Below are 60,948 nucleotides of genomic sequence, written 5' to 3'. Positions count from 1 at the left end.
GAAACATTGAGCTATATTCAAGACTAGGCCCGTAATGATATTACCGATTGTGAATCATTCAAATGGAATTCCTTTTTAAAACTAAGAGATGTTCTTTTTCGCATGTATAATATATGACACTAAATTAGACGTGTTAATAGAAAAAAGAACTTCCGCTTGCATACGTATCTGAAAGAATAGAATGAATAAGAAAGATAATGAATTTTGAACCGATAACAAACCAAAAAGTATAAGATAAAATAATTAGTCCACGATCAATTTGATGGGTCATAAACGTAAAGCAATTTCAAATTAAATTTATTAGTCCAAGATCAAATTAATGGGTCAGAAAATTGATATAGTTACCTTCAGTTTCACACTTACAGACCTACTACACTGGTATATTCCATGAGGTCGTCAGCAGAATTGTTTGAATGATTCTCAGATGATTCTATCGTACGCAGCTTAAGACAATAACATCAAAAATAAAGCACAGGGTTTGGAGTAATCCGTAATTTTACTTTATTAAAGGAAGATTCTTTTTAGGTCTTTTCTAAGTAGCCTGTATGAAATCATTAGAATGGACAATTAATTAATCAAAGAGTCTGTCCCAAAGTATGACTATATACCGTTTGAATTACCATATTTAATTTAACAACATTATCTGGATGTTTCTAATTGAATCAGATGAATTTCTATGGGTGAAGTTTTGAAGCAGTCAAGTTTCCTGGCAAGTTTTGGCCACACGGTTTGCTGCAAATGAAAGGAAGTCGAATCGGGGTTTGAAATTCAATCTAGACGGAAAATCCTTCATTAAGTTCAGAATAATTACAAGAACAATTGAAATTCTTAACTAAAGAGTACATATTCGTGAGGAAGGATCAAGATTTTCACACGCTTCTGCACATGCGAGCGACCTATGTGTCTATGACCATCAAGACATCCTTGCTCTATATATTGGAAGCTGTTTCTTGAATCCTTCCGCTGGCCGAGCATTGTAAGACTATGTAGTATTATAATCTATTGATCGGCTAGTCGGTCCGTAGCATCAAGTTGCGTCATTCAATTCATAAGTTATAATAGTTTATATAATTAACCCTAAAACTCTAACCTCAAGATCCATGAGGGAATGTATTAAATCACGTATCGCTGTCATCCTCTGCTAATTTCTACAACATATACAAGGCAACGTAATGATAATATTTATCAATGAAATTTCTGTTCCCTAAAACTGATCTAACCTTATGATTCTTTCTCAGCCAGGAAAGCGGAAATAATATATTCGTTATTAATATTTATCACATTTTCTAAGGAGACCTTGAGGTATTGTCAACCTAGATAGTTGAGACTATTATATTCACCGTTTACTAGAGATGTACGTGACACTCAAAATAGATTTACCGTATAACCCGGCTCCTGAATTGCGACATTTGCTTATGAATTGAAGAAACCTGATCTCCATTAATTTATCCGATAGACATTACTAAGAATAACATTATTTATGGCCTGACTTGAAGGACTTAATATTGAGCACTTCAACTTGCACATTATCCAAATATTCTTCATAGTAATTCATATTTGTAAAATCTTCACCAGGTCAATAAGTGGTTAGGTCCGGGTCTAACATAAAAATTTAATCATATAAACCTAATTAGGATTCTCCTTACTTTGGCTGCGGTGGAACTTTTCTCTTGTTTTCATGTTTCTGTACTCTTAACAATATTATCCGTCTTTATATATTTATAGGTCCATCAAGTGGACGTTTAGATTAATCCCCCCTCTCCTTAACAGCATTATAACCATTTCTTCCAAGGCCATGGCTTCTAACAGTTACGACGAGGAGGGCGAGTTCTGCAGGAGTTACCTCATCTTGAAGCCCAGAGAAGCGAGCTTCCTCGACCTCCTTCGCCTCCTCCTCTTTCCTTCAGACATCAGCGCAAGAAGAAGATCTATCCACTGCCCGACAGAGGAGGCTGAGGAAAGGGTGAAGGATTTTGACCGGAGATGGATCATTTTCATCTCCCTTGCAGTGCAGAAGCTCCTCCTCTTAATGGAGAAGCCACTGGCAGCCGCAGGTTATTTGGTCGAGACGGGACTCAACCTTCTCTCCATCAACGGTGGAGCCTCAGGGCTCCTCAATAATATTGTGAAAGGTAATTTTAAGACAGCGAACTTCGAGTAAATTGTTTGTAAAGTCATGGGATGTAGATCACTTCACCATTCCCTGGTTCAGCGGAAAGCCGTATGATAGATTTACAGAGTTGATATATATATATATACGCGCTAACGTTTCAGCGAGCTTCTTAAAAACACGAGATATTTGGGATCTGATGATTTCGGGGAGTCTATATGAATGTTCTTGGATTTATTTACCTGGAAAAGACCTTATGGTTTAGGAGTCCTCGTTATATCCAAGGTTAAGCCACATTACATGAGATTAATTAGGTGTCGTGATGGTTCCTTTATAACGTAAAAATTTTGCACAAAGACACATAAATATACCATTTATCCCTTACAGTTATAGCCGATGGATCACACAAAGAAATGTTGGCACCCACCATTTAAATTGATCTGACGGTGATAATTAAATGCATTTAATAATACAAAAAAAATTTCGAATAATCTTTGTTTGCCAAAACTTACCATTTTTTGCAGTAAAACCATATGCGATTCTCCTCTAAGAAATGCCATACTATAGCGGAAACCCCTTGTACTGAACACTCATATTCTCAATCTTAGAAAGTGTTGCAATATACGATTAATTTCATCACTTGTGATGGTAAAACATTCGCTGGATTTCCCCAGAGGATGAAAAAGTCCAATCAATTATGCCCAACAAAGTGATTAGGAGAAGAGGCGACACAAACGATGTTAGTTGAAGAATCTCGTGATTTCAGGCGATAATGATAAATTAGTTACTTCTGTTTTGCAGGAAAGGTGGTATGGCCAGATAAGGAATCAGTTTCGTTTGTATCAGCGGTGGGGCAAGTGGATAGGAGGGTCGACCTAGACCGCCATATCAGGCACAGGGGACCCAAGTACTATCGGTCCCTCGCCATGATGGCTGCTAAACTGGCGTGGGAAAATGCCGCCTTCGTCAAATCAGTCATCACTTGGCACTGGAAGGTCTTTGTCTATCGTCCCCTAACTACTTCTCACTAATCGATATTAATACTTGCACTTTCTAATGACGTTATAACTTGTGATTTTTTTTTTCCCTTCTTTTGTGCATATCAGATGGAACTCCTAGGGTACTACAACTTTTGGAACGGTAAGTCAGAACAAATACGTTCTCTTCCCTTCCCCCCTCTCCTTTATCTATAAAAACGGAGAATCCAATTAGTTTTTAATGAGTATCCAATTTATGATGAGTAATTATTAATTACATATAAATCAAATTGCTAGTTTAAACTAGCAACTATTTATTTAAAATCTGTTTTATTTTCTTTGAGCAATTTGCTTTAATATGTTGATTAATCATCTGAAATATAGTTTGTCCAAATATTCTGCTATATATATTTTTTTAATTACATTACAAGAGAATTCCATAAAACTAATTCTTCTGCTATAGTAAAGAATTTTGCAAAGCAATTAATAATCTTTGCGGTAGATGTCATGGAGAGATGCTATGCTAAACGGTGGAGTCACCTGACAACTTCATTTATACTATTATAACTTGGTTTTTAGACCCTTGCGTTCTTATAAATAATAATAATAGTAATAGTAATAATAGAAAATTGAATTTATTATTCATATATAGGATATTGCATCTAAATTATAATTGGTAACACGCATTTTGTAGCTATAAATATATAACATAAAAGGTTTCTTTTTTATTCTATAAATTGAATTTGTATTTATACAATGAGAAATTGAATTTAGTAATAATTGTTAATGTTAATATGGATTTCATAGCTATAAACACACTATGTTTTTTTTTTTACGAAAATTAATTATTTTTATTTTTGATAATTTTTTGTTTGTTATATATTCATGACATTTTTTTAAGTCCACTTTTTTGGGTGCTTGTGAGTGTTATACTCATTATAAAAATTAAATCCAAAAGCACTTATCCGAAAGAAAATTAAAAGCAAAGCTAAGGTTTTGAATTGTGATTAGACTGCATCTGCAATGTCATAAATTGTAGGGAAAATGTAACAAAAACCTAAAATTGTGGTTTAGAATTTACCAAAACACATAATTAGAATCTCATTCAATTATTGCTTTTGTGCCGTTTTCATGCATTCAAAAATTTGGTATCCCTTAGGAATGGAAATTTTGGTACAAAACCACCTAAATCTTGATATGGTGTTAGGACTTAGGCGAAAATTATTAGATGAGTGAAATATTTAAGCATAGGAAGCAATTATACGGTAGAGACTCCAAAAAAATTATCGATATTGATAGACTCATATTATCTCAACTTTTTTAACAGAAACATTGGATAAAAAATGTACGACCAATTGATGGGAAAAAAAAACATGTGAAAACTGTTTATTATTAAGATGATTCCAATATAATACTTGAAGTTTTTTTTTTAATATGATGTGATTTACTTCTTTCTCTTGAGAATAATATATGAATGTCTTATTCAATACTTTCATTTCTATTTGTTACGTGAAAATATTAACAAACTTCATTTGTCCATACTTATTTTGTGAATATATGAGCAAAATACAATTTTAGAAATAAGTAGAGCCACATTCTCAAAAGTAAATTAGGCAATTACATGCAATAATTTACCTATTAATCAGTCAACAACTGTAATTTCTTCTTTTTGTATTATTGAGCTCACGCTTCCTCATTGCATTGCTCTCGCCGAACAATAAAAAATTGCATATCATCTAAAAGTTTGAGAGAAACAATGAAATATTGGAGAATTGGAGAGTGAAAGTTACTACCACTCTAGTCAGACTTGAAACGCAAAGCCAGGAAAAAATAATTATTGTATAATCCCCATTAATTAGGGGAAAAAATAAAGAAATATTAGTGCATTTAAGTATGTCAGTTACAAAACTTCTATGTTAATATATTTGTTGTCCTTCAAATTATATTATATATTCTATTTTAAGATAATGTGGCTGGCGCTTAACTCTAGCATTAAGTTGATTTTATTAAATTTAATTTATCATTTATTTTGAGAGTCCTTAAGCGTTTTCTTTTTAATTATCATAATATCGTTAAATGAGTTAGCATTAAAGTTGCTTTTTCCCCTTATTTACCAATAAACTCTATTAATTATAGGCAGACCAACATTATACAATATGCAAACTTATATGGATTTATAAAATGGAATTTTTAAATTTTCTCCGTAGAAATTAATCTACTTTTTTTTTTGCATATGATTAATAAAAAAATATTAAATGATAAGAGTTCTTTTTCATTTAATTCATTTTAGTTACGAATAGTTTTTTTTTTTGGTTACTTCTATTATAAAGTTAGCTTCATAATTTCAATTCTTACCCTATTAATCAATGAGGCGGGAGTCAAGTTTATTTATAAAAATATATATATATATGTTATATTTTTAATTTCTTTGTCATCATACATTTATTATTAATTACTATATTTAATTTTTCTGATTCCAAATTTAATTCTATATGTATTCACAACTCTAGTCATATTTATCAAATATATATAATTTTGTTAATAATAGATGCTTTGTATTTTTATGAAATCTTTTTCTTTTCAAAAAGTGTATTTACAATTATATTTACAACAATCCCTATTTATTATTTTGTAGTCAATTATTGTGTTCGCTCGAGTAGCACACGGGTCATGAGTTTAGTATTGAATAATTTCAAAATTCTCGATTTTATTTCCATCGAATTTTAGCTTTATATATTATGGAAATCAACCAATCAACCGAAAGGATTCTTTACCGTTTCAATCCATTACTCAACAAGAATAACATGATTAACGGTTTTTGTCTCTTGTCCTAGCAACAGTATGGGCGGTTCTGATAAGTTCTACCTTCCTAATGGCGTGCAGATTCCCAGCACGAGCCGACGACAGGGGCCACTGTGTTCAGGGACAGGAACCTGATCGTAGTAGCGTTTAGGGGGACTCGCGCCTTCGTCGCGGAAGACTGGCGGACGGACGTGGACATCTCGTGGTACGAGCTCGAAGGGATTGGAAAGGCCCACAGGGGCTTCATGGAGGCCTTGGGCCTACAACAAGGAAAGGGCTGGCCCAAAGAGATCCAGCAGGGCCCAGATGGCCTGCACCAGTATGCCTATTATGAGCTAAGGAGCTTGCTTAAAGAAGCATTAAGGGCCGATACCGACGGAGAGGACATGAAGTTTATAGTGACGGGGCACAGCTTAGGCGGGGCCCTAGCAATCTTGTTCGCATCGGTCTTGGCGATACACGAGGAGGCGTGGCTGCTGGAGAGGTTGGAGGGAGTGTACGCGTTCGGGCAGCCGAGGGTGGGAGACGAGCCGTTCGGGGAGTTCATGAAGCAAAGGTTTAAGACATACAAGGTGAACTATCTGAGGTACGTGTACTCCAATGACATCGTGCCGAGGTTGCCCGCCGATGACAAGAGCCTCATGTTCAAGCACTTCAGCCCCTGCCTCTTCTTCGGCAGCTGGTTATACCGAGGCAAGGTACGCACCTCCAGCACTACTTAGCTTACCAATTTCTTCGTGTACCTACACGACTTCTACCGGCGGTCGACTTATGTCCTGCAGGTCCTGGAGGAGGAGCCGAACAAGAACTACTTCTCCCCTTTGTGGGCCATACCGAAGGTCCTAAACGCAGTCTGGGAGCTCATCAGAGGGTTCATCATACCCTACATCGAAGGGCCGACTTACACAGAGAGCTGGGTCCTGAAATTGGTCAGGTTGTTTGGGATAGCAGTCCCAGGAATCCCAGCTCATTGTCCTCAGGACTATGTTAACCTCACACGGTTGGGTCCCGTTACCTATCTAGAAGACGACTATCGCCTTGCGTAATGATTATGGTATTTATTAATCCGACATTTAGTTAAACTACAGAGGGTGAATAACTTTCATACGTTTATGTTGCAATAAATTAAGAAACTCGACACCCTTGTAAAAGCTTGTTTGGTTAAAAGCGGTTTGTACGAAATTACGCATTGAAAGGATGATACGTCATAACGAGGTATGTACAACATGTGGTTTCAGCACGTTCGCTCAGAAAACTCGAGTAACGTTCATAGAATTGTCTGTTTTCCATTCTTGGAAATTGTCAAGGGAATAGAGAACTCCGTTTTCCCAAAAAACTGCAAAATGGCTTTCTGAGAGAGATCGGGGAGGAAAATTGGGAAACAGAAAACAGAAAAAGCGAAGTGACATTCTCAACTCAATACAGTGTCTGGAGCAAAAGTCAATACTATCACTGCATCTGTAAAGAATATTGCTGAAACCAGCTACATGGTTTTTTTCTTCTTTTTTTTTTTCCTTTTATTCTCGATCGACTTCGCAAAACAAAACCTTGAGACAAAGATTAATAATTTCTCGTTCTCTATGGTCGATGAAGAATGGCTACAGTTATAGACAATGAACTACTGCTACATCTAAATGAATGGAGAACTCACGATGCTCTTCCTTTTCTCTTTTCGTCCAGAGCCTGCTCGGTCAAAATGAAACAAGAAAAAAAGAGCATTCAAAAATAATAATTAGGTTAAACCAACAAGAGGTCCTGATTTTGAGAAAAAGAAAATAAACCGTGAATCCGAGATTGCCCAACTAAATTCAAACTAGTACGATAAAGCTTGTAAATTGGCCTCAAACAGGATTCATGAGAGACATTTACCTTGCTCTGGAACATTCTCATCGTCACGACAAGGGTGTCCCGCATTCTATGCAGAGATAAAAAGAGCATAAATAAGTTGCATGACCAGATTTCTTGAACAGAGAGTTATGAAGCATCTCTTTTCATGTTACAAGTATTGAACAATGGCTTACCGAACGTCGTTTGTGCTCAAAGGACGGGAGGATCCATTAGAACATGTCAAAACGAATTGTGTTGAGAACCCACAAGGAACTTTGATCTGCAACGTCAAAAAGGCATATTAAAAACTGTATTCTTTCTTATAATATAATACCAACAGCCATAGCTACTATTAAGAATTGGGAGCCTGTGCGCAATAAATGTGAATCATATACCGAAAGCTCCTTGGAGAACTTCTCGGAAACTGCTGCTTCTCCGGTGCTGATGAGTTTTATTTCATAGCTTGATGGTTTTAGAATCAAAGTCGCGGACTCCCACGTCTCAGAAGAATCGACCTGTGGTTCCATGGACCAGTAGATATAAATCTTTGCAGTCAAGGGCAAGGAAATAATTACTTTTGCTCTGCATGTTCTGACGTAAACACTGAAGGTTGTGCATATCATGGGAAATCCAGAAAACATAATCAAGTATATGCATAAAGATGAGATATTAAGCTGATGAAAACATCATTTCTTTAATTAATGTAAAAGAACAGGCAGATTTTTAAGTGCAAACATACCAGCAATTGAACTTTGAATATGGCGTGGCCTTTGGAAATATGCTTATCGATCTCCATTTGCATTTCTGGGTCTACAAGTAATTCATCAAAATTTACTAAGTGAAACAATCCAGGGGAGACCAACTAAGGTGGTGTTTGATAATTTAAGTGCTTAAAAATTAAGCACTCAATTAGTTAAAGAAAGAATTGTATCGGAAGAAGGAATGAATGATAAGGATGAGAAAATGTTTTGTGAGGGAAAGTAAGTACCAATAAGTAAAAAAATGACTTATTTCATTAAGTTAAAATTCTTTTGCTTACTCACTAAGTGGTTCTGACTCAATGATTCAGTGGATGAGAATATTATCTTCCAATTTTTTCTCTCCTATTCATTTTTCCATGTAATTAACTTGCAACTGACTTTTAAGCACTCATTTCCTTCAGTTGTAAACAAACACAACCTAAGTATTGCAACAAGAAGCATATTGAAACCAGAGGCCACTTGACCAGATGGATCCATCTAAAAGACTTTACTTACCACATGTTATTTTTCGCCGGTCGTTAGCAAAAAGCCTTACTATTTCTCCCTGGTGACAAAAAGCGATACAGTGTGACAAGTGAATTAGTTGGAAAAGATATAAACTATCTTATAAGATTAAAATGAGCTTTATCAAAAACATGAAAACGAGAGTATTAAGTACATAGAGACTGCTAAGTGCTAAGATGGAAAAGAATTTCCTTGATCATTTGACAAGTTTTCCTTATAGGTTTCGTATACGATATTCTGCGGGGAAAACAAACTTGATGCACTAAATTATACAATAGAAACCGGATCCCCATAGACTTATAAGTACAAAGACCTATTGGAACTAACTTCCTTGCTGTAAAGACTGACGAGTAAAAGGGTTTGTACCCACATCAATTGTCTTAGCTTCAAACAATATTCCCTTCACCCCTAATAAAAAATTAAGAGTACCTGGCGGCCCTGATTATCCATCGGGATGCACTCAACCGCAATAAGTGTCTCCACATCATCAGCAGTGACAACATATTCTGGATTTGTGGCTCCTAAAGATACGTTAAAAAATACAAGAAAGAGAAGTTACAAAACCACAAACTTGACAAAAGAACTGAAAAGTTCTATTGACGAGGGACTCCTTCTGGAGCCAACCTCAGTAGCCCGAGTCCATGGATCCAATAAGCGTGAGCCTGTTCGGAAAGTTCATCATGAACTTCAGACGTATTGCACACCCCAGTCCACGCCTTCAAACATTTGACTAGGCCGCGGGCGGCACTCAGTTGGAACTATCTTGCCCATAAGTAGGTGTTGACACTCAATAGAACTAGTCAAACACAGAGGCATGTGTTCCAATGTTTACCTTCAATATACTGTGGCCTCCCATCCTGATAATGCCGGACCCACTGATTTTGCAGGAGAATGTTAGTTTTTGGACTTTGGAGTTGCGAAAACTGATCAGGTAGAAATAAATATAAGATGGAATCTAAAAATCACCTGAAACATACAAAGAGCAGTCCCCCGAACGGGATATCCGCACCCAAGAAGTTGGTTCCCTGGCGTGGCTTCACCAATAATCTGAAATCCCTCAATACCTGGACCCTCTGAATAAAAACTAAGGCAATTAGGCTAGAGCCAAATATATAAAGCAGAAGGTTGGGAAGTGGAAAATTCCATCACCTTGAGATGTAAGAGAAGCAATGTCATCGTGTACATCAGAATGCTGAGACACACTGTCCCTCCCAATGGCTTCATCTATTGGCCTACAAAGATTATTACAACTTATACATGAGACTATGCAGCAGAATCAACTGGGGTGCGGGCGAACTACGGAGAGTGAAATGCAACACATTTCACCATAAGGACGAAATATATGTCAACCTGTGAACATCAAAAGCAAACTCCATAGCATTCCCCCCACTTAGCCTTTGGTGCATCTCATCACCGGCCATCATCGATCCATCCCCCCACTTAGCTTCTTTCATATCCGATCCATCCTTATATTGATGAGAAACGCCATCTTGCTGCTATAACGAAGAGAGAGGAAAGCAATGACACATTACAAGCATATTTTTCATCATCAATTGAAAGCCTCAACTTGGAAGGAATACATAACAGCAGAGCCCTGTACCATGGATCTTAGAGGACCTTGGTAGTTCCAAATTCTCGAACCATAGTTTTCTTTAACATGCGAAGGGCTATCACGGTAATTTTCCACCACAGCTGCTGCCTGTCGAATTTTCTCCTGCATGAGAGTCAGATCAGTAACACTAGCTAATTTATTGTTAGCATCATTTAATAATTCACCCAAATTAAAGGAGGGAAAGAAAGAAAAAGATTAAAGAAGGAAATATTTTGATAAGAGCTAACAATTGTCTATCTACAAGTAGCAGGCTTACATGAGCAGTACTGATCTTCCATTGCAACTGATCATGGAGGCGCTGCATAAATTCAGACGGAAATTTAGAGAATCAATGGGAATCATGCTTATAGAAATTGCATCACGAATATACGAGATCACTGCTGTAACAGAAAGCAAGACCATTAATTCTTGATAAGCAAATGAAAATTTGTACTGCACCAAGCCAATACCTTCACATAGGCCGACACCACAGCAGCATTCATTACAGGTGGCAAAAAATCATACTGTGCCAATAAACCAAGCATGGAGGATGTGAAGAAGTATCTATCATCTTCTGCAGCCTAGAAAGGAAGTTTGATTAATTATCAGAATCTAACACGGTGATGAAGCAAAGTCACGATTCAGTAATTACCTTTAATTCATGGGCCAGCTTTAAATTCTGTTCAAGGTCACCTTTCCGACGGGCCAATTCATTCAAGGCATAAGTAGTCGCTTCATTTTGCTTCTCATCGATTGCCTGTCAGATAATGAAGTGGAAGTATAAGCAACAACCTGACCATTATCTGGAAGGACCAATTATTAAATTTGGTTCTGGAATAAATCTGAAGAAAACAAATTTACTAACCAATCTCAAATCAGCAAACTTCTTTTCCAGCGTGTATTTCTCCGTAAGCAGCTTCATTTCCTGGCATTTATTTATTAAGAAAAAAAAATTATCAATTTCACTTCCTTTCTCATGTTCCCTACAAGAATAAGCCAAAGTTTACACGTAGAGATCAGTACCTTCAAACAAGCTGCAGCCATTTGCTCGCGGAGAGTCTGGATTTCATTTTCCTGTGCTCTAGCTTGTGAATGGGGCTCCTAATTTGCAAACAAGGGAACTGGGTTAACTCTACACACAATACGAAGTAATAACATATTCTAAGAAATGGGATATAAATCAAATACCATGACTTCTCGGTCTTGTGAGTGACTGGAGCTGCCATTTCCTTTAAAAAGTTTCTGAGATGAACGTTTATCCAACGTGACTCCGCTGAAGAGACACAGTAGGTACTTGGGGTTCAGCTAACAACTAAAGATTAATAAGAGAAAGGGAATAAAAGAGTCCATCAAGCTAAGGTTTGAACCTCAAAGTATCGGAAGTTTGGCTTCCGAGAGCATCATTGTTGTTGAGGCCATGAGTGGAACTCCTACTAGCAGACATTTCACTGCTAACTCTACCGAATCACATGATATCTCCCATCCTCCATTACTAAAAATCCAATTTTGCATTTTTGAGCATCCTAGGAATCTTCCCTTCTGTGCTTTGTCTTCAGCAGGTCAACGCATTCATCTTCCCTCCAAATGTCAATTCCAGAATCCAGGATACTGCAGAGAATTTTTTGCTTTCAAAAAGTAAACGGAATGCTATAGAAAAATAATAAATCAAAAGAAAGATGAAAACCAAGTGCCCACTTCAAGATTTAAGACAATTCCAGAACAATCTGCCCTCTAATTGATTGCATGCATCAAAGTTGCAGACCGCAGCAGGGAAATCCCATTTACTAATTTAACGGATCTCACTTCCACAAACATAAAGAAGTTAACACTGATCTTCGAAACGCTTGCAACGAAGTATCAGCACATGGAGAAATGGAAAAGGTGAACATCCAATACATCTTTTGTCGCAGACAAACAAAGTGATAATAAACATTTTTTTATTCAACTTTTCACAGATGCTACCCTAGTCCCAGTGGTAGCATAAACAGCATAGTGTTAAGAAAACAATAAGAAGACCCTGCAATTTCAACCAAGTAGCATTCAGAACTCAAATAGTTCAGATCTTCAGCTCTAGTACTCGGATACAATTAAGGTCACTCGCTACACCGTCTGAGCTGATACATGGAAGTATTGCTATTGTATTTACAACTATGGCGAAAAGTTTCTAAGTAAGTGAAAAATAATCAAGACAACGGAGCTGCTTGAATAACAGGAATAGCTCCCAAAGCTATCATCTTGAAGTTTGAACCATGCCATTGGAACGTATTCCCAACTACCCAACAAACTGCACCGTTCATACAAACTCAAGACACACCGACAATGTCATCCTTTTCAGCAAATTCAAACCTCGGAAGTTATCCAGTCCTGTTCTTGGTTTTCCATCTGTTTCCCGTTCTCTCGGAGACCGAACAGCTCAAAACGAGAGACGGGTCGGGAAGGAAGAAGCCGGGAATGAAAGAGAAAGGGGAATAGGATCCGTCCAAGCTCAAACAGATCGAGCACAGATTGAGGAAGACAGCTAAAGAGGGAGGGAGAACGAGAATGGCGAATCGATTACCTGGGACAGCAGAACCGCGAAATGCCCCCGGAATCAGAGATTCCGAGAAACCCCGTCTCCGGACAAAATCAAGGAATTGGGGGGAGCGTTCGATGGACGAAGAACTAAAGAAAGAGGACACTGAGAGAGGGGAAGGGAAGGAATGATAAAGTCAGAGGCTGCTCAATTTTCTTATGGCGTGGGGCGATGTGATGATGATTGCGGTCCTTCCCTGCTGGTCTCGAGTCGTCGTCTGTTTGTTCGTTTTTATTTATTTTTATTCCTTTCTCATTTTTTGGCTGGAGCATTAATTAATTAAACTCAAATTTCTTTCTGGATAAGTTAATTAATTAAACTCAATTATCTGAAAACTTTGCCCCTAAAAAAGTGGAAAAAAGATAATACAAATAATTAGAGGAACCAATAATGAAGTCAAAATAGCGCGTGAAAATGGAGAGAATTTAAGTCCTTGTTTGTTTTTGGAGTAATTTTTTTTACTTTATTCTACTTTAACTTCAATTATCTTAATTCAACAGCACAATTATTATTTTTTATTTTTCTTCAATTTTTTTATCTTTACCATTCAATTCAATTTTCAGTACTAATTTCTCTCAACTATTCATTACTTTTTCTACAATTCAACAATACAATTATTACTCTCTCACAATTATTCATTACTTTTTCTCATAATTCAACAGTACAATCATTACTGTTTTATTTTATCCATTCACCTTATTATTAAAACCCAATTAAATATATGTATCTACACAGTTGGAATGGATTTGAGTTTAACTCAATTATATTTCCAAACAAGGCTCAAATGAGGAGAAATCAATTAGATTGCTACTATTGACGACGATTAGGGTAATAACTCTGTAAGTGGTGGTCTGAGAACGGGAATTTCAGCATATAAATTGCGACGAAAGACACATACTTTTTTTTTTCTAAAATTCTTTATCATGTAATTTATTATTATTATTATTATTATTGGCTATGTGGAAAAATAGAGCAATTTTTCCTTTTCTTTGTTTTCCTTTTGTTCTTTTGTTTCTTTCTAGAAGGGAAATGAAAGAGGACGAATGTGGCTTTGCTTTGTTTGTTATTATATTTTAATTAGAGGCGCGAGTGAGGGAAGGATGCGTTAGCAAGTCGGATTCTCTGATGAAAGCCGCCAGTGAAAGCAGCCGCAGCAGAGGGAATTTCGGCTTTCAGTCCCAAGCAGTTTCCCACTTCACTGGCCGTGGCCCCTTTGCCCTTTCTGAACGTGGAAAATAGTTTTCAGTTATTCCAAATTCCTCCCCCAAGAATTCCCGATAATTCGTCAAGAACCGAACGTATGAATCCAAACCATATTTACTCATTTCGTCAATCCGGAACTGCTCGTGCCTCTTCTAGATTACCGTCACACTGCAAACTCTTGCGCGTCGCTGTCGGGCTGTATGATGCCAGGGAGCTCCTGAGTTCCCCAGGGGCATGTCTAAGTAGTTGGTCCTTGGCACAGGCTTTGCCCAGATGGAGTTCCCCCTTCTTTTTTTTTTTTTTAAGACAATCTCATATGAACATTATTTAGATTAGTATGTTAAGGAACAATCGATAAAACTCTTTCGGTTGATTTACAGATTTGTTCATAAAATAATTTTAGAATGTGGAACTAGTATAAAAATTAGATACGATTGTTTCTATTTTCTGAACCTAACATACTTTAAAATTAATGTGATTCCCATGGCCAAGTAAACTTTGAAGCATTCAAGTTCATAATTTATGAAGATAAAATAAGATCGGACTAATTGCAAAAATAGTCCCACCGTTTGGCCTCAATTTAGATTACATCCCAACATTTTAATTACTGCAAAAAAAAAAAAAAGACTTTTATGAATTTTCAAAATTTTGCTAAAATAAAACTCTCAAATATTATTTACTGTCCTTAACACCTATCTATCTGTCAAAAATGAATATCACCTTTGATCACCCAACTCCAACTCCTGTAGATATCTTTGTCAAGGTCTATTATCTTCAAACTCCTCTTTCACATATTGAGTTGTCAGTGATCCATCGTACCATCGATCTTTTCGTTGCATATAATTGTTATACACAATTGCAATTTTTAGAGATATTCGTAATATTTTGATTGTTTTAGAAAAAGCTTAATACCCAATTGCAACTTCCGCTATATATGCTTGTATCTTGTTCGCTGCTGTCCCTCGTCAATGTAGACATCAAATACCGACCGATGAATGTTATGAAAATCAAATAAAAAGTGATAAAATCCCAAATCAGATTGCACTCATCGTCGAAGGCCCTTTGCTCACTGAATTTCCTGGAGACATCTTCTTCCATCTGTTTGTGGGATGTGCGGTTTCTTCTCTTCATGTGTCGATCAACAAAGTAAGCAGTATAAATTGGACATCGAAGACATGAACCGGACCGAGAAACAGTTAAGATTTCATCAACCGATACAGCAACTTGTATGCTTAGTCTCTGTTTCCGACCAGTCACCTCCACAGCAAGTATAGGTACAAGAGAAAGAAAATAAACCCTGAAGAATCTCTTAGCTTACAATTGAGGCAAGAAGTGTTGACTGTAGCAAAGTGCAGAGAGCTACTATCTTCCATTGTTGCGATTCCGCCTCCGAAAATGCCTAAGTATAAAGCTGTCGGCATACAAAGGATACTTCTTCCTGATGAGCCCCTTTATGCACTTCCAGTAAGAGAAGTCAACTAACTGCCCATCAGTACGAACAATGAACAAGCACCTCGAACTTTCAAAATCGGGATGGTACCCAACCTGCCAAAGGAGAGACCAAGCACATATATTATGATTTTGCTATCCCATCCCTCGACTTGGTGCGGTAATCACGAATGTAAGACGGGATTTTGCATATGCAGCTGTCAAGTCACAACTGACCATCAATTTCTGATGTAGAAGAAACTGACCGCATGTGATTTGAAACTCTAATATAATTTCAATCTTCAGGATACGATTGAACACAAGCGAGTGAAGAAAAGAATCATCAAATTGTTCACACTGTAAATATGAGGCTAAGACCAATAATACATGGGATTCACCCATTGATTCAACTTAAAATCCACCTCATAAATGAAGGGTGACGGGCATTAGAGTGCATCCCAAATCAACTTAGCAACTACGGAATTTTTCGGGATTGGACCCTTTGGACAGACGGAAACAACATGAAAGGGTTAATAGCCTTGTCATAAGGCAAGTGGAGAAAGGATAGAGGAAGACTGAGAACTGATGAAAATCTTTAGAGACTACAGTCCAGTCTCCGAAGAAGCATATTTGATATTGCTGAGAAAACATGAGATTAGCGAAACTGCTCCACTTTGCTCAGGTGCTTATGCACATCAAAGTCATCCATTACCACAACTGTGAGATGGCAGGGTGCAATACAGAAATAATCATTCCACAAGCTTGGCAAGCCATGGCAGTTATGCACCAGAGATTGTACAAAAGATTAATGTAGTTAGAGATTCAGGGATGTTGCAAGAAAAGGTTGATGAGAGAACTAAGAGAAGGAAGATACCGTGATATAGTCAATGCCAGACCCAATCTTCTTTTCAGACTCGGGATGATACGGAAGTAATTTCTCAAGAACGGTCCTCTCGTGTTCTGGTCTTAATCGTTCTCCACTTTCATACCTGTAACAAGATTCCCATTTCCAGCAAAATAAGCTAGAGCCCCAACCCAATCTCACCCAACTTTACCAACTGCCAGATTCAGATGATAATTGCTACCCGATATACAAAAAGCTAACAGTCGTAGTAGAAAGACAGACAAACCGAATTTCTGCATTACTCATCTGACCACATAATGAGCAATTGTCTAGTAGTACTAGCTCATACAGAACACGCAACAGATACCAGCACAGTCAAAGTTTGACACCAAAGATCAAATTCTACTTCGTCCGACCATTGCCAGTGGGATTCTTATCCGTAAAATGCCGTAAAATGTCATATGCTACAAAAAACTAAGTGCAACGGAATCAACCGCAAGACCAATTAGATCGAATGACTCTGCTTTGCCACCTAAAGCCGAAGCAAAGCAGATCAAATCACCTGCAACAATCCTCCATTGACTAGTATCTGCAAGCTAGAAGATGAAAAGCACAAGAAACCTCACCTCCCGGAGTGCAGAATCATCCTAACAAACCCCACCAGGGGCACAGTCTCCTCCAATATCTTCTCCTCCCAATCAACCCCTTCTTCTTCCTTTTCTTCCTCTTCCTCTTCTTCTTCTTCTTCCTCTTCTTCCTCTCCCTCGCTCAAGTTCCTCTTCGCTTCAATCTCCTCAACCTCATCCGAAGTGCCACCCAATTCCTTCACAATCGGCCTCCTGATCAGCTCGGAGCCGTACGCTTCCCGGCTCCCGACCCTACCGCCGTCCGACCCGGTCCTCACCGCACTGAGGCGCGGGAGCGAGTGCGAGCTCGCGTGGAAGGAGAAGCAAAGCACCGGATGCGAGAACTGCGTCGAATTACGGCTCCTGAAAGGCTGGTGGACAAGCTGCGACGAGCTGGAGGCGGTAACCATATCTGTAAGTGCGACCATGGCGATTGAAATCGAACTGCTTCTCTGCTTCAACTCTCATGCGTGGCAGCTGCCAGAATTCGCCGCAAAAGCTCCCAAAGAAGAAGAAGCGGAAGAGAAATGGCTCGTCGGGTTATCAGCAAGCATAGCGAGGAGGAGTGAAACTTAGCCGATAAAGTTGCAGACGGTGAGAGAGGAAGAAGGGAAGAGAGAGAGCGGTCACCGGCTGCTTCGTGTGGTCAGAGAAAGCTTCTCCGCGGGCTCGGCCCAGATTGATGGCGGAGCGGGCCCAACCTGCTGGCCAACCGTCCCTAATTGGGCCAACTTCTGGTAATGGGCTTCTCCTCCAAAGCTTATTTCCGCTCAATCCTTTTCAACCTTCAACCGCCGATCACGAATCGACTTCGTTCGACCCACCGTGGATGGTGGATGCAGTCGATTTCGATTAAGCCAGGTTGGGCTCCTCGAGACTGACAGCCTCCAAACTCGGCTTCTTCCGACTGAGGGAGATCGACTCTTTTTCCAAGGTTGCTTTCGGCCTCGAAGTATTATAAGGGTAGCTAGGACTTCCATCCTCCTCGGGCCCAATCAGACCGACGATGCCCAATTAAAGGTTCATCCACTCATCAACGACGTGTGTTGATTTTGAGAAATGTCTGACCTTACCGTCAATCTATAATCATTATCATGCCATCTCAAAGAAATCATCGCATTTTTTGTTTGACCAATTTTAAAATAGAACTTATTCATGTATCGATCATCGGTCACTTGTGTCTAATTTGACTTGACTTGGACTCGAACCTTTTGCGCGCGACAATCAACCGTTGAAAATTGAAATTTGACGTACGACTTGCGGGAGTTGGGGGTTGGGTGGATCCCCTAACTTCTTAGAAGTGCAGTGGATCAAATTATCATTCCCCGCCGACTCACCCACCAAAGTCTCCGCCGACATAGATGAATACACAAATTACCCTCACCGACACCATCCTGCACATTAATTATATAATATATAAAAAAAAAACACGCACACGCAAAATCTTTCAATATGCATCAAATTATTAAATGATTTTAAATTATCGTGAAAAATAATTCTCGCATTATGTCGGTCCTCGTTTCTTTTGTGGTACACATTTTTATTGTCTTGTTTTTTGGCTTTAAGATGCGATAGGACATGCTCGACTATGAAAAATTCCACATGTTCCGGCTCATCTACTTTTCCTAGAAGGGGCCATTACTCCTAAAGAAGCAACTTTCGTCATTGAAGTCAAGTCACCACGGGTGCCATTTATTCCCAATTTACGTGATAGTATCTCATCAAGTCGTAATAAACAACTTTCAATATCATCCATGAAATAATAATTAAGAAATAAATTAGCTTTATGAACTCCACGAGACAGGATGCTAGCAAAGGCAACTGGAGGAAACTAATGGATCAGCTTGTCGTCTAAAACCCTATGGAAATATCATCGACCTCCACCAACTTTCAAAAGCTAAGATTTTAAGCATTAAAATCTTAGTGGCAATTGGCTAACTCGATCTGATTTAAACGGTTCGATATTTATTTGCTCTGAACGGTTCGAATATAATGGATTAAAAAAAGATGACGATTAGAACAATGTTCTGCGTCGGTTAATCCGACTAGAACTTTAATTATGAAAATTTAAAAATAAAAATTCAGTGGCCCAATCCTCTCGTCCCATCTTTTTTAGTTTACGATGATGATGATGACAAATTTACCAATATGCGGAAATAATTGCGGCTCTTTTGGGGGTGAAATGAAAAGAAGTGGGTTGGGTTGGGGATGTGCAGCAGATGGATTGGGGGGGGGGGGGGGGGGGGGGGGGGGGGGGGGGGACTGTTTCTTCTCCTTTCCACATGGAGAGGTGAGAGGTGGGAGTGGGGCCCACTGGTAAGGGGGAGTTGTCCACTCCGCGCTGTTTCCTCCCTTTCCACAGCTGTTGGGGGGTGAGATTCCAAATCCAGTTCAAGCGAGGAAAACGATGGCGTCGATCCCACTCAATTCCCAAGACAAATTATCAGACACCCCCCATCATTATTAATATTATTACTATTATTATTAATTAACCAATAATAAATATCTCATAATCTATTTTTTGTTTCCCCAAAAAATAAATTAAGACATAAAACTAATCTTTTTTATTACAAGAGCGACTTGTAACCTGATACCTGAATATACAAAAAGTGCTATTTATTTAAAATCGAAATCAGAAACTCCAATCGTTAAGGATTAGATTAGTGGTTAGGGCGTGCGTACGCTGTGTGAGTTGTTCACTAGGTCGTAGATTCAAATCCTCTACTGCCCTCGTAGTCCTTAGTGTGGTTATTCACATACGTGCTTTTATATGAATTTGTCTATGAATCCATGAGTTTGTGGAGTGTTGGGACATGAGAGAATAAACTCCTCGTTAAAAAAAAAGAAATTAGAAACTTCTAATTGAAAACAGATGGGTCATGTAACCCGCGTATTGTGTCGATTTTTAATTTATGCTGATATTATTTATTTTTCATATGAAGATGTCAATATTATTGTATTTATGGATTTTATAATAACAAGAGATATGAAATAAATAAAATCTTAAAAGAATATCTCATTTTTTCTTTCATCGCAGACACAAACAAAACCTTAACCAGCAGAAGACAGCTCTCTCTCCTCACTGACTGACTCAGATCCCCACCCTCTTTCTCCCTCTATACACACACACACATATATATATATATATAGATTACATTGCATATATATATATACACATATATAAACTCCTCCGCCAGTTCGCGTCACTTTCATTCACCTAGACTGCACACTGTTTGTCCCCCAGATCTCTCCTCGAAACAATCTTCCTTCTGCCCCTCTCTCTCCCTCTCTGTCTCTCTTTTCAATTCAGATGCAGCTGCTCCGGAGCTTCTGAGGGTTTGACTCCAATCCGGCTCGCTCGAATTGGACGCGGTTCGGTTGCAATGGACGGCGGAAATGGAACGGTCAAGCTCGGCGCGCTCAACCTCAGGCCGGATCGGGCCCTTGACTTGGCCGCCGCCGACGTGGGGGTCTCCTCCCCCGTGACCAGGCAGAAGGCCGCCGCCGCCAAGCAGTTTATCGAGAACCACTACAAGAACTACTATCAGGGACTCCAGGATCGCAAGGAGAGGTTTGACTGATCTCCGCCTTGCTCTTCCTCTCCTCTGTCTCTCAGCTTCGATTTCTCTTTGGCTTTGACCTGAGTATTCTGTTTTCGTTAGTTTCGATTGAATGAACTGATTCCGGAAATGTCAGAGCAGAGCCTTCGGTGTTCGATTGACTTAGATTGGTGCTTACGATCCTTACGCTATCACTAATTGTGTTAGCTCATGCCCGCTCGTGTCCGGTGCACATCCTGCTTGTCCGGTCTTTCATTTTGAGTTATGCGCGGCTGAGCGGATGATAGAGGTGTCTTAGTCGGTTGTATAATTGCACTTTGCTGAGCCAGACCGAATAGGAACGCCTAACACGCTTTTATGCTGTGGCTGGATGATGGTTTTGAATCCGGGATGATCGGAGAGATGCATTAGATAGAGTAGTGAACTTTTAGAGGTTGAATTCTGAAGGATTTCCAAAGAATTTCAAAGAACCGCAAGCTAGTACACGAGAGGTTCAGGAGAAGTTTGGTAGATTTGCCGGTGAATGTACCGTTATTATCAAATTCTGAAGCTTGTCTCTGTTATCTGCAGAGTTGATGGTGTAATCTATGGCTTGATTAGTACAATACTTATAGTAGTTGAGTGTCCATAGTAGGAGCTCAAAATATTCTTTCGCCCGATTTGGTAGTAAAGATCATTAATATTCTCTCGAATTGGGAAAGAGACGAAAAACCTCGATATTGTATTCTTAACCTCTCATGTTTCTTCATTGTCTGTATAGAGTGACTAAATGTCCGGTGCGTTCTGTTTTAGACGTCGAGCACTCCAGAGGAGGGCACAAGAGGATCAGGTATCAACTGAAGAACAGGAGGAGATGTTGAGGAATCTGGAGAGGAGGGAGACCGAGTACATGAGGCTGCAAAGACGTAAAGTTGGAATTGATGACTTCGAACAATTGACAGTGATCGGTAAAGGCGCGTTCGGCGAGGTGCATGAATTGCTATTTTCTAGCAGAGTCAGCTTGATGCCTGCGGAGGCAGTGTTGAATGCTTGGATTCCCTAGTTCCCTCTATGGCTTATGAAAGTTATTTTATTGCATCACGCTGCATCCATATATGCCTATTAATATCTCACATAAATGCAGGTCAGGTTATGCCGAGCAAAGAGTACTGGAGAGGTTTTTGCCATGAAGAAACTGAAGAAGTCTGAGATGCTCAGTCGTGGACAGGTGATCACCCTTAAATAGTCACATGTGGCAACTTTTACCAAATTCAATCTAGTTATTCCAATCAGTCAGTATTCCTCAGTGCCTTTACAAGACACGTCGTTAGTCTAAAGTTTGGACTTGGTCATCGACCAAGCGAACTGGTTTACTCTTCTTGCAGTCTGAAATATGTAGCATTTCATCTGATTTTGTTTATTCTTCTTTATCTTAGGTTGAGCATGTTAGATCTGAAAGGAACTTGCTTGCGGAGGTTGACAGCAGATACATTGTACAACTTTATTATTCATTTCAAGATTCCGAATTCTTATACCTCATTATGGAATATCTTCCGGGTGGTGACATTATGACATTACTTATGAGAGAGGACATTCTCTCTGAAGATGTGGCTCGCTTTTACATAGCTGAGAGCATTCTAGCTATACACTCAATTCATCAACACAGTTATGTGCACAGGTATACATGGAAACATTGCCTTCTTCGTCTATAAAACACAGGCCATTACTGTATTTCTTCATCGATGATTGAACACCTATGTGACAACGATTAATGTTCGAGTTTTCCTAGAACATTCAAATTACATTTTTCCTAAACTAAATTTTGCTTGCAGGGACATAAAGCCAGATAATCTGATACTGGACAGAAATGGACATTTGAAACTTTCAGATTTCGGTTTGTGTAAACCTCTTGATGACAAGTATTCAACAATCCTATTGGAAGAAGATGACTTAAATGCTCAAGAACCTATGGGTTCATCTGAAGGGCCCTCTGGTGTGGATAGATTGCCTTGGATGATGCAAAAGGAACAACTTTTACGATGGAAACGTAACCGGCGCCAACTGGTATGAACTTTTATCTCTCTTGAAAATTATTGCCTATTCTCTTTTTGATGATTTATCTATATATTAAACTTTTGTTCGAGAAAGTTTATTCGGTTCTGGATATTCCATGTCTTAATATATAATTTTACTTCTGCAGGCTTATTCAACCGTTGGCACTCTTGACTACATGGCACCTGAGGTGCTGCTGAAAAAGGGATATGGGATGGAGTGTGATTGGTGGTCCTTGGGGTCTATCCTGTATGAAATGCTTATTGGTTATCCTCCCTTCTATTCTGAGGATCCAAGGATTGCTTGCCGCAAGGTGGTCTGAGTGTAGTGTCTCTTTCCTGTCGTCTATATTAAGATGCGTGTATTTGCAGAATTATCAAGGATTCTGTTTCATCACAGATAATTAATTGGAAAACATGCCTCAAGTTCCCTGAAGATGCAAAAATATCCCCCGAGGCTAAGGATCTGATTTGCCACTTGCTTTGTGATGTTGAAACACGGTTGGGGACTGGAGGTGTTGAAGAGTTAAAGGTAACACCTTTTCAATGTTTTTCATCTTTCAGAACACAAGGAAGCATCTGTTTTTCTCTCTATACAGGTCTGCGGAAATTTTTTGAATTTTTAGTGCACTAGGATTACATAATATGATATTTTTCAAGAAGAAAAAGCAGAGTTAGAAGAATATCATAAAATTTAAACTGGAGACATTATTATCCTCATTTTCATTACCCACAGGATGTAGTTAGCATCCATCTCGTGAATGCCTAATTCTGTTAGGCACGACCACACGTCATAGGTTAAGCAGATTTTTGCGGCGATACCAGAACTCAAGGGAAGTAAATGAGTGGCCTGTTTAGTACTTTTGCTGATGTTAATAGTTTCGTCACAGGCACATCCATGGTTCAAAGGAATTCACTGGGACCTGCTATATGAGATGGAAGCAGCGTTTAAACCCAGAGTCAACGGAGAGACAGACACACAGAATTTTGAGAAATTTCCAGATGTGAGTTAGACAAAATGCATTCGATCCTTCTTTAAGTTTCTTGAAATTATCCTAGACTTTCCAAATATTGTTCTATTCTGATTTGTGATTTCATTGCAAATATTATCTGACTATAACATTTTCATTTTTCTCTTCTAGGTGGAAGACCCACCATCCTCGATGCCAACTGTTGGACCTTGGAGAAAGGTAAAAACTTCCTGCGGAACATATTTTTACACGGTCAGAGAAGAACTGCTATTGTAAAATAATCCCATCCGACTTCAAGTTCATTCTGATACAGTTGCAATTTATGTCCAATGTATGAAGTCAGAGTGGATGGAATGCATAAGTTGGTTGTAGCATTAATTTGCACCTGCTGAGTTTCACTTTTTGAATACTGTGGATATTGGCTTATGAGGTTGTCTTAATCATTCATCCTGTCAATTGGTGATTGCAGATGTTGACGTCAAAGGACACTAACTTCATGGGGTTCACATTTAAGAAATCAGATGTTCTTAAATCCCTTGAAAGTTCAGGTAGTGTTTTTGTCAATTTCGTGTGGACCATTTGTTTGAGTTGGTAGGATGGACTACGTTTAGGGGGTTCATTCTGGAGGATGCCAGTTGGTGAGAAGTTATATAGCCATCTCTTGAGTAGTAGAGGAGAGGTGTGGGCAATGGTTGAGAGAACTTTCAGCATTCCGGTGATCTGTGGTAGTGCCAAACTCCATAAATGGCTTTCATTGAACTTAGCTCACGGAAGCTCTACTGGTTTTTGCCTAGGAAAGATATCAGAGAAATACTAGGCTTTCCCAATCAAACATTTCAAAAAGTAGTAGGCGACCTTAATAGTATTAGACTACTTCAACTTGGGATTGAGCCCTTCTCACGGATAATTAGTAGGCGACCTTAGTAGTGTGAGACTACTTCTCAATTCCTTCGATGATTGAGCCCTTCTCACGCATTTGGGACTGTCATTGCAGGTGCTGACATGAAACAGCACGGAGTTTCGAGGACACCATCTCTTGTATCCTTGTTAGGTATGCAATTCACAATCTTTTCGCTTTTGGCTCTTTGAATTACTCTTTTCTTGTTCCATTTTTCTGGGATATATGATCTTACCTCTGTTTTCTGGTTTTTCAGGACAGATGGAACTGCAGGAAGCTGGGATGTCAATGGAGGAGCAAACACGGGGAAGTTGATCAAATCTGAGGTGCTTCATTCACTGAGCCCATATTAAACTCGATCAAGTGACGAGTGGCACGGACAACCGTGAGCTCGATCTTTGACTTAAACATGATTACGAGCATTATTCTTTTTGTTCTCGAATGTAACTGTTGTATTATTAGTTACTCCTGTAAAGGCGAGAGTACTCCATATATGCGATGTTTCATTTTTGAGAATCCTTCTTTTTTTTTTCCCCTTTCCTAAATAACAAGTCCCATCTACAACTTTTTGTAATTCACAGCATCCAAGATTTTGTTGTCTGTTGTATGACTAAGAATTTCCTTTTTCCTCTTTGATTCGGAACGTTTGAATAAATAAATAAATAAATAAATAAATAACAAGAGATATCAAGCCATAGTTTTTCCCCTTTGGGCCAAATTAGAGACGTGGTTTGTGGCTTTCTTCTATGCAAAATTAAACGTGCAACAGGAGTCATTGGCCGAACCAAGCTCTTTATAGAAATATTTTAGATGGGTGGACTTTTTTCGGGCTTTAACTAGATGAAATGCGTGGAGAACTCAAACTGATCGAAGTGGTTTCCGGCATACTTAATACAAAACATATGCGAGAAAAACTCAGTGATCAAAGTGGTTTATGGCGTGTCAGATACCATTGCTTTCCATTATTAATATAAGGTGGGTTGCTCGCACTTGTAGAGCCGACTACATAAATTAAAAACACATGTGATTGCCAATATAACGTGCGTATATATGCTTTCTTTTAATGTGCTACCAGAAAAATGCCTGCCAATATGACGTGTGTATGCCTGCACCCGTTTGTGGATGTATTGAAGGATTCATTCAAGCGGAGACACGCTAAAGTAATAGCGCGGGAATAGTAACGGCTCCGGGGGAGACCGGGGGGTGTGTCGGTTGGAGCACCTCCCACGTATGCCATTCCAAAGTCCCGAGTTTCGGAAAAGCCAGAAAGATACTTTCCCCCAAAAACCTCCCCTAAAGAAACAGCGGCAAAAATATCTCCCAATCCAACCCTTTAGGTTTAATGTTGTGTCTTGTCGACGTCCATATCTGCCCATATCCATTTAAACGGGTCCTGACCCAATTACTCGAGTTAGGGACAAGCCATCTCATGAGCCCCACCCGCACCGACCTTAGACGAGCAGGTGGGTCTGCGCCACCGAAAAGAGACGATTACATTTGCACTTATGGTGCATCGGGTCTTATATCATGACTCGTTTCTTTAGTGTGAGAGAACCTTTGAGCATTGATTGCATTGAAAATTGAAGCACGGAGGTTTGGACTTCCTATCGCTCATGATGCAACAAAAACAGCTTGGGAAACAAATCTATGTGGCCACATTGGTACTTGCCTAAGCAAGGTCGATGAACTCACGACACGTGGAAAAAATTAAAATGCATGAGCTGTATGTAAGCCTCATTGTACTACTATAGTTTATAATAAATTACGGATCATTTTTCCTTTTATGGATTCGAGTCATGACTCATGGTATGTGAAGTGCAGTGTCGCATACCTGCTCGACAATGGGAGAGGCGGTGACGACTGTACTGATCCTTTGCTCCTGCGGACCTTTCCTTTCTTTCATTTCTCAATCCTCATCCTTCCTTCATTCCTTCCGTTCCTTCCCCCACTTTCTCCCACTGAGATATTTAGAGGAGTTTGATTGATTGACCGGGCTAACAGAGCATGGAAGCTATGAACAGAGCAGATGCCGAGACTGGCTCACCGGCTGGAGGATCTATGCTGCAGCTGTCTAAGGGCAGCGGAGAAGAAATGAGTGTGAGTGTGATAAACGACGGTTTCTCGCTCTCTAGTGTTGAGCTGAGATTTCTTGTTAGTCGTGATTGATTGATTCCGGTACTGGGTTTTGCCTCTTGGAACATTGTGGCTCTACCGATCATTCGAACTGAAGTCCTTTCAATGGCGAAACACAGAGCGGGTCCTTCCCTATATTCTCTGCCTTTCTTTTTGCTTGATTTGTGCTGACGGGGCTGTAATATGCTCTTTCGTAACTTTTGTCTAACTTTCGAAATGGCAATGGCATTTGGTATGATTTTGTCCGAACATACACTTCAATTTGATGAAATCTTTCATGATCTGGTTAAATATCCCATTTTTGCCATTACAATCGCTTTCGCCGACCTCATACCCCGATCGGAGACTCTATTGCATTCAGATTTTTCTGTCCTATTAATCAAGCAGTCGATCGCCCTGTTGGTTTGGATTCAAGAATTGCTCAGCTTGTTACTGGAAAAAGGAATATGTTAAGGAATACTACTTATTAGGATTTGTTCTTGCCATTTTGCTTTCTCTCATAATCTTTTATAGAAACTGGTGAAGATGGATTGTGTTCAGTGATAGATTCTCTTAAATCGCGAAGCTGTAGATTTGCAAGTGCATATTGATCGCCTTTCTGGATTTTATTTAATCATCATCTTATTAACGAAATCGTATCGACTTATTCTCCTACACGTTCAATTCCTGCCCTTCCTTCTGAAAATTCATATGATTAATCCTGCTGCCAAACGCTATTGCAGGAGTTCCATGAGACCGAACCGATGCCGATGGAATGGACAGATGAGAAGCACAATTTGTATCTTAAATCCATGGAAGCCTCCTTCATGAACCAGTTACATGATTCTATGAATTTGCTCAGCGAGCGGTTTAAAAACTATAACTTGTCCAATATCGATTCAAGCCTATTACGTAGCAACACTGATTCGCCTTCTGGCCAGGTTTGAAATCGATCCACTTCATTGTGCGGGCCTCCTTTCTCGTCTCACCACTTTTTGTAACTAAGCTATTTTCACGATACTTACATGCAGTTCAAAGTTCACCAAGACGGCAACTGGAAGAAGCTCAGTTTCAAGAGGCCTGCTGCTGATGTTTCATCTGATGAGCTCCTGGCAAGTCCATGGATTCAACACTTCAGGCCCGTTTCCAAGTTGTCGGGAATGGAACATGACAATGGTCGTAGAATTGCTGCATCCACAGGTCAGGTGAGTGTGAAGGGTGCCATCTCGTCAGCATCAACCAGAATTGTGAAACCGGTTCTTCTTTGTCAGTCTCAATTGCGCCATCAAGCTGTTGGCAGCAACACAGGTAATTTGCTCAACCTGTTTCCTTTCTCGTGTTCTTCATAGGGTTCACTTCTTGGGTTGCACTTAAAAGCATTATCATGCATCAAATAACAAACAACCTATTCCTGTAGTAGAATGCCCTAACATCATACAGTCGTTGTCTTCAGAGGTTTCAGATCAGAACTTTGCCTGCGATGATGGCGAAGAAGAAACCTGAAGAGCCATATGCAGGGCACAGGGAGCATTATCAAGCCGTGATCAGGTAAAAGGGTACATCTGCAGAATTTATCTTCATACCGTTTTTCCATAGAATTGATCTCCATGCCATTTTCAGTGCATTTTCTGTAATCCGACACATCTATGTATGTTTCAAGTCTTGCTAGGTTGCTCGTTATGGAAACCGTCCTTTAACTAGAGACATCGGGAGGGCTACTGGCGTACTCGTTTCCAAATAAAGAAATTCATGCTCAACGGCAGGCATAAATAACAAGCTACCGATTATACGTTCTGATACAGGCAACTAACAAAAGCTAGACTGCTCAGACTCAAGACTGTTCCACATGCCAGTGCCATTTCCACAGTTTTGATAGCTACACGTAGTCGCCAAAAATAACGCCGCTGCCTCGGAAGTACAGTATGAGCCGTGTTTCCTTGAGCTAATAACGAGATTTCTTGCTTCTTTTGCAACGTTGTACTATGGGCTTTTCATATATCAAGGTCTATGGAGGTTCATCTTGTTTTCGATTTTGATCTCGAGACCAAGTTGCGTATTTCATTTTCCAGTACATCATATTTTGCGTATTCTCAGTATACCGTTCTTTTCAAGACATAGAGAGCCTATCTACCTTTCCTTTTTGGTTTCGATTGCAAAGTTGAATAATCTGCACATAATTTGGTCTCTTCCGGTCAGAAAGGGCCATAATAATAAGAAGTAAAAAAAGCCTTCAGTAATTCTGATAAACGAAACACGAACAAATTTCTGAAGTTAAGGGACTCGATTGGAACAACAATAAAGTTTTGGGACTGAAGTTGGAGAAGTCGAAAGTTCTTTGTCTAAGCGCTTGGCAGGTGATCCAGCAAACGGACGCGTGCGATTTTTGCACGTGCATCAAACACGTGGCCCATTGTCAGAATTTTTTTTGAGTTAATAAGAAAACACAAAATTTTCATATTTTAACAATTATAGGACGAACTTTAATGCACGAACTTTCGATTTGATAAAAATTCTAATACGATGACAAATTTTCCGTTAGTTTGGACGGAATCGAGGCCATAAAGGGCGTTAGAGGAGGACGTCAGCGATCCCAATCCAGCAAGCGATGGTCAAAATCGACTTTCCCACCACCCCAAATCAGGAGAACCCTCAAAGTGAAAATCATCACAATTCCGACAGGTGGAGCGATGATCTCAGCCATTACCTTCGATTGGAGTCGTCAGCGCCCTCACTTGATTGGGATCATTGGCGCCCCTCTGTGACATCGATTCCGTCTAAATTAATGAAAAATTTGATATCATAATAGAATAGTTATCAAATCGAAAGTTTGTTTATGAAAAAAATTTGCGAAAGAATTATAAAATTTTGTATTTCTTTATTAACTTTTTTTTTAATAAAAAAAGAGAAATAAAAAGGAAAAAGTACGGAGGGAGACATCCGCTTTTCTTCCTCCTCCTTTCTTCCCTCCCTTTTCCGAGAAGTCAGCGCAAACTCAAAAGACCAAAGACCATCACGAAACCCTAATTCCCAAAAATTCAATTCATTCAACGGCTCAATCTCGCGATTCTCCTCTCGTTTGGTCGCTTCCCAACTCGTCAATCCCTCTCCCCGTCTATTATTCAAATCAGGGAGCGCCGACTGTTTCGGATTGGTCGACTGGCACGGGATGAAGCCATTCTTCTCGACGTTGAAGGCGGTTGGGTGTCTCCTATCTCGAAGAAGCGGCATCAGCCGTGCGATTGGGGCTCCTGGGAGCAATCTGCAGCCGGGGTCGTGCTGCAATCAGTACCGATGCTTGAGCAGCATTGCCCGCTTTCATCCTTTGTCTCACTACTATAGATCCATTGGAGCTCTGAATGAGCTCGACAGCCTGCCTGCGACGGTGTGCAGCAACAGCATTGTGCAGAGGAGGCGGTTTCTGGGTTGTGGAGATGGCGAGGAGGGAGGGGTTCTCTCGAAAGTCTATGAGGAGAGACGAGTCTTGGGGTAATTTCACCTAAATACTCGTTATATAGCATTTGCTTTTAAACATGAGAAAATAAGTTGTTGCTTGTTGGATTGGGATTTGTCGGCATTTTGATTTATTGGCAATATTTGCTTGTCTATCATCTTAGTTTTAAGTTTTTGAGTTTCGAACTGATGTGATTTTTGGTTTTTAGGTATTCTCCGGAGCAGTTGTTTGATGTAGTTGCGGCGGTTGACTTGTATGATGATTTTGTTCCTTGGTGTCAGCGGTCGGAGATACTTAGACAGCATCCCGATGGATCGTTTGATGCTGAGCTGGAGATTGGTTTCAAATTTTTGGTGGAGAGCTATGTCTCTCATGTTGAGTTAAAAAGGCCAACTTCAGTAAAGGTGACCTCTAACTGACTTTACTAGAATCCTGTCTTCCTCACCGTGGTTGGTTTTCTGTTTAAAATGTTTTATGCAAATTGCACATTGTGTGGAGTCAGTCGGGTCAATGTGAGAACGGAGGAGCTGTGATATTTGTACTGTTTGATATATATGCTGAGAGAGATATTATGAGAGACCTGAAATGCACGGTGTGAGCGAGTTTTTGGACTGTGGAAGGTATTGCCATGTAGTGGTTGCTGATTAGGATTTGAGTGATGGGTGAAACTGAAAGGATGACAATTGCTCTCGGTTCTTCCAGGAAACTGGATTTGTTTGCAAGTGCTTATGATTGTATTTTTTCCTCTAATATTGTACATCCAGACAACAGCATCCCGGAGCAACCTCTTTGACCACTTGATAAACATATGGGAATTCAATCCAGGACCTGTCCCAGGATCTTGCAGCCTTTACTTTTTGGTGGATTTCAAGTTTCAGTCACCACTTTATCGTCAGGTAATTCTCCTAGCAAAGTTCCTACTATATATATATCTCATTGCTTAGTTAATGAAATTATATTGTTAAGTGTAACCTTTGACTTCTAAATCAAGAAAATATTTCGATCTGCAATTTCATGACAGCTGCAATTTTTTTTTCCTTTCTCCTATTATGTGTGTTAACCGACACTCTGAATTAGTTGCTGCTCAGTGTAACCCCAGCCTTATCATTGGTCCAGTGCATCATTTCTCTTTTCTGGTATAGTTTTCTCCGTTTAGTTTTCTGGTGGGCGAAAACTTTTCCTGCACAGATATTGACGGGGCCATAAGCTGCATTTTTGGGCTAAAATTATAAGGTATTGGGAGTGCATACAGAACTGAATTTGATCCTCAAAGCTGGGAATTCGGAAGAATCAGTGATGATAGTCCCTTCTTTATATCAGTTCGCACCCCATCAGTGCTTTAACTGATACCATATTATAAACCTTTACCTTTTAGCAGAAGATAAAGGAATCCGATTCTTACCGAGCTCTGTTTTTTTCTTATCTTTAGGTGGCATCAATGTTTTTTAAGGAGGTGGTCGCCCGACTTGTCGGTTCATTTAATGAGAGGTGCCACTTGATATATGGGCCAGGAGTTCGAGTCCATGAGGAGACGTATGGGCAGAGGAGTTGAATATTGAGAAACTTCTCGTTCCTATTCATTTTGAGCAGCAGTTCCTGACCTTAACATCTTGTTCGCAGATAGGATCAAATTTAACTTAGCTTGACCCACCATAATTCCAGGTGGGCCATTTTTCCCCATTTTGCTTCTGTTTACTTTATAGCTGCACCACCCTGTAGTTCATGTATTTTTATTGGTTGTAGTACCACTCAATAATCGGCATCACATAGCGGTCAATTGAGGGCTATGGTTGCAAGCATTTTTCATGTTACACTATTCCGAATACATGATGCATCAGTTTAGTTTATTTTTTCAATTGATTGAAGTTTTTCAACATTGGAGTCTCATAACTCAATATAAATCTGGTTTTCAGTTACTAAACTGCATCTGCAATTGCCCGAAGATTGTGTGATCCGTTTTATATATTGTATGGATAGAAACCACACGATTTAGCCCATGTTTTATTGAACATGGGCTGAGCATTACTAGTTTGTTCATCGGCGACATGGGCTGAGCATTTTGCTCCCTTGCATCTTTTCTGTCTTCCCGTTCTATGATAACTGATAAGGTACGGTTTCAAAAAAAAAAAAAGGTGGAGTTTCTAGTTTGTTCAGATATTCTTGGTCGGGTTAAATTTGAGTGTTTGATGCGGCGGAAGACGTGCCAAAATCGATATCTCGAGAAAAATAGGTTTTGACAACCTTGTCTCAAGGAAAACGGCATCCGGAGCAAAACTCACGGCCTATGGCCGTGAAATTTCGATATTTTAGGCGAATTCTATCGTTTAGGGGTTCAAACGGGCAATTTATGTTAATTAGGGCGTTTTTTGCTATTTTAGGAAATAGTTTATCTTTAAGAATATTTCGATATTTTAGGAGATAGTTTATCTTTAAGGATATTTTGTTAGTTTATTTTTAATAATATTTCGATATTTTAGGAGATAGTTTATCTTTAAGGATATTTTGTTTCTTTCGATTTATTCTCGTTTTTTCTATTTAAACGTTGTAAGCCCTAGTGCAAAAGAAGTCATATTTTAGATTATCAATAAAATTCAGAGCTTTCGTGCTTTATCTAATCTCGAATCGATTCGAGTTTGATGTCTATTTCCTGGTATTCGTAGAATCAATAGGTATAGAAGGTCGTAGTTCCGGTATTCGTGCGCGAATCAACGGGTCTGTGACGGTTACTCGCGTTGTACGCCGCGTTTGTTAGCATCAACAGCATTCTTAGAAGATGACTTTTGAGTATGATCTGAAAAAACAGTACGTTACTTATTGAACTAATACGCGTTGCGTAGTAAGTTTTCATATTTTTTTTTTTACAAAGACATGTCACTGAAACACCATCATCGGCATGCTCAAAGAATGAGTATGGGGTTTTTAATCTATTCGAGGGTTTTTATCAGGTGGCGGAGATGAAATGACGTGATGATCATTGATATGGATAAAAACCCCAGTGACCGATCATATCTCGAGCCAAATGAATGATCAGCCCAAGCATGCTAGAAAAAATGTCAAACACCGATGATTGGCCAAGACTGGATCTACAACCGGCCCAGGCTAAGTAATTTATGATGAACTTTATTTGCCGCCAATCTACTCACGGTGGTCATGGTATGCATGCAGTGTCTAAATTTATATTTCTCATAATAAATATGTCAAGCACACAATATCAAAATATAAACTTGAGCAGATTGTGCTACGCACTTGAGCCAACAGTTAGTAGAACATTGTAAGCTTCGTTTTTTCCGCCGGTTAGATTAGTTCGGGCCCTTGCAGTAAAAAATCAATGTGTTATTATAATTAGACCAATTTATAAACATAGGCCTGAGCGAATAAGACAAATCGGTTTTAGAAAAACATCTCACTTTGGAGCGAAATAAGTTTGGAAAATACCCTTAATCTTAGCAAAAAAAAATAAGAAACTATCGTTGCCAAAACGAATAACAGATTATCGTGTGAAGAACTAAAGATATTGTGCGAGCTATTTTGTGAAGATATCCCTTGATTTTAGGGAATAAAATCGGGAAGTTACAATGCGGAAAAGAAAAAAAAAATCATTGCACTATCTTGGCATAGATATACAATGTTGGGAGCTTATAAAACAAACGCTAGAGCCAATTATATGGTGATAATGATACATTTGATTAATCTACTCGTCATCTAATTTTTACTTGTGTGCATTATAAACATAGGCTTAAGAGAATACAACAAATCAATTTTAGAAAGAAAATCTAACTTTGGAACGAAATAAGGTTGAAAAATATCCTTAATTTTGGCGAAGAAAATGTTGCCAAAAAAATAACAAGAGGTATTGTGCGAGGAACCAAAAATATCGTGCGAGCTATTTCATGAATATATCCCTTGATTTTAGGGAATAAAATTGGGACGTTACATCATGGAAAAGAAGAAAAATAACTGATTGCAGTAGTGTGGCATAGATATATAATATTGGCTCAAGCATATCAAAATACCGCCAAGGCAAATTACACGGTGATATTAATGATACATTCGATTAATCTATTTGTCATATAGTTTTAGCTCATGTCTATTATACATATAAGCCTGAGCGAATAAGAAAAATCAATTTTGGAAAGAATATCTAATTTTGGAACGAAATAACGTTGGAAAATATCCCTTAATTTCAGGGAATAAAAATAAGGATATCATCGTTGCAAAAAAAAAAAAAACTAACAGGAGAACCCAAGAAATAATAAATAAAGATCAATATGGTCAGCCTCCGACAAAGTCTTGGTGAATTGTACTGCTCATGGCCATTGAAATTTGCTAACATGATCGTCAGAAGAATCTGGTGCTAGTGGTTTCACGCTGTCAGCAAGCCATGTTATGACAATTAGCCATCCTTTCGGCAAACTCTAACGCTTAGTGCCGCCGACAATCGCTCATGAGACCGTCAGGAAGCTTTCGACGATGACGGTTTGATTGGAAGCAAAACATGTTAATAGGAATTGGCCATAGTTTGCTGTCCCAATGACGGTCTTTTCGATAGGGGGCCGGCTAGGTGATGAACCAACACGGTGATCGGATTTGAGAACGATAAAATGAACCAATTAAAGATCAAACAAACCAGTTGATAAAAGAAGACCAAACCTAGTTTACAAAAAAGATGTAAGGGATTATCGGGTTCAATTATTAATCCGATTGATTAGGTTCGATTTTCGCCCATTATCTAATCATAGGTTGGATTGCAAGTGGACACATGTCCCGATGTGATTGGCCACGTGTTGGATGAGTGAGGAACAACTCTAAATAATAGTGGACAAAAATCAATGAATAAGTGAATGACTGCAATATAAGGTGCAAAATATGTAAATTACAGATGGTCCGATTTAAATGTTCGAATATCTAATCAATAGGATTAATGTCCCACTCTCGGACATTCTTTGACGTCCTGCTCTAGAATTACTCCATTCGCTTTATATATCTACAATATGTATTTGTTATTATTATCATGATTTTATTTATGTAAATCACTCTTTTAATCTGTATTTATCCAAAATTCATATGTGTTGATTATCTACTTTTTGTAGAAAAAGATAAAAAGTTACTGTACAACGCGGTGTTATCAAATAATATATATGTATATTTATATATTAAGAAACCATGATTACAAATATAAAAGATGTTATTATGTCATTTTTCATTGTATTAAATTCGTGAGTTTCTCTTATAAATAAATAAATAAATATATATATATATATATATAAAGGATGCTATTATTTCAAATGCAAATTCTCAAACTTCAATATATTTATCCAAAATAAAGGAAAAATAATGGCACTGTTAGAAAAAAAAAAGAAAAAGAAAAAAGATGAAGCCCCCGTATTGCAAGAGTCACAAGTATAACAATGACTGGGTGGGTGAGATCATGAGACCATTTGTATTTGACCTTCGGGACTTTGCTTCTTTTATATATCCGTATTCCACACCTCACCAAATTGTTAATTATTGTACTGAAATCTTCTATAAAGTTCCAAGTGGAAGCTCTAGCAACTGTCCTTATCCTTTGCTTCTGAATTCTAATGCATATCAAAGTATGTCTTTAACCTATTAATTGACAGTAATCTTCATTCAGGTATCAACTTGTTCTCACCACGAAGTGTTTCAATAGGATTTTAAACTTTTAAATAAAATTTATTCATATAAAATGCATTTATTAACTATATCACATCTCGTAATTTAATTGTAGTTACCTTTGATTTTGCAAATGTCAATGAAAAAAACAGAACAAAAGACCAATAATTCAATTTCGCTTTGGAAGATCCCAACAGCTGGCAAAAGCACAAAGATGGGTCCTTCCCAAAGAAATTCACCCTCTCAAAGGTGATTTTCTTTTTTTTATGATTAGCTTATGTTTGATTGATCTCGTTTATAGCTTAGTCATGTATGGCTCATGCCTAGATTGATACTTGATAACAAAAGATTCAAACCTAACAAACTAACCATAAATACAAAATATATATGCAATCGTGTCGACAAAACGAGCCAAACATATTATGTGGTGTATCATTGTCCGACTTAGGAATTAATAACCCTCTAATTATCAGGTGGTGGCAGTAGACTCATGTACTCGGGTGTATGAGTTGGCCTATTATATATATCTTCTCATCGTTCCAAATTAAGTGTCACGTCTGATGTGAATTACTTTTAACAGCGGCCGGCTCCACACGTTGGATTCGAATTGCGATATCGGAGCATCCTCGTCCTCTGTATGTGAAGAACAGCTAATGAGTTGGAATATCTATCAAGAATTCTTCACCCATGAAGAGATCAAATCAATCGTCATTTTCTGCCGTATATGTTGCCAAATATAAAGTACCCAATGAGAGACCAAACTTTTCCTTATTATCACTTTTCGTTTTTACTTTTCTTTCCTCTCTTTAATCTCATTCTCTGCTTTGATTAATTGTCTTAAATTTTCCTTGTTTCATCGATTTGGCCTGTGAAAGAATGTTTTGTCCCAACAAAAGGCGTATTTTCTTTGTCAATTACGCACAAAGGGCCTCTGGCTTCCATTAAAGTCGTCGACAAACTCTCAATGCTTCTGTTGTACTTGTGCATATCAGAAGAGTTATGGATGCTTTTCTTTCACCCAGAAACCTCATCTTTATCTCTTGATCGTAAATGCAAGTCGAACCTCGATCTCGGTATAGTAAAGCATGTACGACTTCACGATACAATGGCATCAAACCGAAAGACATGGAAGGCATGATTGTACATGTCAATGAGAATGCAATATTATTGTCTCTAGAATGTGCATCATGCATGGTTGATATAATAAGTACGTAAATTCGAACATGACAATGTACGTGGCATGTGTTTGGAACACGAGATATATGAAAACACGCAACTGTTGATTCTATGAAGATAGATATATTCGAGGCGTAGTGTATAGGAAGTTCAGCTAGCACATTGACGTTAAACGTCCGCTATGTGGAATATCTGCTCAGGTTTCTATCATATCCGTATTCACCTCACAAGACATCAATGCGAATTTCAAATTGCCCATGGTCCCGAAGCTTAGCTAGCTAGTTGACTAAACTAATGACGGTTTGACGATTGGAGATCCATCGGTTTCCATCACATCTTATAAATATCGTTAAGTGAGAACATTTGCATTCTTTTTTTTTTTTAATGGTAGAAAGAACATTTGCATGTTTTTACCAGATATAATAAGAAATTGGAATTGAAAAAATAAAAAATAGCTAACGTGAGTTGATTCAAACGGTTTGGTACTTGTTGTGCTTAAATAATGTCTCGAATTTGAGTTTTTTTATGAATGTAGAAAATTCACGCTACGATAGTTTTACCTCTTAGTAGGCCGACCTGGCTCACTGGATCAGTCGAGCCCCAATTGAATTTTCGAATAACAGAGTTCATACCGAAAAAAATAAAAAAAAATAAAAAAAAAACAAAAATATGAATCCCGTGGCCGCCACCCCCACTATGCAACGATTGTCATTCTCTCTCTCAATTTCCACCCTTACCATTATATGCGTTTTTTTTTTTTTTTTTTTTTTTTTTGCGTGCGCTCATACTCATATCTATCACGTAAATGCTTTTTGACTCGGACAATTACTTTCGGTACGGATAATAGATATTCCGGAATCAAGCCACGGGTGAGGATATACCGTTTATCGTTTACCAAAAGGAAAAAGGTGGGGAAAAAAGCAAAATAAAAGATATTATCAGCGCGGGTGACCATAAGCACCTTCTGTTATTGCAATATTCCCAGCCAGAGCCAGCTTTCCAAAGTAGTAAAATTTTCTCATTCCTATATGCGCAACCCCCGATTTGGGTTTGAGCTACGACATAACTTTAACTGTGCTTTCAGCATGTCAGTTAAGCTCTAATATATATCTAATCTTATCATGAAACGCCGACCGATCAGTCCATGACCTCCGTTTTCGCCCACCTCTACTTTTCAGCAACTACATATATATGTATATATATCATCGATTGTTCCAGCTTACAGATACCACAGTTATTCTCGATGCCGTAACAATTTCAGGAATATGATTCTATACTTTTCATCAGTAAGGTAATCTGCCCCGGGAACTTTGTTTCTATAAGTCATCATTGCCAGACGTTACGAGCTTGAATTTATATCAACCGCTGATGGCATATCTTTCTGACAGAAACTTTGATCTCCTGCATGTATATCTGTACAACAACTTGCCGCCGCAATACTCGTATCTCCAAAAGATCCATGCTCCAGTATGTATGTATATGCTTATAACATCTTTCTAATTTGTGGACAATGTTTAGGTTCCAGTCGCAAGTGTTCGTTCTTGTCCCAACTTGCAAGGAATTTTCACTTTATTTTATTTCTAGAAGGCCACGAGCAAGAAAAAAATCACAGAAAATACTAAGTATATCATTATAAAAAAAAAATATCGATGTCAATTATAAATTTATAAAAGTCGGAGACTTAAAGGAGAAAGTGCTACATACCCTTCTCAGTTTGTGATTGAGTGCCTTCTCGGCTGTCCAGATAATTAATTTCTTCAAAATAGATTTATTTCATACCGTTAAGATATCGAGAAGATCCAAAAAAAAATTTTTTTTGAGGGAAAATGGTGCAAATGCAATACATTCCCTGGAATTATCTTATTGGATTCCACGCCAAGAGGACAATACATGCACGGAAGTAAGATCATGTTTTATTAACACAATCTCCTCCAATTCAGAGCAAAAAAAGAAAAAAAGAAAAAAAATGAAATTACTATCTCTTCCAATATAGAAATTTAATTACAAAAAATTATAATGCTATCGTGCATAAATTCAAGGTATGTATTTTTTTTTCCTTCGAATAAACGGTAATTTTCAAAAACCCTAAAAGAAAGAAAATCAAATTATTGGTTATCTTCAAATTTACTTGAATTCATTACACCTAATTAATTTTATTAAACATCTGCGCGATACATGGGCTTATACCTAGTTAATTAATTAAATAACCAAATGCCTGAAAAATACTATGATATGGACAAGACACCAACATAATATAAATTTGCTTATGTTCATTCACATTTTCTTCTCTTTGGTCACATTTGATATTCCGAAATAAAATGGAATAAGTAAGTTCCCTAAAGAAAAATGTAATTATATTGAGAAATATATATATGTTTTTTGTTTTTGTTGAACTTGACATATAAAAGAGTGTAATTAGAAAAATGAACTTATTTACCAAGATGTTGTCATAGGTATATATTTAGATATAGGAGCTTAAAAGAAAATATATGATACTCTTATGAGAATTAGTTGAAATAATGGAAATGAGCATTAGTTTTATGAAGGAATGATCATCCCATAAAGTTGAAAAAAAAAAAAAGACTATCAAAGTAGAAATGTTCTTTCCAGTCTCATTATAGAAACAAATGGAGTGAAAGGAGAAATTATTTTTTTTTTTAAATTCTTGTGTACCAAAAGTAACCTTTGAAGATAGATTGTAGTTATATTCACCCAAAAGATACATTGTAGTTATCTCTATCTTTATATATATATATATATATATAGTGCACATAAAGATGCATATGCCTTGTATATATAAGACTCACAATTAATGCATATTTTCTTTTCAACAATAAAGGAATTAGTAAGAACGACCTCTTCCATGATTTATCCATTTAAATTATTAAATTGGTGTTAGAATTATATATGTTGCCTTTGAGCACAGGGATGGATCTAAGGGGGGATGCGGCCGCGGAGGGGTGTTTTTCCCTATTGGGAGTCAGGGAAAAAATTATAAGATTGTTTATATATCGTGTCGAATTTGTCATTTTTTTTTCAAGAATTATCTCTTTCTACCAGTGTTATCAGAATCGGACCGGATGATGAACCGGAAGGGGTATGGGTTCACGGGTTTATGGGTCCACTGGGGGTTCGATCGGTCGGACCGCATGTTCAATTAAAATAAAATAAATATTCATATTATTAAAAAAATTATGATAATTAAGATAGAAGTATGATGATTTCAAAGAATATAAAAATAGTGTAAGAAAATATTTATATTTAATATTTCTTACTTCAAAATAAATATTGGATTTTAATAAGTACTTAAAACTAGAGTTTAAAAAACAAAAAAGTAGTGGTGGCTTGGTTGGTAGTATGCTAGTATGAGAAGTGAGAAGTCACGAGTTCAAATCCTTGTACAACCAAACAATTTTTGCACTAAATAAAAAATCCATAAAACCGGTCGGTTCAATGGAATTTTGCTCAAAACCAACCAGTTTAATGGGTCCGGAGGTTCAAATATGCAATTTGGGTTTTCAGGAAAATTGGACCGGACATGGTGCCGATTCTCAGTCCGACTGGTCGAACCGGTCGGGCCGGTCCGATTTTGGTAACAATGCTTTCCACTTGCTTGGTTTTTATAATGTTATTGTTTTTAGGGTAAATTACACAAAAAAACCAAAGTTTTGTAAAATGTCTCAGTTTTGTCCTAAATTTTATTTTGTAACAAAAAAATCACATATTTTGATAATCGTCTCAGATTTGACATCCTGTTACCATTTTGTTAAGTTTGTCGTCTATCTGCCTATATGGACTTCACGGGACCCGCAAAATTTACACATCATCTGATAAACCATATGGTTTTCTTTCATTACATACCAAATTTATGATGAAATTGAGACTTTTTTGAAAATTTGATTTTTTTTATTTAACCTATCTTATTTGTTTATTAATTTATGTCTGAAGTTAACAGTCCACGTATGCAAAATTGACAGAATTTATAACGGATGTCATTTTTTAGACAATTTATAAAACTTATGGTTTGTTTTGTTACAAAACAAAATTTAGGACAAAACTGAGACGTTTTACAAAATTTAGATTGTTTTTGTGTAATTTGCCCTTGTTTTTATTTTAACCTTCCCTTATGTTTCACCCCATGACCAAACTCCTAAATCCGTTCCTTTTGAGCAGATATTAAGTGATGTGTAGGGTTTAGTGCACATCATATATTTATACTATATATAAAAGTATGAGGACTTCGAATGTGTTTCTCCAATTTTAATAATTCTGAAAATACTCTTATACTCTCGTGACTTTTCTTCATATACTTTCGACTTGTGACTTTCGATCGTACCCTTAGCAAGGTGTTTCTCCAATTTTAATAATTCCGAAAATATCCTTATACTATCGTAACTTTTCTTCATATACTTCCGGCTCATGACTTTTGATCGTACCCTTAGCAATATATTTATGTTCTATCTCTGTAATCATTGTGAATTCTCTCCAACTGTCGTCTGGCATCCCTTTTGAAAGACCCTTTTGAAAGATTTATCCTTCGTTGTAGGTACATCGGTTCTTTTTTGAAATACAATTTATATTTTGTTATATGCCTAGTTCCTCGGGTCGAACGGAGATTGGTCCTTGAGTGTAAAAGCAGAAGGGAGCCTGACTGCAAGACCCTGGCATCGAGCTTTTTTTTCATTAGGACCACTCCTATAGTATCATCACCGTAGTAGAGTTTAACCACCAAGTTCGGGATGGATCAGTGTGGTTCCTCTACGCCTAGGATACCAGAATATCGAACCATGAACAAAGAAAGGCATGAGGGAAAAACATATTGACTAGTGATTGTGAGGTCCCAATTCTTGGCTGGATGCTTCCTTTGTAATATTATGTTCGAATTTGCCCTCAATTTTATAATAATACTACAATTATATTCCTTCCATAACCAACTCTTATAATTATCATACTTTTTGGTTAGTGTCCTTTCACTCAAACAATATAAATGAAAGTAACTATTGAAGGGACACTTACACTTATATGCTTTTTCACACCAACAAACACATTTTTAAGAAAAAACTATTGAAATCTCGAATATAGTTCCATAAATCAAAAATCTACATCTATATCTATACTATAAACAACAGTACGATCCCTCTTATAGTGTTTTTTCAATTTTTCTTCTTGTTTTACCCTCACTAGACATAATAATATTACAATTTTGCTCATGTACATAATTAACATAATAAATCTCAGCTTTTAAATCACCATACCTTTTGGTATTGACTTATTTCTTTTCACTCAAAAATGCGAGCGAAAGTAATTTCTTAAGATGTCCTTGCACCGCTCATGATGAAATAAAATTTACATGTCACTTTTTTATTTTATTTGGAAAATATTTTTTTTAGCTTAAACAAAAAAATTATAAAAAGAAAACTATAATGTAATTAGACAATCAAATCTAATGATTAAATAAGTGCAAGTATAATTAATCATCATAAATGGCATAATAAAAAAATATTTAGTTCATATTTCATATTTGAAAAAATGTAATTGATCGGTGAAATGATGTGATTGTCATCTAAACGGACATGACTATTCAAAAAGATGTATTTATTTCTATTATATATGCTTTCCAATTTTTCAAGAGACATATGAGAAACCATTCAAATTTACCCATTTTCGATATGAAATTCTTCTATCTAATAATTCAATAAAAATTCTATGGAAATTCTCGGTCTTGTTACTCGAAAATCTCAGTGATCGTGTTCCTATAGTATAAAAAGGTATGTAATCTCTCTTCTAAATATCTATTTTATTTTATTTTATAGGTTTTTAACATGCCATCAACAAAGAATATTTATGTGTGGTATTTTATTTAACCCTTGTTCATAGGTCATACTTTTTATTCCAATAATATCATCGGCTCTTTCATTGTTTCAAGATTATTTGATTATCTCTTATCTCCGTCGCTTTAATTTTTCTACATACTCTTGATACTATTTTATTTTTCTTGAGCCATTCAATTATTTAAATATGTATTTAATCTCAAGTAGACAAAGAAATATCATTCTTATTTCACATGTTTATATGATCTTGAATCTCTACCCATTGAATACACGTCAATGAAGAGACAAGTAAAAAGAATATATTTATCACCATGTTCATCTTAGATTTCTATCATAACTGCACAATTTCAATATTCAATTTTTTGTCCTTTATTTTAGTCTTCTTTATCCATAAGTGAGGGTAAGCCCTTGCTTCTCAATCTCTCCAATGGAAGAGAGAGAGAGAGAGAGAATTGTAGTCTAGCCAAGAGCATGGGTTTGGTTGGAGTTTGTAGAAAAGAGAGGAGGAAGGAGAGAGGGAGAGAGAAGACGAAGATAACAATTTTCCTTAAAGAATATGGCCACAAAAGATGGAAGAGAGATGATGTTTGTTTTTTTGATAAGTACAGAGATGAAGTTTCTGTTTTTTCTTTTTTAAAGAATACATGTAAATAAAGTTTTCGTGGAGTTTAATGAAGGAAAACAACTGGCCATTGATTTGAATGGGCAAACTCTTATTGATATTTCTTTACCGATGCAATTTGGGTTGGTGCAACAATATTTTGTAATTGCATTTTCTAATTGTGTCTTATGTAGTGAGTCATTTTTTCAAGTTTTTAATTACTATATTTTTGCATATATATTTTATGTGACAGAGATGTCAAAACAAAAATCAAGATAAAATACAGTTACACCTACTTTACACATAAAGAAGATTAATTATAATTATTAATTATTGATTAGTTGTGAGCTTATTTTTATTTTTTTCAAAAAGTTAGAATTATGAGTATATGATTTTTTTTGTCATTTTTAATAAATTTCACTCTTTTCTATCCCAATTATCTTAATTCTGTTCTTGTTCTTTGCCAAATGCTAAGGCTTTGTATTATTAATTAATTTATTATCTTATTTTTATTTTATGATGCTTTCCCTCTCAATTTACATAAAATGAAAAATATAAGTGGGTTTTTGTCTCATCCTTTTTTATGTATAATTTATTCTAAAGTCCAACAATAAGTATATATGATTTTCATAATGCAAATTTTCATACTTTAAATATGTATGTGTATAAAAATTAGCATGGAAAATCAGAGATTCGTAATATATTTCTTTTAAATTGGCTATTATCATACCTCATATTGAATACTAGGCATGGAGTTTGAGGATTGCATGAAATAATACGGAATAAATAGTTGAAAAATTTGAAAACATGGGAAAAATTATTTTATTTGAAAATTGGGTAATTCAAACATGCATCTTATTTAATCATGAAAACTGTAAAAATTCAAAACATATTATGTAAATATTTCATTAGAAAATACTTATGTAAAATTAAGAATTAAAATTTTATGAAATTATATATTGTGAAAAAAGAATGTAAAAGTCATAAATTTGAGACTTATTAATAATTCATAAATAATCTTCTTTACTAAGAATTTTCAAAAATATCAAAAGCTCAAAATATTTAATTATATAGTTTAAATATTAAAAAAGTGTGTTTTATTGAATATTTCTGTAACTAATAGCGGCTAATATATTATGTGTTCATAATATATATATATATACACATTCTATTGGTTAAAACTACACATATATATTTCTTAATGCTTCCATGATACAAGTTTAAATCTTCTTCATAGGACTTCAGTATGATTCATTGTTAATATCGTTTTTTAAATTTTTTTATAAATATTTAAATTTAAAGTTTTATCAATTGATTTTGATGATCCATTAATACTATATATTTGTTGATTTTGTTCACTTAAACTAATATATGCTTAAATTTTTTTAATGAAATTTAAATTCAGTCAATATTTTTCTACATTTTAATAATATGCATTATAACTCTATCGAAAAATATAGATCTACTAGTGTATATCTATATATACATATATTTGTTAGCTTCCCGTTAGCCAATTATTGTAGTCATGACGAAATTTTTTATGGAATGTGACCTTCAAAACAAGACAAGAAGGTAGTGGAAAACGAGGCAATTAGTTAATTTAGAATTTTATATATGCCTGAAAAATATGCGCATGAACACGTATAGGTTAAGTACTATTAGTTTCATAGTCTTTAAGGTTTCTTTTTGTCGGTCTTGGACTTTTATGGATAATCCAATAACGACAAATAACTTCTCGTCCTATAATGCCTTATACCATGTATCATGTCGTAGCTATTACTGGCTAGCTTTCTAGCTATAGATTTCTATATACACTAATAAAACGAATGAGAAGGAAGATATTCTTTCCATTATGAGCATCTACTTTGGCCCCCCCCCGAAACCTTTACCTTCCTTCAATGTCCGTGAAAAATGTCAGATGATGTCGACTCGTTTCATTATCGCCTAGCTATATTAACTTTTAATCAAATCGGAACATTTTACCGAGGAGCCCATATTGTCGTCGAGCTGTCTCTTTTTCTTTTCTTTTTTTTTTCTTTTTTTTTCTTTTTTTTTCCTTTTCTTAATTTTCTTATGTTTAATCGAAAGTTGGTTATCGATCCAACCTTGGTGGATGTCAATCACATATTTTAATTTATTGCTGCCTTCATCCATGCATTTGTGTGTTCATTTCTCTTTTGGAATTAAACTTTAATAAAAGTTGTGAAATTTGTGATGAGACTTTAAAGTTAATTAGATCTGATTTCCACACACACAACATTAGCCCGTTCACACGTACTTCATGCCTGCGAGATAGCGTCTTTGGGCAAATTCAGAATTGCTTGTTTTAGAAAATTGTTCCGACTTTTAAATCTCTTAAAATTTACTAATTTCTCACTATTAACAATAGATGAGATAATGAAAATGATTTCTGAGATGATAGAGTAGTATTTTTAAAATATTTTTCTTGAAAATACGAGAGATATTCGAAGTTAGTATATATAATAAAATTCAACTTATGATGGTTATAAAATGGAATTTTTCCTTAAATAATAGTATAAGAGATATACGTGCACTTCCATATACGTATGTCGTCTATATTTCACCAACACGTGGTGTAATTCGCAAGTAGTTTGGGTCACTATTTATTAAATTTCTATGTGACTTGCGCAAGTTGTTCATCTCCAATTCAAGAGCCCGAGCTGATATATGGTAAAATTCAATTCCCACATAAACTCATGAATCTTATCATATTTGGCCATTGTGGGATTATTTGACTCTCAACACTATTCAATTTTGTGAGATTAGTTGAGACCTAGGTGCTGTTTGATAAATTAAATGCTTAAAAATTAAACACTTAATTAGTTAAGAGAATAACTGTATCGGAAGAAGGGAGTAATAAATAAGGATGAGATAAATTTTATAAAGGATAAATATAAAAGAGTACTAATAAGTGAAAAATGGCTTATTTCATTAAGTCAAATTTTTTTATTTATTTCATTAAGTGATTTTTTACTTAATAATTAAGTGGTTTAGACCATTATCTCTCATCTCCCCCTCCCCACATTCATTTTTCCATATAACTAACTTGTAACTAACTTGTAATTAACTTTTAAGTACATATTTAATTAAATTGAAACAACTACACCTTTAGTCACTGCCATTAGTATCGGTGGAGCTTCTACAAGATTTTTAGTGGTGAGCTTGTCTCTCTCTAGATCTCCTGTTGTTGCCCTTCGCATGGTTAGAAGCACAACACGACGTGACGCATTTGGCTTCTGCCTTTGTGAGGTATTGTTAAGGATGAACATAGTGATTTTCAAATTAATTAATTTAAAACATTACTTGCAATGTATGAGTTTAAAATATTAAAAAATGGGTGAGAATGAATATCCATAATCTCTAAAAAAAGAAATGCACTGAGCATTAAAATGTCTTTAAAGAAATCATGACGCTTTTGTTTTTAAGTGCCAATTTTGGCCACAGAGAAATCCAAATAGAATCGAACTTCTCATTATTTGATAAAAAATTAATAAATACCGATGAATTTTTTTTTTATTAATTTAAAACGAAATGGTCAGATCGATTCCCGTATGTGAAGAATTACATATAGATGTGGTTCCAAACTATACTTTTGAAATCTGTAGTTCATTCTATCCATCATAACATACTATACAGTATTTTTTTTTTCAATTAATGGTAGTTAAAATTTAACCCAAAAAAGTGATGCTAATAAGTAATGATACTCAATCCTCTTTCAAAACTCATTGATTTCCTTTTATTCTTGCAATTGTGGGATCCCTATAGAATCCTAGACACCCGTCCTAACGCAGAGTAGAATGTTGCATAGCATGAGTGTGAAATGGGACTTGTAAGCAGCACATTGGAATTAATGGACCTGCGTGGAAAGCCAAATAAAATGCATAAGTAGCATGCTCGTGCGATCTTGCACCTAACTCTGATACTATTTTAAAATTTTCACTAGAACTATAAGTGATTGAACTCATATTCACTCTAAAACTTAAAACGGTAGAAATAATAATATTCAATTCTCTTATAAATCTATTGAGCTGTCTTATTTTTTCAACATGGAATTCTAAAGGCGAAATCTACGATCAGAATATGATATGCTTACATCAAGATAAATAGAATACCTATTGTATTTTGTATTAAGCAAATTAATGAAATGCAAAACAGCGGTATGCTAGGAAAACATGGTTGTTGCTAATTAATGATTGGACACGCCACTAATTAATGGATTTTGCATAGCATTGAGTCTAATAAGCAATAATGTATGCGGAGCTTGTCGGCAATCGACACCTGTCTGATACAATCCATTGATGAGTATCTCTTCATAGATCTCCCCGCTGACAAGAACGTCTAACATTTTTTGTTCGAACATTGCAGTTCTCAGGTGAATTATGTGCTGCAGCAAGGTGCACTTTGGGAGACAACAGATGTGCCTGTCATCTATAGTACACTGTATGGATCATATATTCAATTTTGAATATAAATTTGTTCGCTCATTTGCACATTGAAAGTAACTGATTAAGTAATTTTTTTTAATCAAAAAAGGAGTGTAGCGTAATGACGCACGTTATTAGCTACTTATGATTTTTATTTCATTATATTAAGCCCACATATAAAAGTACTTCTCTTTATTATGGTTCATGAATTAAATTGATGATATAGTACTGGGTGTAGGCGCACCAATTAATGTTTGAAAGTTCGAATCAATGATCATCTAAGAGATATATGTCCCATACATTCAATATTGAGTAATTTATTTATATTTTGCATGATATATATATATAGTTAAGTAAATTAATTACTTTCCACTGGAAAAAAGTAAATTAATTTCTTAACTAAGTAAGTTACTCTTATATATATATATAGTTTGAATATATTACTTTGAGTAAGTTTGATCCTTCTAAAGTAAATCATTCAAAGTACATTATACATGTGAACTTAAAAAAAAAAGATTATAAGGTATCTTAATTTGTCTATTGATTGAGATTAATTTTCGTTCGGGGTTCACTTGCTCTGGCCGCAAGGTACATACTATTTCAGACCTACATTGGTAAATTCAGAAATGCCAACACACCTCGTAGTTAATTCATGTGAACTTTGAGTGGGTTACTTATTTCTGAAGTAAATTATGCAAACATCTAGTCAATTACATGAAATTTGGAAAAATTATGTGAGATAAAATTGAGTGTATGGTATCTTCATTCTTGGTAATTTTACCCTAGTACTCCCATTTGGTGGGCATAAATTTTTACATGGATGTATGATCGTGTCATATCTTTTTCTATACTTTATATATTTATAAATAGTACATGAATGTTTAAAAATAACAATAAAAATATGAAAAGGGCAAAGAAATTACAAAAGAAAGGAAAGGAGGAAATTGTGAGTAGTCAATCTGATTCTGATTTTCTGGGTAGGGGCTAAAATTAGGTTTTGGAACACTCAACACAAGGATGACACATGTTGGATTGGTACAATTGAGTACCTTAGTGCTTTCCATTCAAGAATGATTGGGCACTAACATGTAACTTTGCCCTAGAAGAGGGCAATCACATCCATTACACACATATTCAATCTTTGGAGCAATCGATATGCTCTTGACGGGGGGCGCACTTCATTTGCTTGGAATATTGGAATATATATGGTTCCGTATCCACAGAACAATGACTTTCCCTACAAGATCTGCCCTAATTCTTCTTTATGTCATGTTGGTCGATTATATGTGGCCACCAGAACCGGTCTGCCTATTTTTAGGAATCAAAAGTACGAGAGAAAAATAACAAAAAAAAGTAAAATATTTCAATTATAATTATATTATTTATAGAATACAAAACGGGGTATTTTGTTCGTCGTTTTTAGAAAGCTGGATGTGAAGTGTATAACGAGTTAGAACAACTCTTTCAGGACCAGATGCAACAAGCCAACTGTGTGTACTAAAACATACTCGAGTGTTTGCTTGAGATATACGGTTACACCCAGCACAATAAGATAAATTCACTTTGATTGTCATGTTTGCCGTACCATATATAGTCTGTTAATTTGGGTCATACATCTTTGACCTCAGCCGGTGCTTTAATTGTTGCTGAAGGAAAGGAATCTTACCCATGTTTCTGGTGGTGAACAAACCTAGCTAATACACTGCCAGACAATCGATAATAGAGACAATAATAAAGATCAAGTACGTAAATAAGTAAATAGGTACGTGAATTAATATGGATTGATTCAAGCGATTTGACACTTATTCTTCTTAAATAAGGTCTCAAATATGACTATTGTGAATATAGCAAATTCATACCGGGAAAGTTTTACCTTTTATTGGGTCAACCTGACCCAGTGTCCATTGAGCTTCACGATATCAAGGTAAAATAAATAAATAAATAAGGTCATGCAAAAATCAGAGGGAGAGATTCTCCGCTTGCTTTGCGACAAGAATTTAAGATATGGGAAAATCTCCTTTGTGTTCCTATCATCGGAGCCGGTAGCCCTGTTGTCTGAACACTAATCCTTCAATTATTGAAATGATAAACTATGTTTAGTTTAGGTTTGCTTTTGTTTCAAATCTCACTTTGTCGATCGAGTACATCTTGTCAAAGGATCAGTTCACAGCCCCAACAATGTTCAAGATCCCTAGAGCAAGCTGTTTGTCATTCTTTGGAGGTCCCATGTGCCGCATTCAATCCGTCTAGCTTACGAAGGTTCACGTCTTCCACAAAGCAAGACAAGATATAGGCTCTGCCGATGGGCAACTGATCAACGTCATAGCACCACTTCAATGTTGCCTGAGATATGGCAAGCACCAACAGTGGCGTTCATTCAAAACCCACATTTATTATTTGTCACCTCACAATATGTTAGCGAACACCAAGGTTGAGGTCCTGTCAACCTAGACATGGATTGATGATGTTACTATCTATTTGAGCACCAATAGGAGTTGGTTCAGGTACTTCGTCACCTCTTTCTCTTAAGTAAAATATTAGATTTGACCTAATATCGGATTTGAGTTTTGTACTGAATAAAGAAAATTCATGACTAAGAGAGATTTTCTTTTTAGTGGGCCGGTTGAGATCGAATCTAAATTAGTCAGGGTCCATTGCGGTTCTTAGTATCAGGTGGTACGGACCAAAAAAAAAAAAGAAACAAAAGAAAAGGTTAAGTTGGGTCGACTGCCAATATTGGCCAAGGTATTATGCAACACAAACTAGCTATAGCCATATCTAGTTTCCAACGCACTACGCATGGCGCGAGTATGTGACCAACCGAGCTTAGATTAGACCTTTTATTTTTGAACCTCTAGTCCTGGGATCGCATGTTGGCCTGGATTTTGTTTACATCACAGCCTAGCTAGCTTGCTGATTGGCCACTGCCAATTTGGGTGTCATCGATGATGCAGCATGAATTCGGCAGGTTTGATATGTCCCGAGATGGCCAATGGCTGCTGGCAATATTATGGCAATGATGTCGACCCTGGGCAGGTCTCTATGCCTGAACTCCCTGAACCTGACGATACATATGTAGATCTAGCCCTTATCACAAATCTGATAACCTGCAGGCTTCGATTCCTAGTCAAACTGATCGACCCAATTAGTGGCCATTTGTCTCAAGATAGACTACATTTTCGAGTCTTGATGATCAACACATCAAATATTGCAGTTATTGACTTACAAGATATGATGAACTTCTAGTACGTAATCACGTCATTTTCAATGCATCGCATGTAAAAGAATGAACATCATATTCAAACTATATATATGTACGTGGTCCTCAGAGGATTCACGACTCTTTCCTTTTATTTCCCCAATAGATGATAATAGAAGATTGATCTAAAGTCAGTCTCATTAATTACTCGTGTTGGCAACTTTTTTCTTTCTCAAATTATTTAGTCAAGAGAAAGGGGTCACGCCGTGGAGCACGCTCTAGCCGGACAACCAAGATGTTGTATATTCGATTCTCGTATGTGGTGGGACTAACCGTGTCCATTATTAATTATTAGGGTTTTTATTTTCTAATATTATATTTATAAGCCTCCTTATAATAGAAAAAAATAATTAGTCAAAGGAAAACACTAGTTTTTTTTTTTGCTAACCCGGGGTGTCCGGGCTTCGCCCAATTAATTCGCAGGGCTCCGTGAACCCTCGGCGGCACATAGAGTGAGTAATTACGCCAAAGGCACTCCAGTGGCCCCAAGGGGATTCGAACCCGGATCTCGGTGCAAACTTGAGTGTATATTAATTATTAGGCCGAAACCCTAAAGGAAAACATGAGTTGCTTCCTTTGTTAGTGAACAAACCCAATGGAGGGTCAAAAAACACAGCAGATCAATTCTGATAACCTGTCAAAAAACTACCCTAACAAAGTTGGATTTATCCTATCTTTGGCTTTGTCTGTGCTCCAGCTAGGAACCCTAGAGAGTTCCGAATTTGATTGCATTCATTCATGCTCCCTGGACTCTCCCAGACAATGATTTCAATGCCATGCAATGCATATGCAGGGTTACACCGAGATGAGACATCTCATCTCACTATACCGTACTTTGAGAGGACAATCTTAATTGTCTCATACGTCCATTAGTCTCCAAAAACGTCAAGAGTGTCACCAGTTGATCAGGGATTCCTGAATTTAAATTAATCTTCTACTAGAGAGATCACTTATTATTATTATTATTATTATTATAAAGGTGACTCTTGGATTTGAGTCTTTGTGAATGAAAATTTTTTTGGATTATGGAAAAATTTGACCCCTTATCTCATGGATTAGTTGGGATTCATTGGACTTCTTGATATCGCCATGAAAAAAAGGTGGTTCTTGAATTTAGTACGAAAAAATAAATTATAATTATAATAAAGGGATGGTAGTCTCATCACGAGAATCAAATCTAAAGCATCTAAGTTACCATGTGAGAGTTTGTAGTTGTTGCACTGCACTACACTACACTGATTTCTTGAGATCACATTAAATTTGGATTGGACCTGGGTGATGGTGATTTAATGAGTGATCCTTTCACGAAACAATTACTGTACATAATAGAATCGATTATCGTAATTTCCTTTCGGGGTGAATGGACTAGCTATGCATAATGCGCACCTTAAAATACATATATAGTTGATCAGTCCCCTCTGTTGGATCAAACTAACAAAACTTGGAGTAATTTGCAGATTAACCTCTGTCACGTCTCCCCTAAGAATACAGAGTGTTAGGGCTCGGTGAAGAATGTGATCATCAATGCAAGGGGCTTGTAGGACTCTTTTCGCTAGTCAATCTGCATAAGAGTCGTTTGTATTTCAAACTATATTGTCAATCTTTGCCTGCAATTCTTTTTTTCTTTTTTTAAATCTTTTTTCTCCCCCTTGTCTGCACCATCTAATATCCAAAAGCCTAAGAGATTAAAGGGTAAATTACAAAAAAAAAATCCAAATTTTGTAAAATGTCTCAGTTTTGTCTTAAATTTTGTTTTGTAACAGAAAAAGTCATAAGTTTTCTAAAATGTCTCAAAAATAACATCCGTTATAACTTCCGTCAATTTTTGCCTACGTGTGACCTACGTGGACTGTTAAAGGGACCCACCATCAGCAACAAAAATTGACGGAAGTTATAACGGAGGTAATTTTTGAGACATTTTAGAAAACTTATGGTTTTTTTTGTTACAAAACAAAATTTAAAACAAAACAAAGACTTTTTACAAAACTTGGATTTTTTTTTTGTAATTTGCCCAAGATTAAATAGGCAGTATACAGACTTATGAGTGTAGTGTGCTGCTGGTCATAGAGAAAAGGGAAATAAATAAGCATAGGAAACCATCCTCCACGATAATTATGACATCTTGAGTATTTAGTTTAACATTGAGAATAAGTATCATTACGATATGAATCTTGGTCTAGTCAAGAACTCTACTCTTTGTGATTACGGACAAGATTTATGAGCCTAGACGAAGACAAATAGAGAAGTTGAAATCAAGAGACACGACGAATTTCATTAATAAAAATCAGACTCAAAATTTTTGGTTACAACTCAAGCCGTTTTTTTGTCAAGAACTCCAATTTTTGAATCGGCCCTGATCAGTTGACTCTCTATCTCCCGTTGATGATAGGGAGTAAATGGAATGGAATTTCTAGGAAGAGCAACGTGTCATTAAACTACAACTGTTGCCATTTTCCGATATAAGAATAATTAGATTATTACCCTAAACGGAAGGCTGCCCACAGCCTCACGAACGCATCTTCTTAGGGCAATATAATTTAGGCAAGCGTTTACAAATGAACGCAGCTTTCAAATTTGGCTGCTTCGGTATTTTTCATTCTGAATCTTATTTGGACACGAACACCCCCTCTAGCATATAGTAGTGATTTAGAAACATATATATATAACTTAAAGCTAGAAATACACGTGTTGCACAATTATAGCTTTCCATCTAACTATGCACGTATACATACAACATTCCGAAGTATGTGGTGGAGAACCACGTAAGGTGACGTCGCTTCATGCTTCGACTCTTATGGCATCGAAAGGGAGCTTAATGCTCCGTGCGCCCCTCATACGTCCCGAATTGAAAAAATAGATTTCATCACTTATCCTTAAAAAAAAAAAAATTAGGCGATCATTCTGGGCTTAGAGCTGTATGATTTCGGATATTTGTCCCAGGGGTTGAAGAGGGGTTAGCAACATATATATATACTGTTGCTCAAAATGAAAACACTTTATGAGAACCTCAGTAGGGCAGAGAAAAAAGGACAAAACTGAAGGATCTTATTTTAATTTATATATATATACACACATTAGCATTTACGGGTAAAAATATATACAGAAGGTGAGCATAGTACATCGTCATGAATGTGCATGAAGATAGAAGCACTTCTACCCCTAAGGGATGATGCATGTAAGTTAATGAATCTACTCTATTGAAGTATTCGAAGGTTTGGCCTAAGGGGTGGGCGGTTTTCAGAGGACCACTGCTGCCCTAGGACGGGGATTCGGATCAGAGACTCTAGAGATATAAGGCTCCGGTGGCTTGCACCAACCACCACTGCCACGCCCAAAGTCGTTGATAGCCTCAGAGACCATCTCTGGCGACATTGGCTAAATATTCAATGAGTATTTTTCATTCACTTTAAATGAATAAGAACCAATGAAAATATTTGTCAGTGAAAATCTGTGGCCCACTGTGGGGTTGGTTTTTCATTTTCAAGCATCTTAATTAGATATTATACATGCAAGTGGATGAGTAATACTCACCCAATATTTGTTCGGCCACATTGGTAAAATGAACTTCCCATTAGGATCTGCACGATGACATTGGCTGATGCCTGGTGGTGTCCGGCAATGGGGCTGATTCCTTCATTGGTCAATCGAGGTCTGTTTGAATCTTTTTGGTGTTTTTACAATTTTTTAGACAGATTATAATTAATTTTGTAATATTTTACTAAACTTGAAATTTTTTACAAAAAATTAAAAGGAAGAAACTGAGAAATTTTTATTTTCCCGAAAGTCCATTTTTTGAGAAATAGATAGCTCAAATTCTATTGACCTTCTGATGGTCATAAGCACCTCAGAAATGTTTAGCTGCAACTGCAAGGGGCATTCTTACAATTGATAATGCTAGAAAAATGTGCACCCATTCACTTATCTTATTCTCGGTTAATAAGGAAATTGTGTCGGAAAATGGATTTTTTTTTTAAAGAAAAAATTGAATGTCCTCATCTATTAGTTGAGAATATATCCTTGTTCGTGCATCTACACCTTGTCCTATATTTCTCTGCAATGGTCAGCTGCCAACACAAAGATTCATAAACCAAACGATATTTTTCCAGAGAGCCATCGATCTGTTTTGGCCAGCCTCTTCTATTTATCTTCCTTTATATTAAGGAAAACATGAGGGAAAAAGGGGGAAAAAAAACCAAAAAAAGGCGAAAGCTTACATCCTTTCATGGACCGTATTAGAATATCATAGTTAAGAGTAAGTCGAAATTCAAGAGGCAAGTTCTCCCAGATGATATATTTATTGACTCGTTGACCCCCTAACCTGGCCATGGAATCAACGCATCGTAGAATATGTCGCACTTTGCACGTTGTTGGGAATATAAAAGTCAATTGAGAAAAGTTAATCCCACATCGAAAAACTAAAAGAAAATAGAATGGTTTATATGGGATTGGATCTCACAACTTATTAGTTCGAGTCTTTAAGTTGAAAGTTGAGTCTAAACCCATGTAAGCCCAGTAGAATTTAAGATGGTATCAGAGCTGTACGGACCTGAATATGCTCTCGTCGGGGCCTACATTGCGCGCTTTTGGATCGCACGGCTGACGGACACGCGTGATAAGGAGTCGCCACTTATCATTTTACTACCCGAAGGTCGAGGGCCGATAAGTTACTCGGGTCTAGTGGTATGGAACACCTAGTTATGCTAAGGCATTGATCTGTACGGAACCGGAAAGTCCGTGTTCGGGAGTTCATGTTACGTGCGAGCCTATGTCCTGCACGCCCTTTCGGTACTTTGGTTTGTTAAGCTTGCATGTTTTATTATTTACCGCATGAATTAAGCTGCGCTCGGCATACACGTTTTGACACCGGAAATTCGATGAACTAAACGACGTCGGTTGAGAAGCCGAGAGAGAAGTAGACCCATGTGTCGGGGAATCGGTTCACAATCTTGCGTTACAGTTTATCAAACTATGATGTTTGAATTCCAGCGTGAACCGAAACTGCGAAATCTTGGGATTACTCGTCTAGGCAAGCATTGGACCGATTCGATTAGTTCGACTTTCGGACCGTTCGCTCACCGACTGGAATTTTTACAGAATGAATGTACAAAGTAAAATCCTTACAATGCTCTCAAAAAAACAATAAAATACAAATTACAAAAGATTGAATCCCAGTTGATTTGTTTTTGGTTATTATTCCGCTCCGACTCACCGTGAGTTCAGGGAAACACTGAAAAACCGAAATTCAAGCGCTCTCAATGAATGGGGCGTTGAACCTCGTGATCAATGGTTAGGGCGTTGAACCCTAAGTGCAATGCATCCTATGGGTCGGACTCGACTCGCATGGACAAACAATAGTATAAAAGTAACAAACAACATGCAGATTGTAGATAATGTGTTTGTTATTGCCAAGTTTACATGGATTAACAAGTTATTAATCCAAGGGTATTTTGCAAGCAAATGCCATATGCTAAACAAGCAATCATGCAAAACGTTTTGCATTCAGCTTTGCTTTGAGAATTTGACAAATAGAGTCAAATCTCATGTGTGTGGATTGCTTTTACAGTTGTTCTGTATTGTGACACTGAATTTCCACTGAATTAACCAAACTCGTGTTTTGACTCTAAATTTGGAATCTAGAATTCCTCCTAACCATCATCTAATGTTTGGTTAGGTCGAGTGAAAGGTTAATTCGCATTTTGCATGTTTTCTGACAAAAATAACCGTTCTAGTTACCCCGAGTCTACGCTAGGATGACAGAAACTCATCAGTGGATAAGAAAAGGCTTTGTAGATGAACCTGCACCTAAACATGTAGTCTATTCTTATCCTGATACCGTAGTGTTTCTATCAAGCTAACCCTAGGGGTGTCGCTGAATTGTGAAAAGACGATTCTACCATTTATTTGAAAATTGTTTTCAGAAAAGGGAAACATCGCAGTACGGGCTACCTCGGCCTGTAGCCGGTGTCGACCAATTCCTGGATTTCCCTGAATTGTCCAGGGTTGTGCAAGAACCCCGAAAAGCAAAAGAACCGGTCGGTCTAACCGGAAATGATCTAAAAAGATTTTATGTATCCTGACCTGAGTTACCTGAAATCAAGTAAAACTCAAGTTGAGACACACAAGTTCTTCCTAGATGTCCATGCTACATCGGATCGCGCGTTTCAAGATTTTGGAAATGCGAGTTTTGAAAAAGGCATTAACGTCATTTGACAACTCATCGACCCGAGTTATCAGTTAATTACCAATTCATGCAAACTTATCAGTGTCAAGTGGGTTTAATCATGTGAGCGTCCCGATTAACCCGTTTGTGGATTATAGCTTAAAATTAAATGCCGAATGCAATAAATATGCAGGTTACAGTTAATCAGACAGATAATGAATTGATCCATTGAATGAAGTCTGAGTGCCCGAAAAGCTTAATTTAATGAAAATAATTCAGGACACGGCCACCAAGACGGGTCCAGGAAGGTTAAGGATAATTTGGTCAAAATGACCAAAATACCCTCGGAATCCAAATGGCCCCGAAATAGTCATCGATACTAGAATTCATTCATTTTTACTTTAAAAACAATGTTTTAAAGTTGTTAGCATGCCGGGTTTTACTACGATATTGAAATTGCAATTTACACAAAATCCGAGAAATGGATTTCATCGAAGTAAAGAGTCCGTTCTTAACCCAAATAAGGTCAAAGAACTCTCGGCTCTTTCCTCTTGGGAATAGCCGTGGGTTTCCTTGTCCCGTTCCGAGTTTCAAGCATTTTTTAACCCAATTTCGACTATTTATCGCGTGCTCAAATGTTAAATACGATAAATGACACGTATTTAACAAAGTCGGTATTGCCAAGAGTTTGGAAAAGACATTCAAACATACTAACATGCACAAACACGTTATTTATTGAATCAATAAATTAATACTAGCTCCATGGACTTGGGAAAAAATAAAGATTCGGGAAACAACTCAAATCGGGGCAAGGAATTCGGTCTTGACCCGAAAAGGTCAAGATACCCTCGGTTACCTCTCCAAGAGGTTAATCCTAAAGTTATCTCGGCTTTTCCGGGTCGATATGGTTTCCTCGACTTCGATTTAAATATTTTTCGACATGCTAGCACGTTAAACGATGATAAACACAAATGATATAACATGGAAATTGCATAAAAATTAAAACTTGGCAATAAAACATGCATAAAACCCCTTATAATTCCATAAACGCAACGAGAATGTAAAAGTCCTAGCTCCTCTAAGTCGGGAATGGTCATACCTAGTCTCGGGATGTGGGATGGGACTGTTAGAAGTTGGGTTGGACCTTTGTTGGGTCGGGTTTGGGCTGTTTTTCGTTGAACAGACCCGAAATGCACAAATAGACCCGGCTGGAACACTGAACAGACTCGACTAGCACAAGTCGGGTCAGACGTCACCCCGAAAGTTTCCGATGGAATTTTGAGGCAAGGTCAGTGGCTCCTAACTGACCTCCGGAGGTGACTGTGGTGGTCGTTTGGTCCCAGAGTCATCGAGTCGACCCATACAGCCCTGCAAAGATCACGAAAAACATAGCACGTCTGGAATTTCGGACCCGTCTAACACTAGTCGGGCGGACATCGCCACGGTGTCTCCCGATGGAATTTTGAGGCAAGGTCAACGGATTTTGACTCCTAACTGACCCCCGGAGGTGACTGTGGTGGTCGTTTGTGAAAGGAGTCTTGGATCGACCCGATCGAAAGAAAACCGCAAGAACAGTCAGAAAAATCGACCCAACTGGACAGTCGGGCTGTTTCTTCGTGCTGGGTTAAAACCGACGGGTTTTTCTTAAATTTCTTGACTCCTTGACACCCTAGGGTTGTGTGGGGAGGTGTTTGATGGGTTTTGGCGACTCAAACCGACCCGAAAGGCCTTGAAACTCGGGTTGCCATTTTTGACCCGAGAAGACCGTTTTCTGGGTTCGGTTCTGTGGTGGCTGTTCCGATGGGTTGTAGGCTTCAAACTTAAAATCTAAGCCTAGAAATGGATAGAGGGGGTCGAAAACATGTTGGATATGAAGTTTGGTGAAGTTTGGATTTAAGCCGGGATGGTAAATACCATGATTCCGACTTAAGTCTTTGAGGGTTTTGCTTGGTTTTGCTTGGTTTTGCTTGCCCTTACTTGCTGCGATTTTTGCTGGAACTAAAGGGGAGTTGAGAGCTTCTTGAAGAGTGAGAAATGCTAGAGAGATGGCATGTGGTGAGTTGTGATTAGCTTAATGAAAAATGTGCAATATATAGGTGAAGCTAATGACACAATTACTGAAAGCAAGTGCCCTTAACCCCTTGGATTAAGCTTGGGCGGTTTGATTAAGGAAATATCAAGCCTCATCTTCTTCCATTGCATTAATGAAAAAAAGATAGGAGCATTGATGAAGATGGAGTGTTGTCTTCAAATTGTAGGTTTGATATTTTCCTAAGAGGATGCAAGTTGCATGGAGAAGATGACAAGGAGATGAGGGGCGGTTTAGGCAAATGGAATGACTCGTGGACCCCACGGTTCAAGAGAAAGAAAATCGGAAGAAAGCTCGGGTCTTGATTAGTCGCGTATTCGAAGTTCGTGGTTTGAATTGAACATTGAATTGTCAATATACGCGAGAAAAAGGATTAAGTGAGCCCAAGATTGTCAATTTTCATGGAAGAATGCCTCAGGTGCATACAAGGCTCGGAAGTCGGTTTTGCCCGTTTCGGATGACTAGAGCGAAGTTAACCGTTTCTGACAGCATATATTGTATCTGCATCCCACGTTGGTCATTTTGACATGAATTATCAAACAACGTGAACAACTGACCCTTAAGCTGGTAATGCAAATGTGAAGCCGGAGACGTCCTAGGAGTCCGAAGCTGGATTTCTCATATTGCTTTCTGAGTTGCTTGGGCGCTTCGAAAATCACTGTGATCTCCGTTTGTCGAGACTGGATCTCTAAGGACTTGAAAAGTATATATGAGACCTTTAAAGCAATGCTTAGGAGGCCTAGATGTGTTGTGCAGTTTAGTCCAATGATTTCACATTAAGCCTTGAAGTGTGTACCACTATGTAGCGCAGGCATCCGGCGTCAAGTTTCCGTAAAAAGGACCTCCGGATATGGATTTCCGTTGAAAACGACGTTTTCTACTCCTTTGAGGTTACTCGGGAAACTGAGAAGGGTTTTGCTGTCTGTTTTGCCCAATTGCGTCTGTTCGCTTAAGTTTTTGGGGCAATACAGTGTCAACTTCGTTCGCCGTAGTTCTGTCAGATCAGTCTCCGGTTATGCTTTTCCGAAGAAGGGTATGCCCGTTTGGTCATTCGGAAGTCATCTAAAGTGTCTGCGTGGCTTCCAAGGAACAATCTGAAGTAATGCTCATGCTCTGTATGCTTGTGGGGCATGGCCGAATCTGACATTTAGAATTAACTTTTCTCTTGGAAATCAACATTTTTGGACTTCCACTGAAAAGTTGTTTGTATACAGAAAGTTGTTCTGTATAGAGCAGATGATTTGTAAAATGCTTTTGAAGACACTTTTCATCTGTTTGGCACTGACGTGGATTTTTTAAGTCCAATATTCGCTATCTTCTGACGGTCGAGCGAACTATCGGAAAATAGGACTGTCCATGTAATATACTGAAAATGCCGGTTTTGGACATTGTTGAGCTTTCTAGTCATTATGTTGCCTTCTGGTGACCCATGGGGTCCTTTTGTCGTATGCATATGTCATTTGCTCGATTTCGCCGACTTGATGAT

General features: G+C 37.3%; 6 protein-coding genes across 13 annotated transcripts; 4 read left to right on the top strand and 2 right to left on the bottom strand.

The window, feature by feature from the left end:
* Window positions 1-1,645: 1,645 nt before the first annotated feature.
* Window positions 1,646-7,100, top strand: LOC116214221. Its single transcript, XM_031549580.1, has 5 exons — window positions 1,646-2,132; window positions 2,912-3,105; window positions 3,217-3,250; window positions 5,971-6,587; window positions 6,672-7,100. The coding sequence occupies exons 1-5, from the start codon at window positions 1,796-1,798 to the stop codon at window positions 6,933-6,935; spliced, it is 1,446 nt and encodes a 481-aa protein (XP_031405440.1). The 5' UTR covers window positions 1,646-1,795; the 3' UTR covers window positions 6,936-7,100.
* A 163-nt stretch (window positions 7,101-7,263) lies between these two features.
* Window positions 7,264-13,353, bottom strand: LOC116214220. Of its 4 annotated transcripts, none has more exons than XM_031549578.1 (20): window positions 13,130-13,353; window positions 11,940-12,180; window positions 11,761-11,845; window positions 11,596-11,673; window positions 11,438-11,497; window positions 11,225-11,329; window positions 11,043-11,153; window positions 10,850-10,891; window positions 10,582-10,680; window positions 10,332-10,477; window positions 10,131-10,213; window positions 9,948-10,054; window positions 9,814-9,856; window positions 9,411-9,502; window positions 8,973-9,021; window positions 8,456-8,526; window positions 8,112-8,231; window positions 7,911-7,996; window positions 7,759-7,804; window positions 7,264-7,572 (listed from the first exon to the last, which is right to left on the bottom strand). In XM_031549578.1, the coding sequence occupies exons 2-20, from the start codon at window positions 12,014-12,016 to the stop codon at window positions 7,537-7,539; spliced, it is 1,536 nt and encodes a 511-aa protein (XP_031405438.1). In that variant the 5' UTR covers window positions 12,017-12,180; window positions 13,130-13,353; the 3' UTR covers window positions 7,264-7,536. The 4 variants fall into 4 exon arrangements, with proteins under 4 accessions (XP_031405438.1, XP_031405439.1, XP_031405436.1 ...); XM_031549579.1 differs by having other exon boundaries at window positions 10,332-10,474; XM_031549576.1 differs by having other exon boundaries at window positions 10,582-10,695; window positions 13,130-13,352.
* A 2,166-nt stretch (window positions 13,354-15,519) lies between these two features.
* LOC116213604 (protein DCL homolog, chloroplastic) lies at window positions 15,520-17,856 on the bottom strand. Its single transcript, XM_031548621.1, has 3 exons — window positions 17,246-17,856; window positions 16,650-16,764; window positions 15,520-15,892 (listed from the first exon to the last, which is right to left on the bottom strand). Exons 1-3 carry the CDS (start codon window positions 17,671-17,673, stop codon window positions 15,710-15,712), a joined length of 726 nt encoding a protein of 241 aa, XP_031404481.1. The 5' UTR covers window positions 17,674-17,856; the 3' UTR covers window positions 15,520-15,709.
* A 2,508-nt stretch (window positions 17,857-20,364) lies between these two features.
* On the top strand, window positions 20,365-25,304 carry LOC116213603 (serine/threonine-protein kinase tricorner). Of its 2 annotated transcripts, none has more exons than XM_031548619.1 (12): window positions 20,365-20,816; window positions 21,598-21,772; window positions 21,929-22,012; window positions 22,221-22,462; window positions 22,617-22,848; window positions 22,985-23,149; window positions 23,236-23,367; window positions 23,726-23,839; window positions 23,978-24,025; window positions 24,276-24,354; window positions 24,801-24,857; window positions 24,966-25,304. In XM_031548619.1, exons 1-12 carry the CDS (start codon window positions 20,629-20,631, stop codon window positions 25,055-25,057), a joined length of 1,608 nt encoding a protein of 535 aa, XP_031404479.1. In that variant the 5' UTR covers window positions 20,365-20,628; the 3' UTR covers window positions 25,058-25,304. The 2 variants fall into 2 exon arrangements, with proteins under 2 accessions (XP_031404479.1, XP_031404480.1); XM_031548620.1 differs by having other exon boundaries at window positions 20,369-20,816; window positions 24,961-25,304.
* A 1,179-nt stretch (window positions 25,305-26,483) lies between these two features.
* Window positions 26,484-28,849, top strand: LOC116213032 (cold-regulated protein 27-like). 4 transcript variants are annotated; one of them, XR_004157983.1, is made up of 5 exons: window positions 26,484-26,801; window positions 27,560-27,757; window positions 27,848-28,124; window positions 28,257-28,364; window positions 28,477-28,849. XR_004157983.1 is itself a non-coding variant. In XM_031547835.1 (5 exons), exons 1-4 carry the CDS (start codon window positions 26,709-26,711, stop codon window positions 28,317-28,319), a joined length of 609 nt encoding a protein of 202 aa, XP_031403695.1. In that variant the 5' UTR covers window positions 26,484-26,708; the 3' UTR covers window positions 28,320-28,364; window positions 28,477-28,849. The 4 variants fall into 4 exon arrangements, 3 of the variants coding, with proteins under 3 accessions (XP_031403695.1, XP_031403694.1, XP_031403696.1); XM_031547835.1 differs by having other exon boundaries at window positions 28,279-28,364; XM_031547834.1 differs by having other exon boundaries at window positions 26,486-26,801; window positions 28,270-28,364.
* A 911-nt stretch (window positions 28,850-29,760) lies between these two features.
* LOC116212770 (coenzyme Q-binding protein COQ10 homolog, mitochondrial) lies at window positions 29,761-32,141 on the top strand. Its single transcript, XM_031547456.1, has 4 exons — window positions 29,761-30,302; window positions 30,476-30,671; window positions 31,032-31,163; window positions 31,697-32,141. The coding sequence occupies exons 1-4, from the start codon at window positions 29,983-29,985 to the stop codon at window positions 31,817-31,819; spliced, it is 771 nt and encodes a 256-aa protein (XP_031403316.1). The 5' UTR covers window positions 29,761-29,982; the 3' UTR covers window positions 31,820-32,141.
* The last annotated feature ends 28,807 nt before the right edge of the window (window positions 32,142-60,948 follow it).

The sequence above is a fragment of the Punica granatum genome, chromosome 7 (assembly GCF_007655135.1).
Source record: "Punica granatum isolate Tunisia-2019 chromosome 7, ASM765513v2, whole genome shotgun sequence".
Taxonomy (NCBI): domain Eukaryota; kingdom Viridiplantae; phylum Streptophyta; class Magnoliopsida; order Myrtales; family Lythraceae; genus Punica; species Punica granatum.
The sequence above is the reverse complement of the archived record's forward strand: the minus strand, read 5'-3'. Positions and strand labels throughout refer to the sequence as shown.

Coding starts and splice junctions, on each gene's coding strand:
- LOC116214220 (XM_031549576.1), bottom strand. CDS start 12,016: ATGTCTGCTAGTAGGAGTTCCACTCATGGCCTCAACAACAATGATGCT. Junction 10,696..10,849: donor GGAAGATCAGTACTGCTCAT/GTAAGCCTGCTA, acceptor ACTCTCATGCAG/GAGAAAATTCGACAGGCAGC. Junction 10,214..10,331: donor TTTGCTTTTGATGTTCACAG/GTTGACATATAT, acceptor TAATCTTTGTAG/GCCAATAGATGAAGCCATTG.
- LOC116214221 (XM_031549580.1), top strand. CDS start 1,796: ATGGCTTCTAACAGTTACGACGAGGAGGGCGAGTTCTGCAGGAGTTAC. Junction 3,106..3,216: donor TCATCACTTGGCACTGGAAG/GTCTTTGTCTAT, acceptor TGTGCATATCAG/ATGGAACTCCTAGGGTACTA. Junction 6,588..6,671: donor GCTGGTTATACCGAGGCAAG/GTACGCACCTCC, acceptor TATGTCCTGCAG/GTCCTGGAGGAGGAGCCGAA.
- LOC116212770 (XM_031547456.1), top strand. CDS start 29,983: ATGAAGCCATTCTTCTCGACGTTGAAGGCGGTTGGGTGTCTCCTATCT. Junction 30,303..30,475: donor GAGGAGAGACGAGTCTTGGG/GTAATTTCACCT, acceptor TTTGGTTTTTAG/GTATTCTCCGGAGCAGTTGT. Junction 31,164..31,696: donor AGTCACCACTTTATCGTCAG/GTAATTCTCCTA, acceptor TCTTATCTTTAG/GTGGCATCAATGTTTTTTAA.
- LOC116213604 (XM_031548621.1), bottom strand. CDS start 17,673: ATGGTCGCACTTACAGATATGGTTACCGCCTCCAGCTCGTCGCAGCTT. Junction 16,765..17,245: donor ATGATTCTGCACTCCGGGAG/GTGAGGTTTCTT, acceptor ATCTTGTTACAG/GTATGAAAGTGGAGAACGAT. Junction 15,893..16,649: donor CTGGCATTGACTATATCACG/GTATCTTCCTTC, acceptor CTCCTTTGGCAG/GTTGGGTACCATCCCGATTT.
- LOC116213032 (XM_031547834.1), top strand. CDS start 26,709: ATGGAAGCTATGAACAGAGCAGATGCCGAGACTGGCTCACCGGCTGGA. Junction 27,758..27,847: donor CTGATTCGCCTTCTGGCCAG/GTTTGAAATCGA, acceptor ACTTACATGCAG/TTCAAAGTTCACCAAGACGG. Junction 28,125..28,269: donor AGCTGTTGGCAGCAACACAG/GTAATTTGCTCA, acceptor CGTTGTCTTCAG/AGGTTTCAGATCAGAACTTT.
- LOC116213603 (XM_031548619.1), top strand. CDS start 20,629: ATGGACGGCGGAAATGGAACGGTCAAGCTCGGCGCGCTCAACCTCAGG. Junction 22,463..22,616: donor CAACACAGTTATGTGCACAG/GTATACATGGAA, acceptor TTTTGCTTGCAG/GGACATAAAGCCAGATAATC. Junction 24,858..24,965: donor ATCTCTTGTATCCTTGTTAG/GTATGCAATTCA, acceptor TTTTCAGGACAG/ATGGAACTGCAGGAAGCTGG.